This window comes from Phyllobates terribilis, unplaced genomic scaffold (genome assembly GCF_046119375.1).
Source record: "Phyllobates terribilis strain yellow unplaced genomic scaffold, ASM4611937v1 Scaffold_4__5_contigs__length_816908805, whole genome shotgun sequence".
NCBI classification, from domain to species: domain Eukaryota; kingdom Metazoa; phylum Chordata; class Amphibia; order Anura; family Dendrobatidae; genus Phyllobates; species Phyllobates terribilis.
The window spans coordinates 159,298,081-159,370,169 of NW_027362764.1; the positions used below are offsets into that span (position 1 = coordinate 159,298,081).

General features: G+C 45.8%; 2 protein-coding genes across 2 annotated transcripts; both read right to left on the minus strand.

Annotated features, from left to right (window-relative positions):
* Positions 1 to 6,483: 6,483 nt before the first annotated feature.
* Positions 6,484 to 18,374, minus strand: LOC141265145 (nucleoporin NUP42-like). The gene is made up of 7 exons (XM_073677866.1): positions 18,221 to 18,374; positions 15,966 to 16,212; positions 13,600 to 13,694; positions 13,394 to 13,470; positions 9,586 to 9,672; positions 7,998 to 8,106; positions 6,484 to 7,272 (listed from the first exon to the last, which is right to left on the minus strand). The coding sequence occupies exons 1-7, from the start codon at positions 18,336 to 18,338 to the stop codon at positions 6,617 to 6,619; spliced, it is 1,389 nt and encodes a 462-aa protein (XP_073533967.1). The 5' UTR covers positions 18,339 to 18,374; the 3' UTR covers positions 6,484 to 6,616.
* Positions 18,375 to 27,796: 9,422 nt separating this feature from the next.
* On the minus strand, positions 27,797 to 46,793 carry KLHL7 (kelch like family member 7). The gene is made up of 11 exons (XM_073677867.1): positions 46,489 to 46,793; positions 41,553 to 41,655; positions 41,195 to 41,288; positions 39,677 to 39,801; positions 35,825 to 36,000; positions 34,847 to 35,021; positions 33,433 to 33,575; positions 32,579 to 32,819; positions 30,997 to 31,198; positions 29,498 to 29,595; positions 27,797 to 28,514 (listed from the first exon to the last, which is right to left on the minus strand). Exons 1-11 carry the CDS (start codon positions 46,609 to 46,611, stop codon positions 28,231 to 28,233), a joined length of 1,764 nt encoding a protein of 587 aa, XP_073533968.1. The 5' UTR covers positions 46,612 to 46,793; the 3' UTR covers positions 27,797 to 28,230.
* Between the last annotated feature and the right edge of the window lie 25,296 nt (positions 46,794 to 72,089).

The window sequence follows — 72,089 nt, forward strand, 5'->3', positions numbered from 1 at the left end:
ATCTTGAAAATTAACCATTTGATAAGCTGCATCCTAGGGATCTGCAGAATAGACCATATCATAGATCTCCAAGTAGCTGAAATTGTAAAGATCCTTTATGCAAACATCTATATTTCAGCTTCTTAGCACTACTGAGTAGTGTGTAGCATTAATACACTCTGAGCCCATATGATAAAAGACAAATTGGATTAAAAAGCATGTGGCACGCTCCGATCACAAGATCTTTCTTCTACAGTAAAGTTCGCCTTGCCCTAAATGGAGCAGATTTATTTTGTTGAGGGTTTCCTGCAGATCTTACCCTTTAGCGATCAATTTACAGTGCACTTTTATTTTATGAGCAGTAATGGGAGTCTCAGGACCTGGACCCCCAGCAATCTGCAGGACACGCAAGGAAGGGTAAGGATAGATAGAGATCTATCTATATATAGCTGGTTAAAGGGAATCTGTGATGTCCTAGCTGCAATCTACACTGCCCCCATTGTGTTAGTGATGCAATGTGCATCACTAACAAGCTTTTTTCATTAAAATTGGTTGTAATATAATAATTTTATAACATTTTATATACTTCGTCCTACCTGCTGATTTCAGTCATAGGGGTGTGATCCTGCGCTGATAGTATTGGGGCACATGCACAGTTTTAAATGTCCGGTTGGGGACAAGCGGGTCATAGCGCAAGCGGAGTGAAGCTGCGAACTACACAGCCTTACAGCGAACGCACGGACCCGTGGCCGGACATTTTAAAATGCGCCCCAATACTATCAGCGCTTGCTGAGAGCAATATTCAAATACATGGGCGGCTCCAGCAGTGACTGAATCTGACAATCACACCCCAATGATTGAAAATGAGCAGGTAGGACAAAGTATATACTGTATAATGTTATAAAATCATTATAATACCACCGATTTTAATGAAAAGACGTAGTTACTTACTGGTAACGTGATTTCTCAGAGCCCATGACGGCACCAGGGAGAGAGGGGATCCGCCCTTCAAGGACAGGAAACCTACAGATCAAAGGGCGGTGCCTCTCTCCCCCATCAGTTGTTTACAGAGCATGAGAGGACCACCAGGTTAGTAACACGAAATTTTACAATTTAAGACCTCATCACACACACCACGTGGCTACAATAAGTAACTAATAAGTGTGCACACCCACACGTGAAAGGAGGGAATGTACGGGTGCCGTCATGGGCTCTGAGAAACGTCTACGTCCCCCCATGACGGCACCACGGAGAGAATTGCAGAGAAGTGACTCATTAGGGGGGGACCACAGCTTCCAGAACCCTTCTACCAAAAGTAAGGTCCGAAGAAGAGGTTAAGTCTAACCGGTAGTGATTAAAGAAGGTAGAGGGGGAAGACCAGGTTGCCGCTCTACATGTCTGCTCTATCATAGCACCGGCCTTCTCTGCCCAGGAGGCTGCCACCGCTCTTGTTGAGTGGGCCTTCAGTTTCTCCGAGCCAGCTTCTCCACGTGAGGAGTAAGATAGTGTGATGGCCTCTCTTATCCATGTGGCCAGCGTGCCCTTAGAAGCTTTCTTCCCCTTACGAGGGCCCTGAAAGCAAACAAAGAGAGAACTATCCTGCCTACACTCTTGTGTCGCCTCTAGATATTGGATTAGGCACCTTCTGACGTCTAGTGTATGCAAGACCTTCTCTTTCGTGTTCCTAGGGTTAGGGCAGAAAGAAGGAAGGGTGATTTCCTGGGACCTGTGAAATCTTGACGCCACTTGACGCCTGCCGATAGAGCCTGAATATCACTAACCCTACGTGCGGATGTGAGAGCTACCAAGAGTGCTGTTTTTAGGGACAGAATTTTTAGGGATGCTTCCGACAGGGGTTCAAAAGGGGCCTCCGTTAAAGCTGAAAGGACCAAATTTAAATCCCAGGGTGTAGTATTTCGGGATGGGATGGGATGGGACGAGATCTAGCTGATGCCTTAATAAACCTAGATACCCATCTATCCCTAGCTAGGTCAAAATTATAGAACGCTGCCACGGCCGCAACTTGAACTTTTAAGGTACTTGTGGCCAGGCCCTGCTCCAAACCCCTCTGTAAAAATTCCAGGATGGCTGTCAATGGAACCTCCCCACCCAACCTGGAACCTGAGACGGAAAGGAATTTCTTCCAGGTTTTCCCGTACAGTTTGGTGGTGACTGGTTTTCTACTTTGAAGTAGTGTGGTGATAAGATTTGGGGAGAACACTTTGTCTTTCAGAAGAGCCCTCTCAAATTCCAGGCTGTCAAGTGTAAGCTTGACGCCCGAGGATGGAGGACTGGACCCTGAGAAAGAAGGTCCGGGAGCTCCGGAAGAACCCATGGGTCGGAGATTGATAACCTCCTCAGCTATGAAAACCATGCCCTCTTTGGCCAAAACGGGACTATCAAGATTACCCTCGCTTCCTCTTCTCTGATTTTCCTCAGAACAGCTGGAATCAGAGCGGTCGGAGGAAAAGCGTAAGCTAGAGGGTAATTCCATGGGATCATGAAGGCATCCACAGCTACGGGGTTCCCTTTGGGATTTAGGGAGCAAAAAAGAGCGTGTTTTTTTGTTCTGATTGTTGGCGAACAGATCTATGGAGGGCCGGCCCCACCTTTGCACAATCTGCCGAAAAACTGCCTGACTTAATTCCCACTCGCCCTGCTTCAGCTGTGTCCGACTCAGAAAGTCTGCGGTGCGATTTTCTATCCCTTTTATGTGTAGAGCGGATAGGGATTGTAAGTTCTCCTCGGCTAAGCGAAAGATGACCTCTGTCGCCTGCATTAGGGAATGGGACCGTGTACCCCCCTGGTGGTTCAGGTACGCCACTACTACTAGGTTGTCTGAAAAGACCCTCACGTGATGTCCTTGTAGTGTATGCATGAACTCCCGGAGTGCCCAGTCTACTGCTAGGAGCTCCTTCATGTTTGAGGACATTAGTTTTAGGTGTTCTGTCCAGACCCCCCCTGAGCTACCAGGTTGTTGATGTGAGCCTCCCAGCCCCCAGGACTTGCATCTGTGGTCAGGATTTGCGGTCTTGGGATTGTCCAAGGAATCCCCCGGGCTAGATTGTCTATGTTCCCCCACCACTCTAGGGAAAGTGTGGTTTTTGTAAATAGCGTTAACAGCCCTTCTAGGTATGGGACGACCAGGGTGTTCTGTTACCTTAGATGAGCCATCACCTCTGCAACAACTTTGGTGAAGACCCTTCGGGCTATGGCGATGCCGAATGGGAGGGCTGTATATTGGTAGTGTTTGACCACTCCCCCCATAGGAACTGCTACCCTGAGGAACTTCCGGTAGTCTTTGTGTATCGGGATGTGATAATAAGCATCTTTTAAGTCTAAGACGGCCATGAAACAACCAGGAAACAGCATTTTTACTGAAGATTTTATTGTTTCCATTTTGAAGGCTTCCACCTTCAACAGTTTGTTCAGCTTTTTTAAATTCACAATCGTTCTGTATGGAATAATGGAGAATAGAAGCCCATGCCTTTCCCCCCCCCCCCCCAGGACCTCCTGAAGGACTGCCTTCCCTACCAGTCCCTGGATTTCCTGCTCCAAGGCCAGTTGCGCCTCGTTTGAAGACCTTTCGGGGGTTATAACAAAGTTTTGCTGAGGGAATTTGAGGAACTGGAGTTTCAGGCCCGATGGTATTAGGCTCAGAATCCATGAGCTGTTGGATATTAGCTCCCAGACCGGGAGAAAACTTGATAGCCTTCCCCCCACCCGGGGCAAATCTTCATTGGGGGGGGGGGCTTTCTGTTATCACTGGAGGGCATTGTAAATGGGAATCCCTTGGTCTTCCTTCACCTGTCTTCCCACCTATCCTGTTCTTTAGGGGGCATTCTACGTATAAACCTTCTACTCCGAAAAGGTTTCCTGTAAGCAGTGTTAGACAGGATAGGAAACAGCTTCTTATTGTTCCCTGCCTTTTCCAAGATGTCATCAAAGGTGAGCCCAAATAGAAACTCGCCCTCACAGGGGATGGAGCACAACCTAGATTTAGTCCCCGGGCCAACATTTGAGCCAGAGGGCTCGTCTAGCCGCGTTAGCAAGCCCTGCCGCTCTAGCACCTAACCTGACGGAGTCCGCAGAGGCGTCAGCCAGGAAAACCGCTGCCCCTTTCATTATAGGGATAGATTCAAGGATTGTGTCTCTTGATGTTTCTTGCCTCAGTTGTGATTCAAGCTGATCCAGCCAGACCATTAGTGACCTGGCCATACACGTGGCAGCTACCGCGGGTTTTAACCACCCCCCAGCGGCTTCCCAGGAACCCTTTAGGAAGGTGTCTGCCTTTTTATCCATGGGGTCTTTTAGGACGCACATGTCCTCAAATGGAAGGGAGTATTTCTTTGAGGCTTTGGCTATGGCGACATCCAGTTTTGGTGCTTTCTCCCAAAAGGAACATGCCGGGTCCTCAAATGGGTACTTTCGTTTAGGGAAAAGGAAGCCCTTCCTCTCCGGTCTTTTCCACTCTCTTAATCAGCGAGCGAACATGTTCGTTGAGTGGAAAAGATCTCCTCTTTTTTTGTTCTAGACCACTGAACATCACGTCTTGAATGGATTTTTTGGGCCGGGGATCTGTTAATCCCATGGTAGACCTGACAGTCTTGAGGAGGCTGTTTCCTCGATAGAGGAGGACGGACCTGTTTCCCTATCTGTAGACGAGGAAGAGGAGGAGGAGGAAGAAGTGGAAGTGTCCGAATCTCCACTATCCTCAGAACTGCTAGACCTGGACTCGGGGGAGATGTTTTTAGTTTTCCTTAACCTTTTGCCCCCCCCCCCCCCCTGAAAAGATTTAATGGTGTTTTCGACATGCGATTTAATTAGGCCACTAAGTTCAGAGGCAAATCTCGGGGTTCCCTCGCACATAGTCTGCTCAATGCAGAAGCTGCAGAGTCTCTTATCCCAAGTAGTGGGCAAGGCTTCAGTGCATAGTGCACAAGTCCTATTTTTTGTTTTCCCTGTACTCTTTTTTCCCTATAGGAGACAAAAGAGAGAGAGCAAGGGCCTCTAGTTACAAAGTGGACTTTCACGAAGCTCACTTACCAACCAGACGGAAGAGCGGGTACAGGTTCAGGAGGTGGAGCCATCATTGTAGACGGAGTCCTCCTGGAAGATGCCAAGGTGGAGTCCTTGCTGCGCTGCGACGATCTGCCGGAGTGCCCGCTTCCACTGTTCTGGTCCTGGTGCCCCGTCTCTTCCGGCCTCTTCTTTCGTTGGGTTGGCGGTGGTGGTGGCGACTGAGTATGTAGCTCTTGCTCCTTAGGTAGCTCCTGGTCACTCATTATTATATATTTATTTTTTCACAGCGTGCCAGAGCTCTGATGAGCAACTACTGGCGTCCTTCGCTGTCTTTTAAGGCACTGGGAGTCCCTCCCACAGTGCCTGTAGTGACCCGACGCCCCCTCCTCCCCCGCACCTGCAGGACGCCCGCGCCTGCGCAGACTGGCTACCCAGTCATGCATTGCGGCACCGCGTCATCCAGGGACGCCCCGCATGGCAGACCGGGAAGCTCAAATGCGCGCCGCCCTCTCACCACAGCAACCAGGGGTTCCAGCACAGTCCTCGACAGCCCCGACAGGCCCTGTCCTCTTCGTCTAGACCCCCCTCCGCACACCCTAAAGGCCCACTGACCCCAGCGGTGGCGCATCAGGACACCGCACCAGCCGAGGCAGGGGACTCCCGCTGCCTGGATCGGACTGGCCGGGCCTGGCATCCCACGACGTCCATCTTCTGGTACCCCGCAGGTATGCCTCCTCCAGACTGTAGGATCCCGTCAAGGACAGGAAACCAACTGATCCGGGAGAGAGGCACCGCCCTTTTATCTGTAGGTTTCCTGTCCTTGAAGGGGGGATCCCCTCTCTCCGTGGTGCCGTCATGGGGTAAGGAGAAAAAGCTTGTCAGTGATCCACTTGGCATCACTAACAACGCTATGGGGGCAGTGTAGATAGTAGCTAGGACATGACAGGTTCCCTTTAATTATAAATTTAGATACCTCATTCAATAGTGATCATGGCATCTAAGATGTTTGGGCAAAGTTTACTGAACTGTATGGAGATGAACTCAAGCCTCATACAAAACCTGTACAGAGTAGTACTGTTTTTGAAAAAAAAAAAAGCCATACTTTTTCTAATAATGAACAAATCCCTTTTAGGGCTCATTCAGACGTCCTTTTTTGCGTACAAGTTCTATCCATGTTTTTCACACAGACCTTTTACCTTGTATAATTTATGGGGCTGTTCCCAAGTATAAGATAGGGGAAGGTAGAGAAACTTTCTTTCTCATCTGAGAAAAAAGAATGAAACTCTAAAACTGATGAAAATTTTATGAAACTCTGAACAAAAACAGTGATGAAACTGGGATTGCTTTTCTCGAATGTGAAAAAAAGAAAAAAAAAGGACATCTAAGTGAGGTTCAGACAACTATAGCTGCTCCTGTTCTCATCTTCATCAATATATCAAGTTATATCTACTCTCCATTAGTGCTATTGTCGAACATACAAAGTTATTATATATTTTTTTTAATAAAAGGATAGCTTTCATAAAAATATGTTTAATAGATACAATTACTGAAATGACATGAGATTCCCTGGAAATCTATGTATAATTTATCACAAATCATCTACAGAAATATTAAATTACTTTATAGATAGGAGGTCTGCTGGTGGAGGCATCAAGGGAACTTTTCCCAATGTAAATGTCTTAGACTCGAACTGCAGGAGGTCTTCTTGTGAGAGCTCATTTCGAGGTGTAAACAGCGCGCTGGACAACATGGCGTTCGTTGCAGAGGACCCAACCGTATTTGAAGAATTTCTTACTGTGACAACTTGTCCAAATAATGATGTCCCTGGTGTACCAACACTGCAGGCTCCTGTGGTCGCTGCCCCAAAGCCAGATGTCCCTGTTGAACTTGAAAGTCCTCCAAAGCCAGTAGTAGTGATGCCTCCAAAAGTTTCTCCTGCACTTGCACTGCTTCCAAATCCACTAGTCACTGTAGTTCCTCCAAAACCAGAGGACACGGATGAACCAAAACCAGGTGCAGCAGCGGTAGGAGCAGATGAAGCTGAACCAAAGCTTGAGAAAATTGATGTGGTTCCACCTGAAGTTGTTGTCGGTACGAAAGAAAATGAAGAAGCGGATCCAGTTCCGGTTGTAGCAAACCCCACTGAAGACTTACTACCGAATGCTGGCGCACTAGAAAAACTAGAGCTGGCCCCGGCATTTGGAGTAGCAGACTGGGAGTCTAGTTTAAAACTGAAGGTGGCTGCGGATACCGTCTTGTCAGCTGAAGTGCCTGGAAAAAAATGGAAATTTAAGTTTTAATATATATTCTGACAGGGGTTTTACATTGTCAGAAGCTCTAGTTTTGCCAATCGATAAACAAGGCCTTGGTTTCTCGGCCACGTCAGTAATCCCTGGCCGCTAGACGGGAGCCCCGAGAACCCCCTCTTATCTGAAGGCCTTAGCTTACCGATCCCCATGACTTCCCAGATGCCCTGCCTGCGCTACCTGCTCCCTTTCGACACGGAAATGTTATGGCAAGAAGCATACAAACACTGATTGGCTGCAGTGGTCACATGTCAAATCATCATCACTGGAGACCAGAACACAAAGAAATTATCAAGGGGCTATGGCATGGACTGCCAATCTGCTACATTGGTAAAATACACAGAGGGAACCAGGTTCTGTATGTGTAAAGCACATGTCAAACTCTGGCCCGCAGGGTGATTATATTTAGCCCACGATGCCATTTGTGATTGTGTTTATTTTATTCTAAGATCTATTAATTGAAATCTACTTTGTTCGTGGGACAACCCCTTTAAGTTTGTTTCAATATGAAAGTTTCATCGCTATATATGATCAGGAAAGACTTCAATTGTAGACATTTTTTTTAATAAATATCAAGGTAGGTCTGAAACTTTGTCCAAGTTTTTCATTTTGGCCCTCTGTGTTTGACATTCCCGGTCTAAAGGAAGAGAAGACGCTCGGCCGCACTGTTTGCTCGTCCCCTCTGCTTACTTGAGGTGCCGAAACCAGACTGTTGTAGACCTCCAAAAGACCCCGACTGCTGTAGACCTCCAAATGTTGGTTGCGCTGTGACAATAGGTGGCTTGGTGAGCTGATTAAGCTTGAAAAATAAATTAAAATTAATCAATAGAAAGATCACATTTTATTTTAAGCAAAAGCTTCTTAGTCTGCAGGAGCTGAGTACTGCTAGTTCTACACAATACTAGTATACTATTAAGCAAGCAAACTTAGAGGGACTGTTTGTATTAATCATCTAGCTTTAGGATAGGTCATCAATATCACACTGGTGGATGTCCGGTACTCGGCAGGGATGTAACTAGAGAACAGCGGTGAACAGCACGGCTCCGCTCACTGTGCAGCGCCCGTTCTCATATACTGCAGCTCAGCTCCATTGAAGTGATTGTGATCGGAGCTGTAGGACCCGGGAACTACACAGTGAACAGAGCTGTATTGTTCTGGCCTCGTACACCGCCTACATCCAGCCGCCGCTCCAGCTGGAAACCATTAAAGGGGTTTCCTCATCTTCTTAAATGGATAAAATTACAAAGTTCTTGCAAAGACCATAAACTTTGAAATTACCTTATTAAAAATCCTCTCCATTCTCAAGAACACAGGGATTGCACCTCTGCGGTCTGAGAGTGGCCTGTTTGCTTGACAAAAAGCAAGCGCTTACAACCTGTTTGCTTACAGCTTGCGTGCACTGGTCTGTAGCTCGCTGGATCATTGGATACGGACCGTTTCACTCTCCCTGTGCTTATCCAATGCTAGAGAGCACAGTGCAGACCAGCTGAGCGGTCAACGATCAGGAGTGCACCATTCCCAGCAAGCAGGAAGGCAGCAGAGTGGTGCGCTCCTGATCAAAGAACAGAGTAAAGCCCCAATCTCACATAGCGAGATCGCTAGCGAGATCGCTGCTGTGTCACGGTTTTGGTGACGCAACAGCGACCTCACCAGCGATGTCGCTATGTGTGACACTTTACAACGATCAGGCCCCTGCTGTGAGGTCGCTGATCGCTGCAGAATGTCCTGGACCATTTTTTGGTCGTTGCCCTCCCGCTGGTCAGCACACATCGCTGTGTGTGACCAGCGGGAGCAGCGATCAGGCTGGTAACCATGATAAACAGCGCTTTACTAGGGCACACGCGCACCTAGTAACCCGCTGTTTATCATGGTTACGAGCCTGCTAAAGTGAGCGGTAACCTCCCGCTCACCGTAGCAAAGTGGTAACCATGATAAACAGCGGGTTACTAGGTGCGCGTGTGCCCCTAGTAACCCGATGTTTACACCATGGTTACCAGCCTGCTCCTGCTTCAGCAGGCTCAAAACCAGGAGCAGGACATCGTGGAAAGATTCTTTCCACGATGTCGCTGCTCCCCAGATCGTTGGTGAGCCTGCCTGTTTGACAGCTCACCAGCGACCACATAGCGACGCAGCAACGATCCCTGACAGGTCGTATCGTTGTCGGGATCGTTGCAGCATCGCTAAGTGTGACGGGGCCTTAAGCCTTTAATCCAAGGACAGCTTATGTATATGATAAGCCTTTACAACACTACCTTACAAGAATAAGATGTTACTTTACCAGTGCAGAGGTAGAAGATGGATTCCAGTTCTTAATTTCATGTACCCTTTGTTTCCACTGATTAAGAAGCTGCTGTACCGAACTCATCTGACAAGCAGAAGCAAAGCCAACAATTAGGTTTAAAACATAAGAGAGCATTTTATTATTAGCCTTGCAGGTCCACAAACATCAGCGTATTGCTAATATTTTCATGATGTCCTGTTGTGGTACGCTGCCCAGTGCTGCCCCCATCCTGCAAAGATCAAAATGGAAGCGCTCAAAAACTACAGAACATTAACACACTGATATCAATGTGCCTGACACTTCTGCCCTCACATGGGGCTGACAGGTTACCCCTTAAGGGACTGTCAGCACAGAATAACTGTTGAAACCAAGAACTGCCGCTCAGTGCACACGGCGGGGCTAATCATTTATAAACACCTTCCAATCTACTGTAGCTCCTCCCTTCTCTGCATCTATGATGTCACAACTGTCAATGAAAGCAGAAGGGGCGGAGATTGAGGGAAAAGAAGCAGGTGGGAAGGTGTATTTAAAGGAAACCTGTCACTATAAAAATGCACTTTAATTTGCAGCTACCATGTTATAGATCAGGAGGAGCAGAGTAGATTGATATGAAGTTTAGTGACAAAAGATTCAGTATTACCTGTGGCTTAATCTTTTCATCCCAGAAAGAACAGAGGATATTTAGTCGGATGGGCGGTCCTATCAGTGATTGACAGCTATATCTGTATGGACATATATATATAGATAGGACCGCGACACTGGACCGAAAATCCCAGAAAGAGCAGAGGCTTAAATGATTAAACCAAAGCTTATACTGAATCTTTTCTCACTAAACCATCTAACAGTCTACTCAGCTGCCCCTATTCTATAACATGATGCCTGCAGATTAGACTGCATTTTCATGCTGACAGGTTCCCTTTAAATGTTTGGCCATGTTATGGAGCACCGAGCGGCGGCACTTGGTTTCAACAGTCATTCTCTGCTGACAGAGTCCTTTTCATTTCTGTAAGCACCCAAGCCAGTATGTTGTCCTTTAAAGAGGATATAAATACATTTATCACCTATGTCACCCTGCAACACTGAAAAACAGGAGTCTTAAAGTTCCCTGTGTAAGTGGAGCTGTAGTGCACATCCATGAATACCATTCCCGAAGAAAGTAGTGGTCATACACAAGGGATAAACTCCATTAAAGAGGTTCCACTAATTGCTCCCCCTTTCATATGTCCCAACTCTTCCTAATAATCAGTTTTCTAATATATAACCCCTGGCAAAAATTATGGAATCACCGGGCTCGGAGGATGTTCATTCAGTTGTTTAATGTTGTTGAAAAAAAGCAGATCACAGACAAGGCACAAAACTAAAGTCATTTCAAATGGCAACTTTACGGCTTTAAGAAACACTAAAAGAAATCAAGATAAAAAATGTGGTACTCAGTAAGGGTAATTTTTTTCAGACCAAGCAGAGGGAAAAAATTATGGAATCACTCAATTCTGAGGAAGAAATTATGGAATCATGAAAAACAAACACACAAAAGAACACTCCAATACATCACTAGTATTTTGTTGCACCACCTCTGGCTTTAATAACAGCTTGCAGTCTGAGGCATGGCCTTAATGAGTGACAAACAGTACTCTTCATCAATCTGGCTCCAACTTTCTCTGATTGCTGTTGCCAGATCAGCTTTGCAGGTTGGAGCTTTGTCATGGACCATTTTCTTCAACTTCCACCAAAGATTTTCAATTGGATTGAGATCTGGACTATTTATAGGCCATGACATTGACCTTATGTGTCTTCTTTCAAGGAATGTTTTCACAGTTTTTCCTCTATGGCAGGATGCATTATCATCTTGAAAAATGATGTCATCATCCCCAAACATCCTTTCAATTGATGGGATAAGAAAACTGTCCAAAATATCAATGTAAACTTGGGCATTTATTGAAGATGTAATGACAGCCATCTCCCCAGTGCCTTTTCCTGACATGCAGCCCCATATCATCAATGACTGTGGAAATTTGCATGTTCTCTTCATGCAGTCATCTTTATAAATCTCATTGGAACGGCAACAAACAAAAGTTCCAGCATCATCACCTTGCCCAATGCAGATTCGCGATTCATCACTGAATGACTTTCATCCAGTCATCCACAGTCCACGATTGCTTTTCCTTAGCCCATTTTAACCTTGTTTTTTTCTGTTTAGGTGTTAATGACGGCTTATGTTTAGCTTTTCTGTATGTAAATCCCATTTCCTTTAGGCAGTTTCTTACAGTTCGGTCACAGACATTGACTCCAGTTTCCTCCCATTCGTTCCTCATTTGTTTTGTTGTGCTTTTCCTGTTTTGGAGACATATTGCTTTAAGTTTCCGGTCTTGACGCTTTGATGTCTTCCTTGGTCTACCAGTATGTTTGCCTTTAACAACCTTCCCATGTTGTTTGTATTTGGTCCAGATTTTAGACACAGCTGACTGTGAACAACCAACATCTTTTGCAACATTGCCTGATGATTTACCTTCTTTTAAGAGTTTGATAATCCTCTCCTTTGTTTCAATTGACATCTCTTGTGTTGGAGCCATGATTCATGTCAGTCCACTTGGTGCAACAGCTCTCCAAGGTGTGATCACTCTTTTTTAGATGCCGACTAACGAGCAGATCTAATTGGATGCAGGTGTTAGTTTTGGAAATGAAAATTTACAGGGTGATTCCATAATTTTTTCCTCAGAATTGAGTGATTCCATAATTTTTTCCCTCTGCTTGGTCTGAAAAAAAATTACCCTTACTGAGTACCACATTTTTAATCTTGATTTCTTTTAGTGTTTCTTAAAGCCCTAAAGTTGCCATTTGAAAGGACGTTAGCTTTGTGCCATGTCTGTGATCTGCTTTTTTTCAACAACATTAAATAACTGAATGAACATCCTGCAAGCCCAGTGACTCCATAATTTTTGACAGGGGTTGTACTTCTATTGCCAGCCCTGCTTCTGTAAGCTCAACTCTGTGTGGGTGATCTAGTCTCTGTTGAGATGCTGCCACTCCCGATCTAGGGACCAGAATCTGACAAACCGAGTAGCGCACGTCACTGATGGGGGCAGGGCTACGTCTGTGAGTGACAGCAGTCTGAGCACATATGCTCAGATCAGGCTTCACTCTCCTCCTCTACCTGGATCCTGCCAATGCTTTGGAGTGCCGTCCCTTCAGCTGATAAGCACTGCTGATCATTAGAAAGCAAGCATATCACAGGGCTTGTCAGCTGAAAGCACGGCGCTCCAAAGAATCGTCAGGATCCAGGCAGAGGAGGAGAGTGAAGCCTGATCCGAGCTTGGTCATTCCTGGCACAGACTGACTCTGCCGATGCTTTCGACTGCCGTCCCTTAAGCTAACAAATGCTGCTGATCATTAGAAAGCTTATCACAAGGCTTGTCAGCTGAAGGGACGGTGCTCAAAAGCATCGGCAGTCAGTCTGTACCAGGAATGAACAAGCTCAGATCAAGCTTCACTCTCCTCCTCTGCCTGGATCCTGACGATGCTTTGGAGCGCTGTCCCTTCAGCTGACAAGCGCTGCCACAGCTGAAGGGACTGCACGTCAAAGCGTCAGCAGAGTGAGTCTGCACCACGAATAACCAAGCTCAGATCAGGCTGACAAATGTCCCTTCAGCTGACAAATGACTAAACTAAGTACGGCAGTTAATATTAAAAATCAATGTCTCCTATGAAGCCCAGTCCGTGGTTGGGCATCATATGAGTACTGAGATGACAATAATGGGGGCCTTTGGAAGGGACTACATAACACAATAAAAATAATAAAAATGATTACATAGTTTTGAAGATGGCCTGCTTCGTGAGATGTGTAACACTCCAAGCGCAACTCTTCAGGAGAGATGTCAGTGAAACCTGTGAGGAAAATAAAAAAAAAAAAAATTAAATTTGACCACTAGGATAGTCAGGCAGGCAATTTACATACACACCCACTAAGGAAAAAAAACACAATGCAATAGTGTACTAGTAAGGCATAATGAGTACCTGATAAGTGCTGCTGCTCCTTCAGGACGCAATACACAGAGAGCGGCCACTGCCCAGACACTTCCCACGACTCCATGTCTTGTATAATATCAGCTCTAGACATAAGAGGAAAAAACACAGGGTCTTTGTCAATAGATATATGTACAGAAGGTCATAAGCATTCATCGTGAGCAGCTATGCCCAACTGGCAACCCTAATGTGTCTGACGAGTGAAGGAAACTCAGATAGAAAGAGCTACTCCTTACTCTCCTGTCATGGAGGCACTGTGGCATCTTTATCATTCTTGCAAGCTGTGTTGTCTTGGCCAACCTACTGACCCTGCCCAAATGTGATGTATTGTCCCTTGGTGGTGTCAGGGGTCCCACTGATGGCACCCACAAAAGGTTATGATGACCACCACTTATCTAATGTTCACTGCTCAAACAAATAAAGGGAACACTTAAACAACAGTGTAACTCCAAGTCAATCACAGTTCTGCGAAATCTACCTCTCCAGTTATGAAGCAACACGGATTGTGAATCAATTTCTCCTGCTGTTGTGCAAATGGAACAGACAACAGGTAGAAATGATAGGCAATTAGCAAGATACCCCATAAAAAGGAGTGGTTCTGCAGGTGGTGACCACAGACCATTTCTCCGTTCTCATCCTTTATGGCTGTTTTGGTCACTTTTGCATTTTGTCATTGCTCTCACCCCCAGAGATACAGTAGCATGAGGCGGTGTCTACAAACCACAGAACTTGCTCAGGTAGTACAGCTCATCCAGGATGGCACATCAATGCGAGCTGTGGCAAGAAGGTTTGCTGTGTCTGTCAGCACAGTGTCCAGAAAATGGAGCAGATACCAGGAGATAAGCCAGTACACCAGGAGACGTGGAGGGGGCTGTAGGAGGGGAACCCAGCAGCAGGACCGCAACCATCTCCTTTGTGCAAGGAGAACAGGAGGAACAGTGCTAGAGCCCTGAAAAATGACCTCCAGAAGACCACTAACATCCATGTGTCTGCTCAAACTGTCAGAAAAGACTCCATGAGGGTGGTATGAGGGCCTGACATCCACAAGTGTGTTGTGCTTACAGCCCAACAGAGTGCAAGGCGATTGGCATTCACCAGAAAACACCAAGATTGGCAGATTCAACATTGGCGCCCTGTGCTCTTCACGGATGAGAGCAGGTTCACACTGGGCACATGTGGCAGAAGTGACAAAATCTGGAGACGCCGTGGAGAATGTTCTGCTGCCGGAACAATCCTCCAGCATGACTGGTTTGGCAGTGGGTCAGTAATGATGTGGGGAGTAGTGATGAGCGAGTATGTTTTGTTAACCCTTTCGCCGAGTATACTCGGCCGAGCACCGAGTATTTATAGCGTGCTCGGTGATATGTTTAAATCACTCCCGTCTGCATGATTTGCGACTTTTTGACAGCTTTGATACATGTGAGGAATGTCTGCTTCTTACACATTCCTCACATGTACTAAAGCTGTCAAACCGTCGCATTTCTTTGGAGGGCCACACAGCCCTCCATGTGCTAGCCCGAAGTATCCTGACTGCCATTAGGTACCTGGATGAGATCCTCAGACCCATTGTGAGACCATATGCAGGTGCAGTAGCCCTTGGTTCCTTCAGATGCATGACAATGCCAAACCTCATGTGGTTGGAGTGTGTCAGCAGTTCCAGCAAGATGAAGGGATTGAAGCTATGGACTGGCCCACCCGTTCCTCAGACCTGAATCCAATTGAGCACATCTGGGACATCAGGTCTCGTTCCATCCATCAATGCCACGTTGCACCACAGATTGTCCAGGAGTGAAATCTATTCCCCGGTGACACCAGACAGTCTTGTATTCTAGAGAATCTATAAATGCTATAATATTGGGAATAACTTGCTGATCGCTGGGACCCCAGCAATCACGAGATTGAAGCTCTGCAGCCCTGTCCTGAATGACACAAAGGTGTGTACGGGTGGCATCCACTCAACTGTCTATGGCACTGCCAAATACATCACTTGGCTTTTCCTGGCAGTCTCACATACAATGAATGGAGCTAAGGGAATGGAACCCATTCAGGACGAGTGAACTCGGAGTTCCAAAGCCCCAATCTCAGATTACTGGGGATACCTTTGGTCAGACTCCCAGAGATCAGCAAGTTATCCTCTACTAGATTTTTGGGGAATAATCCTCTAAGTGAGGCTAATTAGTATGTGGATTAGTGGCCATGCCAAAAGCAAGAAATACAGATGTCAGCCACATATTTTCTTTCGAATAGTATTGGATTTTTTGTCTGACCATGCCCACACTGCCCCTTGTAGACTGGCACCAGCCGATTAAAAACTTAAGTCACATTGGGCCCCTACAAGAAAAGCATGAAATACTTACAATGGGCTGTCTTCTATGTCTTGGCCTCCGTCTCGGCCATGATCCTGGTTTGCCAGGGCACCGAATCTGTTTTGAGGCGTGTAGAATCCTGAAGAGTCATTTGGTTTAGAGCTTCTGTTTCTATTATCGTCAGATCCAGACCCAAAAGAACCTCTGTCATTGTCCCGTTTAGTCCATGTTAAATTTTTAGAAAAAGTAGAAGGCTGTACATATCGCTGACCTGATGAATTCCAGTTTGAAGACGCAGCTTAAAGGCAAATTCATGATTCTAATGTTAGGTCTCCATGACGGAAAACAGCAGTACAAGCAATGGTCATCAATATCAAAGTAAGGACAACTCCTATTACTATGGGAAATCGATATGTAAATGTCTAATAGTGGTGGATCCCACCTCTACAGGACTTCATTGAGGTCTATGAGAAAACTGTGGAGATTGCAGCCGCCAGACCCCTAATCCTATAACAGATCAGAGTCCCAGAGGAAAGAGCGGCACCAATCACATATCTACAACCGATCCGATCCGAAGAAAGGGGGCTTTACTGACCAAAGTTTGTCACTTCAAAGTGTTGTCCGCTGACATTTATAGGAATTGCGGAAAAAGACGACACTTCGGGGGAAAAGGTCTGACCAGATACCTCCTCGCAGTAACAACGGCTGATCACCCCAGTACGGAAAACAGTAATTTAAAAACAAAATGACTCCAATTATGATTTCATCATTTAGAGGATCTCTCATGACGATGGCAAAACTCAGAAGAAAATTTAAAAGACATGAGTCTGGCACTAACACTGCAGCCTGAATGTGAATGACATCCTAGTAGATCTCAACCTTAAAGGGAGTCTGTAATCCTAAAAAACTAAACCCCTGATACAGGTGTGTAGAGGACTTAGCCTCTATATAAATCATACATGTAGTACAGATTTTAGAGGTTTAGTTGGCATAAAAAAAAATAACTTATTAGTCTGGAAATGGAGAGGTTTTGGATGGTGCACCCTTGGCGCTGCCAGGGGTTCAGAGCAGTTAGGCCCCATCAATCTGCATTCTGAGCAACGCCATATTTTGACTGACCATCCTCAAGCAGCTCTGCACAGACACCACAGCCCGGATCACTGGCTTATTGCTTGCTCTCACCATCGCTTCCTTTCTGCAGTACAGTACCGAGCTGTGGCCGCTGACATGAGAAACGGCAAGGACACTATCTGAGCGCGGCTGCAGTGTCCGTGTGGAGGAGCAGAGCCGCCAATTGTCATATACTGATTGACAGCGCTGAACTCAATCACCGGCTCTGCAGCTCACATAGTGTAATCGCTGGATCCAGTCCACAGCCTCTGCCACTCGATGATGTACTGCAGATGGGGGCCAGCAATGAGAGCCGGGAATAAAAAAATATATGTGAGCGTCGCTAAGGAGTTCAGGTTGTCAATCAAGATATGACAGCTTAGGATACAAATTGTCAAGATGTATCAGTGCACTGAGCCATTGGCCATGACAAGCGTGCACTGAAGCATCCTCATTCACACACAAAACCATTTTTTTTTTACAAGAAAACCAGTAAAAGTTATAGTACACGTAAGATTTTTAAAGAGGCCAAATCCCCTATATACCAGTATAAGGGGGTTTAATTAGCAGTTTGGAGGCGACAATGTCCCTTTTATGGATCCCAGTGCAGGGTGTCATTTTATGGGCAGCACGGTGGCTCAGTGGTTAGCACTGTAGCCTTGCAGCGCTGGGGTCCTGGGTTCACCTCCCACCAAGGACAACATCTGCAAGGAGTTTGTATGTTCTCTCTTTTTTTTGCGTGGGTTTCCTCCCACACTCCAAAGACATACTGATAGGGAATTTAAATTCTGAGCCCCAATGGGGAAAGTGACTATGATGTCTGTAAAGCGCTGGGGAATAAGATGGTGCTAATAAGGAATAAATCATTTTAGAGGATGCAGAAGCTGTGGTGATATTCAGGCCCAGGAGCCCAACATATGCGTGTCCTATATGACTCGGCCTAAGGTATAGACATGGAATATTTGGGGAGCCCCGGTACAGAAGCTTTGGAGTCTAAGCGATAAGACATAAGAGTCTCCAGAGGAACCACAAGTCCCATGTGCAGAAGCAGTTTGATCTGCCGGACTCAAGGAACAGAGATCAGCGGTGCAGGAGGGAGTCGGGAGCTGCTTATCCTCAGGTCGTACACTGCTGATAGAGCAGTATTGGTGGTCTGCACACAGTACACCCCCGGTCAGTGCCCCGGCTCCCTGTACCTGAGCCTTGGCTTTGGTAGCGGTTGTGTCCTTGGTGTCGTCCATCTCTCGGATGTTCGTTCCAACACCTGTCTCCAAACTTACAGCGGCCCTGCAGGAAGAAGCTGCAGATCGCCATGTTCAGCAAGCAGCGCGAGGCCAGACGGGATTCTCGTGTCACGTGGTAGGACGCCGCAGTACGTCACTACGAGCCGCCAACCACTCTGGTTGGCAGAAGCCATGATGGGGCTCAGATCTGCAGGAGCCTGTAGATGGCGCGCTTATGCTCGGAGGCAGCGCGCTGTATGTGGCCGTGGTGTCAGTCAGCCCTCAGTCACACGGCGCGTTCTGATTGCTGCTGTAAGGCCCCGGCTCCGTGATTTTCTACTAACAAGTTATAGTGTACACAGGCCCTTGGGGGCAGAGTCCTAGGGGCCCCTCTGCTTTCTATTTCGCCTCCTGCTTTCCAAGAGACAGTACTGGTTATTTTTCAGGCCATAATATTGTCTGGCCTTTTTTTTTTTTTTTTTTTTTGCGGTTTAACCCCTTAGTGACTGAGCCAATTTTGACTATGCTGACCGGGTCAAATTTTCAATTCTGACCACTGTCCCTTTATGAGGTAATTACTCTGGAACGCTTCAACGGATCCCCCTGATTTGAGTTTGTTTTTTCGTGACATATTGTACTTCATGATTGTGGTAACATTTCTTCGATATCACTTGAGTTTATTTGTGAAACTATCGGAAATTTGCCAAAAATTCAGCAATTTTCAAACTTTGAATTTTCATGCCTTTAAATCAGAGAGATATGTCACACAAAATAGTTAATGAATAACATTTCCCACATGTCTACTTTACATCAGAACAATTCTTTAAACTTTTTTTTTTTTTGTTAGGGAGCTATAAGGGTTAAAAGTTGACCAGCGATTTCTCATTTTTCCTACAAAATTTACCAAACCTTTTTTTGGGACCACATCACATTTGAAGAGACTTTGAGCGGCCTTTATGACAGAAAATGGCCAAAAGTGACACCATTCTAAAACTTGCACCCCTTAAGGTGCTCAAAACCACATTCAAGAAGTTTATTAACCCTTCAGGTGCTTCACAGTGAACATTTAACTTTTTTTTTTTTTTTTCACAAAAATGTTACTTTAGCCCCAAATCTTTTATTTTCACAAGGGTATCAGGAGAAAATTAACTACAAAATTTGTTGTGCAATTTCTCCTGAGCATGCCAATACTAGACCCCTCAAAGAATATACCTAGATGTGTGGTGAGCACCGTGAACCCACTGGTGTTTCACAGAAGTTCATAATGTAGAGCAGTGAAAATAAAAAAAAAAAATCACATTTTTAAAATGTACTTTTAGGCTGCATGCCCACGATGCGGATTTAATACGTTTCCGCAGCAAAAACGCATTAAAAACGCATCTTAAGTTGTCTGCCATGTTTCCCACTGATAATCCGCATGTGCTGTGCACATGTTGCGGAAATTTCCGCTGCAGATTATCATTGAGGAAAAATCCGCAGCACTACCATTAATTTTGCGGAATCGCGGCGAAATCGCCGCCATTGACTTGCATTGAACCGCCGCATAACATCCGCATGCATAAAAGCTTCATGCGGATGTTATGCGATTCAATGCGCAGGTGGTACCCGGGTCTGGAGAAGAGGAGACTCTCATCCAGACCCGGGTACCATAGAACCTGTAGTTAAAAAATAATAAAATAAAAAAAAACACATACTTACTTTCTGATGGCTCCCTGTCTGCTCCCGGCGGCGCTGCTGGCTCTTCGGCTACTCGCAGTGGTGTAACAGGACCTTCCATGACATCATTTAGTCATGTGACAGGTCACGCGACTGCTGACGTCGGTGGTCGCGTGACCTGTCGCATGACGTCATGGAAGGTCCTCTTTAAAGCACCACAAGCCGCCGAAGACACCAGACGCACCGGAGAAGGAGACCGGGGGCCATCGGAAGGTAAGTATAATGTTTTTTTTTATTTTTCCACATTTTTATTTTATTTTTATTTTTTTTTACTATTGATGCTGCATTTGCAGCATCGTAACTTGGTCACTCAACATAAATCCATGCCGGTTGCATGGATTTATATAGTGTGACCAAGTTGTTAAGCACTTTTCCAAGTGATGCTAAAAGCGCTTGACAACCCGCATGCGAAATCGCATGATCAAAACGCTTCACAAACGCTTCTGCCTGGCAGAAAAAACGCATGTAAAATCCGCATGCGTTTTTCCTGCCAGGGAGATGGAGAAACGCTCCGCAGCATTTCTGTATCGTGGGCGCTTAGCCTTAGCCCCAAATTTTTTATTTTCACAAGGGCAACAGGAGAAAATGGACTACAAAATTTGTTGTGCAATTTCTCCTGAGTACGCCGATACCCCATATATAGGGGAAAACTATTGTTTGGGTGCACGGCAGGGCTTGGAAGGGAAGGAGTGATGTTTGACTTTTTGAACGCAAAAATGTCTGGAATCGAGAGCGGACACCATGTCGCGTTTGGAGAGCCCCTGATGTGCCTAAACAGTGGAAACCCCCCATACGTGACCCCATTTTGGAAACTATATCCCTCAAGGATTTTATCCAAGGGTATAGTGAGCTTTTTGAACGCACAGGTACTACACAGAATTTGATAACATTAAGTCGTCTAGTCACACATCAGACTCACACATCAAAATCACACATCATTTGAACTTAGCTTGGAGAACATATTTGTTAGTCCCAATGAGTTTCAGACAGATTTGCACTGAAAATCCCATAACCAAATAGCACGCCTAGATTTCTTCAACTGAGTTTATAGCTCAGTGGTTAGTGCACTTGCTTCTAGACACAGAGCTTTGGGTTCAAGTCCCATCAGCGAACAGTGACTTTTTTTTATTATTATTACAGTTGTAAAAGTCCCTTATCAAAGTCATATATCAAAGTCACTTGTCAAAATCACTTATCAACATCAGTTCTCAGACAGGGTATTTAGCCTCAAACTGACATCATTCTGATGTTTGATTTTGATATCTGATCATGTCCTAAAATGGACACTGTACACACGTCAGGGCTGAGAAGAAAGGAGCACTATTTGGCTTTTGGAGCAGATTTTTCTAGAATAGTTTGCAGGCAACATTTGTGGAGAAGAACAGCAGAAAAACCCCAAAAGTGACCCAATTGTAGAAATTACACCTCTCAATGAATTAATCTACGGCTGCAGTGACCATTATGTAACATCCACACCAGGCTTTATTGTGGAGAATTACAAATACGCCATTTTAGTGCCTATATATTGTAGCGCCCCCATACATTGTGCCCAGCTTGTGCTTCTATAGACACAAACCCCGTAAATTGGTATGTGCACTCTCCCCACTACAGTATTGCCAAACATGTGGCTGCTTACTGCAGTTTAGGCACAGTGGGGCTCAGAAGGAGGGGGGCATTTGGATTTGGAAGCGCAAAATTCACTGGATTTTATTTGAGGGGGTGGGAGCCGTCAATTTTCCAGTCTTTGTTCTACCAGTAACATGGGAACCCCCTATCGTTCCAGTGACAGACCTGAGTGGGGGCTGGTTTTATGTGGGATAATTTAGGGGTTTTATTGGTAACATTTTAGGGTACATAATATTTTTCGATCGCTTCTAGAATATGGCTGGATCACAATCTTGTGTTGAACGCTGAGAGCTTACAGAGGCATTTCCGTGTAACTCCCACAAAAATGCTATTCAGACAAAATCCCCGATGGAACCACCCACCATAAAGAGGCAGATGGAGACATTTTGGAGTCCATTTGACTTCCGCTCCGGCGGTCTCCATCTTTTTAGGCGTGCACAGATCATTGGTCACCCACACTTGTGCGCTAAAGACGCCTAAAATGATGGTATACCGCGGGAACACAGACTATTCCAAAGTGACTCCATCTGCTTCATAAGTGAGTGGCTACGACGATGGTTTTGTCTGAATCGCGGTTTTGGGGAACTTACACAGATACCCCAATGTAAGCGCTCAGTGGAGAGCGCAGGATAAATAGGAGGCAAGAATTGTTACGATTTTTGCGAGGCAGAATGAACAAATAGTCAGCAGTTCCAGAATAGTTATTTTTGTGTAGTTCAACGTGCGGTATAAGTGATAAGGCAAATTTATTCTTCGGGTCAGTGCGTTTACAGCGATACCAGATTTATATGGTCTTCTTTTAGGTTTTGCTGCTATCATACAGTAAAAATGCTTCTTTATAAAAAGTAGTTTTTTTCGTTGGCATATTCTGAGAGCTGTAACTTTTTTAATTTTTGGCAAACAGAGGTGAATGAGGGCTTATTTTTTGCGGGGCAAGTTTCAGAGCTTTTTTGGTACAATTTTGGGGTATATAATATTTTTTGATCGCTTTTTAATCAGATTTGGATGGGACGGTTTGGCATTTTTATTTATACAATTTTTTTTTACATATGACTTTTTGATCGCTTTTTATTCTCTTTTTGGTGAGTCAGTATGATGAAAAAGCTACATTTTTGGCAATTTTTTTTTTTTTTTACGACTTTCACCATACGGAATAAATAAAGTTTCAGTTTTATAGAGCGGGTTGTCCTGGACCCGGCGATACCAATTATGTGTACTTTTTTTGTTTATTTTTGTTTTATCACAAACGCTGCGCTTTGAGTGGCGAAATGGCTTTTTGTGATTTGGATGCGCTTTTTTTTTTTTTACTTTTTTACATATTTTTTGTAACTTTTCTTTACATTTTCACTAAGTGGGACATGTATAATTTTTATTTTGATTTCTGGTCTCATGCACTGCAGTACTCGTGTAGTACTGTGAGACACAGCTTCTCATCTGTAGCGTGGGGGGGGAAATCACATATAGTCGGACGCCTTCTGATGGTTTGTGTAGACAATGTTTAATGCTTTAGGCTTTGTCTGCAATGTAGAATTACACTTGCAGTACAGAATGGATCAGTTGTGGAACGGCCATTTTTCTTAAGTGTCCCAGGAGACGATTTTTCAACATGACAACGCAGAGTCACATGTTGCTCATGCTGCTGTGAGCAGCCTAAATGTGCTACCATGGCCTAGAGCATCTCCAGCCTTGTCTCCTATCAAGCACATCTGTACGTCATTGGTCGCCAATTGCAGAGGGAGCTGCCAGCAGAGGATCTTGATGATTTGCCCACGTTTTTTCAGCGTGGCAGAAGATTCCTTAGACATCCATTAATAACCTCACCAATATGACGCCACGGTATGTAAGTGCTGAGATCTCTGTGGGTGGTGCTCATTTTCAATACTGAATAAAACAATTCACATGTCTATTGATCCTGTGGTTTCCATAATTGCAAGATTTTTCTTCTTGGTATTGGAATTTCAATGCTGAGTATATATATATATTTTTTTTTTTATCTTTTTTTTTTTGCATTCTTTTATTAGTCTTCCTAGAGATCACTTGTACAATACACTGCAATATTGTAATATTTCAGTGTATTGTAACCTCTTAGCATAGTTGTACACACATGGCGCACACACACAGGGGCTTCCGCTGTAGCTCCCTCTGCCATGACAATGCCATACACCTTTTGACAGCGGCATCTACGAAGTTAAACTGTTGTGATCAGAGCTGAATAGTTTGACTCGGATGCCAGCCGTGTAACACAGCTGACACATATACTGTTAGGAGTGGGCACAGGCCTTGTGCCTGCTCTATACATGCAGTGCACACATCTGCCCGAGATGGACACAGGATGTCGAAATTTAATAATTAGGCCAGGCCCTTACCTGGATTCACCAATGTGCAAGCCCTGAATACAATTACATTTTTTATTTCCACATTACAATAATGGTATTGACCGTGAATGCTAAATGTATGAAGAGTAGACCTAATATAAACTTTTCCAACCTGTAAAAAAAAAAATCACGGCTTCTCGGTCTCAAAAACTGCAGCTAATTTACAAAAATCTTTCACATTTTTCTTTGCAGGAAGGCGCTCACCTGCACCGTCTACCATCAATGTGTTCAGTGCACCAATATTTATTAATAATCAGTAAATGCACTTTATAAGTGATAGATATTTGTTAGATCCATACATCACAAAGGAACAGCTAGCATGTTACTATACAAAGTTACGCATTTAGTGCTCCTTTAACACTGCCAGGAGGGCCTCATTAATGCCTCAACGGGGCAGGGGGGAATCTAAAATATATATATATATATATATATTTTTTTAGTTGTTGCTGCAAAAAGTGACGAGCTGTAAAAAAGATGTTTAGGCTACTTTCATTCTGCATGGTACGTGCCATTTCTTAAAGGGGATGTCCACTATTGGACAAGCCCTGCTTAACACCTTAGTGACCTCCAATGCCTCTTTTTACTGATCTGTGTTTTAAGAGAATAGCGTCCTCTGATGGGTGAAAATGCTGCAGCTGTCCGCTACTATCGACTGGTGTTGGCACCGCTCATGGCCTTAGCTGTTGCTGTCCATAGCACCCTGAGATCATGATTAAGTGGTCCTGATGTCTGCCAAGGCAATTCACGGTTAAATAAAGGCCTTTGTGTCCGCCAGCGATGGTGATTTCTTCAGAAGTTAGCAACATGTAGGTGGTAAAAATAAAAAAAAAATGTATTCCTGTAATGCCACTTTGCATTAATTCCTGAAGGGTTAATAACTAGTGTTGAGCGAGTATGTTCTATTAATCCTTTCGCAGAGTATGCTCGGGCCGAGCTCCGAGTATTTATAGCTGCTCGGTGTTATGGTTGAATCGCTCCCCTGTGCATGATTTGCAACTGTTTGACAGCTTGATTACATGTGAGGAATGTCTATTTCTTACACATTCCTCACATGTAGCAAAACTGTCAAACAGTTGCAAATCATGCACACGGGAGCGATTCAACCATAACACCGAGCAGCTGTAAATACTCGGAGCTCGGCCCGAGCATACTCGGACAGAACATACTCGCTCAACACTATTAATAACATATTCAAAACTGCTAGTTTAAGGCGTGGAGTTTTTAAAATGGTATAACTTTTGGGGGGTTTGCCAATATATAGGTCCCCCAATGTCACTTCAAAACTGAACTGGTCTCTAAAAGAATACGTTTTATAAATTTTCTTGAATAAACAAAAAATTGCTGCTCTAATTTTAAAGCTTCTAACATCTTAAAAAAAAATAAATAAAAGAACATTTTAGGCCGGTTTCACACGTCCGTATATTTCCGGTCCCGGAAAAACCGGGACCGGAGATATTTTACGTTTTACGTGTTGCATCCGTGTGCCGCATCAGGATCACACATAATCAGCGCTACAGTTAGTGCAGTTCTCAAGCCCCGGGTGCTGAACGCTGCCCTCATCATGGCTCATCGCAGCGCCAGTAGGGAACCATGATGAGGGCAGCATTCAGCACCGGCGCTTGGGAACATTGTGGTACATTTTGCATCCGTAAAAAAATGGACATGTCAGCGTGTGAACCACACGGTCCGTGAAAACACACTGACGAAGCCCCATTGATTATAATAGGTCTGCATGTATCAGTGTCTCCAGTACGTGTGGAAACGGTCACTACATGTACCGGAAATACTGACGTGTGAAAGAGACCTTACAGATATGTCTGCCTTACATCAGCACTAAGGGAAATGCTATTTATTAACTATTTTGAGTGGTATGCCAATCTGGATTAAAGGGATATTCATTCAACGTTTAAACATTGCTAATTTTTTGAAATTTTATGATATTTTTATAAATGAATCCAAAACATCAACCTAAATTTTCCATTAACATAAAGTATAATGTGTCACAAAAAAACAGTCTCAGAATTACTGGGATATGATGAAACATTCCAGAGTTATTGCTACAAAAAGTTACATGTCAGATTTAAAAAAAAAAAAAAAAAAAAAAACTTGCCTGGTCACTAAGGCATTAATTAATTCAGGGCCCCATAGAAAATAAAAACAATATATACTCACCTTCCCGCAGTGGTGGTTCCTTTTCCTTAAGTTACACAGCGCCTGTCAGCTGATTTATCCTCACCACATTCCTGCTTCTAAACATCTGTTTAAAACTATGCAGCATTTCAGAGTAAAAGAAAAACAGCTGAAAGTGGGAGCAAGGGACTAGTCCAGGAGGTGTCACTGCTAGTTTCTCCCCACCCACTGACCTATGACACTCCACCCACTTAGGGAGAGAATAGGGAGAAATGTCAGTCTAGATGAGCAGCTGGGGAGACGCTGGCAACAGTGGTGAGGACGTTTCTGGGACCAGTCATCCCAATCACACTTTCAAGTTTGTTTTTCTGTAAAACAAAGTAACATTTCAGAGTAAAACAGAGGAGCTGGTCTCTGATTTTTTGCTGCCCGTGGCTTGGGCAGCATGAATCAACAAACAGGCCCCGTTTAAAATGATAAAGGAAAGTACAAGGAGGAATCTTTCTAGCCGCAGTTTGAATACCTCCCGGTGGGCATGTAGGGAGCGACGGACCCGGCGCGCGCCACGTGGAGGGCAGGGAGGGAGCGACAGACCCGGCGCGCTTCACGTGGAGGGCAGGGAGGGAGCGACGGACCCGGCGCGCTGCACCTGAAGGGCAGGTAGAGAGCGACGGACCCGGCGCGCTGCACCTGAAGGGCAGGTAGAGAGCGACGGACCCGGCGCGCTGCACCTGAAGGGCAGGTAGAGAGCGACGGACCCGGCGCGCTGCACCTGAAGGGCAGGTAGAGAGCGACGGACCCGGCGCGCTGCACCTGAAGGGCAGGTAGAGAGCGACGGACCCGGCGCGCTGCACCTGAAGGGCAGGTAGAGAGCGACGGACCCGGCGCGCTGCACCTGAAGGGCAGGTAGAGAGCGACGGACCCGGCGCGCTGCACCTGAAGGGCAGGTAGAGAGCGACGGACCCGGCGCGCTGCACCTGAAGGGCAGGTAGAGAGCGACGGACCCGGCGCGCTGCACCTGAAGGGCAAGGAAGGAGCGACGGACCCGGCGCGCTGCACCTGAAGGGCAAGGAAGGAGCGACGGACCCGGCGCGCTGGTATGGAGGGCATGTAGGGAGCGATGGACCCGGCGCGCTCCACATGGAAGTAGGTGCAGGGTGAAATCTTTCCACTGAGGAACCTTGATTGTACATAGGTCTGAAGCAATCCAGTTTTGTCTTTAGTTGTAGAACTACAATTCCCAGAATACCTTTTCCTGTAATAAACAGAACATGCTGTCACCAGTACCTGTACCAAAGTTAAAGGAGGGGGATAAATAGAAGCTTGTTTTGTATTGCAATTGGCTACAGGATATGAGTAAAGCCGGCCATTGGACCCGTCACAATACATCATTGCCTGATGAAGCATGGGTGTGGTAGCTTGCAGAACAATGGGTACTAGAAAAAAGAAAAATCAAAAGCAGCACCAACGTCCACTACATGATCCAAACATTGTACTTTGATATCCAGGCCAAGGGTACATGGATCATGGGTCCAATATTTGATGAAAATGTGAACACAGCAGTGTATATAGATATATTACAGCAATTCTATTCACCGTTTTAATATCCAGTGTGTCAAAAACCTACAATAGCATCGCTACACAAGGTTCATACCATGACCCTAGCCATTAATATCGTTGTGTGAAATAAAACTGTGAAATATTAGTTTGCAGGCGCAGACTTTAGTAGATCAGTCACAATATAGAAAATGGCAGAACAGAGAAACATCACATATTTAAAAAGAAGAAAAACAGACACAAAAGGAAAACAAACTTTTTAAACAAGTCATAGAACTAAAAGTGACAACACAGCTTCCTATATACTTAAATGTCCATCTGCGGGCACCATGGCTGGCATATACTGAAGCAGGTGTGCCTAGATTACCATTAAGCAACATAAAACCTTAGTCTTCCACTAAAAAAAAACAGTTTACTGCTCATTGTAAAGAGACCAGAGCAAAATAAAAGAGAATGCAGAACAATCCACAGGTCGTTGTCTTCTCTGATGATCTTTTGTAATGTGCAACAGAATGAACCCCTCTGATAAGGCTTATAAATATAATCATTTACAAGATGCGGACACCACATCAGGGATCTTCATGTTTCCAGAGTCTCTTCATTAGCCCCACAAGTGTCCACGACACAGATCAGACAGCTGGTCACAGGGAAGGCTCGCACTTTAGAATTGGCGATCCATTTATCAGTCTCAGTATTGTATTCAAGAATGTGTCCTAAGCGTCCCACTCCCTGAAATCCCGCCAGCACATAAATGACGGCCCCCACGGCAGCACATTTCACAGTGACCCCTTTCCAAGGCATTGGCGACACCATCTTCCATTCATTTAGCTTAATATCATAGTACTCCACACTGTCCAGGCCACCTGAATAATTGCAGAATATAACAAGTTATAAATGGGGGGGGGGGGGGGGGACACAAAAATTCTGTTTGCAATTTACAAGTGCAGGGTTTGAAAAAAATAAATCAAAGAGTCAACTTAACTTCTAAACTAAATTTTGAATTTTAACAATGGGAAGGGTTGTGGAAGTGGTTAGCACTGCAGCCTTGCAGCACTGTGGTCCTGGGTTCAAATCCCACTAAAGACGACATCTGCAAGGAGTTTGTATGTTCTCCCCGTGTTTGCGTGGGTTGTCTCCAGGTTCACCAGTTTCCTCCCACACTCCAAAGACATACTGATAGGGAATGTAGATTGTGAGCCCCAATGGGGACAGTGATGATAATGTCTGTAAAGTGCTGTGGAATATGGTGGTGCTATATAAGCAAAGCATATTAAATAATGTAGATACCTGGGTTGTAATCCAGCAAAATACTAGTCTAGTCTACAAGAATGTGGAAAAGTATTTTCAAACTAAAATGCTGTCACCTAGTGGCTGTGAGTGGTAATGCGGACACTCTTTAAACACTGATTTAAACTTAGGTGTAAAAGAAGGATATAATAAACCCAGAGCAGCTGGAGAAGCGAATGTCATCTGTGAATGGGGGAGAGCAGGGAGATGTGGGAAATGTAGGTTACACTGGTTACATGGGCAGCACTGAAGGACCAAATGACACAATTATGGAGAAACTGAAGTCAGAAACTACAGAGTTAAAAAAAAAAAAAAAAAAAAAAAAAAGATTCTGAGAGAATCCCTTTAACATCAGGATTATACAGCCATTCTGACACAAAACTTTCAAAATAAATATACTAGGTTCATCAGGACCAATATGTATTAGATGTGTCGAGTTTGTATGGTGAAATCTGGAGATACATCTGCTTTCTCTGCAATGTCAGAAAATGTGTCCCACAAGCTCTGCTAAAAGTATAACTGTTGTCCATAGTATAAAAAAAAATGAAGAAAGCCATACCCAAACCATTCTGTCCACCAATTGCAAATATTCTGTCTTTCACAAAAACCAATCCATGGTTTTTACGAGCTTCAATCATTGGGCACAGTTCAGTCCACCTAAACGAATAAATGAAAAAAAAAAAAATGGCATATTGTGAACATTTACAGAAATCGCCCATCACCAGCTGCTGCCTTCATCTGCTATCGGCGTCGCTCCGGTCGGTGTCCAGCAGGTTGTCACCTGCCGGATGGCTCCAGTGTTTTCTGGGCAATCCAGAAGTCACAAGTCAATGTAAGTCTATGAGAGACAGAGAGAGGCCAGAAGGAGGCTCTCATAGACTTATATTGAGCGCTTGTGACCGTTACCTCTGGCAAGTCAGACATTCAGTCACAAGATGGTAGCGCGGGACAGGAGCAGCGCCAATAAAGGTGAAGATGGAGGCGGGTAAGTATAAGACTGGGAGCAGAGACCTAATTGGAAGCACCACTCCAGCGCTGGAAAAAAAACACTGTAATGGTGCTTTACATGGGCAGCATGAGTCAGAGTCTATAGCTGCACAATTGCAGCTAGGTACATTTTTATATTTTAAAGATCTGGCCGGGAACGAGACCCGTCTAGCACCACCCCCGCCGGGCTCTTCCAGTGCCACTCTAGGCAACTGACAGGTCTCCACCTACGGACACACACGGGATAGATCTGTCAAAGGCGGGACGGTGACTGACCGACCGGGAGACTAGTTGGACAGACGGGTCCCCAGAGGCTTCTCCTAGCCTGCTGCCAGTATGGACTGATCGATCTCTATACACGTGCAGGGAGAGACCAGTCACTTCAGGGGAACAGGCGAGAAGAAGCTTTTCTAAGTCAAACCATTAACAGCTGAAATCATACAGTCAGTGTCTTATACATATTGCCCATGGTTTGGGCAACATCTCTCAGCTGTCAGGTTCACCTTTTCTCTGCTGCAGATTTCTGAATGCTGAGCTCTGTATAACCCCGCCCCCACCACGGATTGGCAGCTTTCTGTTTACACTGTGCATAGACAGAAAGCTGCGAATCAGTGGAGGTGGGGTTATACAGAGCTCATGAATATGGAGGACAGCATGGCAGCAGGTTTACTAGTCCTCTAGTGATAAAATCACTATTGTATCAGCAGGAGGTTATCAAAACTAAGACAAACAGCCCAGTAAGTGACACATTGGTGGAATCAGGGTCTCTGTCTCTACATTATGCTGCTCTCAACTCAGGTGGTCAAAACTCTGTGCAACGGAAAGCAATTCTATTTTAAGAGGGATCTGTGCTCCATTATTCTATTTTAGATTAGGAAATTCTAAATGCAACAAGATGCTTTAAAGTGGAAATTCAAAGGTGTTTCCAATTAACAAAATGTATCATCTATTTTGTGAATAGGTTACTAGTGTATAACCATGGCGAGGAGAGCTGCCGAGACTCTGTCCTATGGCAGAACAGGGTTCCCAAAGTCCACCTCCTTCAACTGAATATTTTCTGGGAATACATACGTTTCTGTAGTTGGGTCATAGACTTCACAGCAGTTCAGCACCCTTCCTGAAACGTTGTTTCCCAAGCTTCCTCCACAGACGTAGATCAGCCCGTTAGCCTCCACCATCCCATGGCTGCAGCGCTGGGTAAGCATGCTGGGCTTTGTGTGCCAGCTTTCCGTCCTGGTGTCATAGCATTCAAATAAGTACAAGGCAGAATTCCCTTAATAGAATTATAGGGTAAGGAAGATATTGAAGAACTTAGAGTCAGAATATAATGTAAATATGTAGCCCATAATAACAATGAAAGATGAACAATATTAGCCACTATAAAGTATGCAACCCCAGAGAGATACCGGCCACCTCTGAAAAGCTTTCTAAGTCTTCTAGTAAAACATATAGATCGCTTTAGTTTTCGTTACAACTCACTGGGTAAATGAGTACATGCAGATGTCTTCATAGCCTGCACCTATAAGCGACTGATCCTCTTTACATTACTTGTCCACTAGTTCCTTGGGTTTTAACCTGTAGTACAAATATAACCCAGGGGGAACAAGTCATGACTCTACACGTACTCCTAAATGCACTAATGTTGTGCATATAATAGGCGGCACAGCGCACAATCAGAGCCTGGGGAAGGATTGATGTAAAAGTAGGGACCACTCACTTTTCTAAAGTCCTGTACCTGCAGGTTACAAAACATACATATCTCAGTATAACCAGCAAGGTGTGAGTCTTACATATACAGAGGTTTCCTACTCTGTTATCCAGACACACCTCAAAATCTATGGTGTGAAAAAGAAACATATTGGAAAAAAATAAATCCAAAACCTTGCACGTCCAACAGATGCCATCTGTCATCAATAAACTACCATGCTTAAAAAAAAACAAAACAAAAAAAAAACTATAGGCCTAATATATGATTTTTAACTGGATAGCTGTAATAGATCCCTCTAACAGATTATCCATCGGCCATAGGATCCGAAGAAGAAAATAATTAGAAATCGTGTCACATACATTCCTTTACAGGATGGTTCAAGATTATTTCGATTTGGTATCATGACAAGTTAACAGAATAAGAGAGCAGTTAAATTTGTGGTCCCACCATGAGATTTATGACCTATCCTTAGGATAGTTCCTATTCAGGAGAATAAGCATTGTTCTGCAGCATCCGGCAGCAGCCGCTACTCATTCAATGGAGTTGTGTAGTTCAGCTCGGATTCAATGTTTACATTCGGCCTTTGCCAGAACTATTCACAGTTGATCAGTGGGGGTGCCGGACCCACACTGATCTCATTATGTTGCACTATCAAGAGAATAGGACCTTATCTGCAGTATTCGGTAGTGCCTGCTAGACGTTGAATGGAACTGTGCAGTCCAGCTGCAGTCAATGTTTCAATGCATAAGGCCATCGCAGGATCTAATGGATTGGTGAGGCTGCTTGGTGTGTCACCCTCACAGATCCAAAGAACCCCTTCAAAAGGGAACACACTGTACACAGTTGACCTGATTGCAAGAATATAGAGATGTCCAATGCTTCCATTTGACAGTGTTTATCTAGGTTCCTATATTTTCAAATTTAGTGTTAAACTGTGGTCCTCACCCACTTCAGAGCCTCCTGACGTGTAGATCTTCCCTTCCGCAGCACAGGCAGCAAGGCTGTCTCTGGGAGTCGGAGGCCCCAGTTTGGAATACCATGAATCTTTCACTACATTGTAGCAGTCCATTCTCTTTATAGGAAACAGCTGAGAACCACCCAAAATATAGACAACGTTGTCCCAAAATACACATGCTGCATCCCTGCGCTTCTCAAAGGGACATCGGATATCAGACCAATTATAATCCTAATATGAGGGATTAAAAAAAAATCATGTTATAGATACGATTGCAAGCCTCATCAAGAAATTTTCATATACTTGCCAGTTGTAAAGGATGAGCATATCAGAGTATCCCAATAGCAGTGGGTTTGAGGATACTATATATTGGAAGATAAGAGCACCTTATTCCCCTTGTCACATGATATTAACCATCACAACTGTAGAAGACAAGGACTTGGACCACGCATCCAAATATAAAAAATAAACACTAAGTTCTGAGTTAACATTTTTATCAGTATGTATAAGACTACTGCCACATCACAGCACCATCTATTATCAGGTGTAGCACTGCAGTGGAGGTCACCGAGGTGCCCAACAGTTCCTCTGCTGCCAGCCAAAACCCCCTAGGCTCTAAGCCACACCACCCCAATCAGATTACTCATGACATATGCAAACTGTTCCTAGTCTGCATGGACCTTCTGTAGTTTGAGCTCAATAAGCAGTGGACTGTTTAGATAAAGTAGGGAACCCTGGTTTACTATCAAATCTAGACAAGGCCTTCAAGAATTACAGTGACTTAACAGTTTCTTAAGGGCTCTGATTATTATACATTTATTGCTTTAAAATTAAGAGAACGTACTTTAGGATTAAAGTATCGACATGACTGAGGCTGTGAGCCTCCAAATAAAGCAATCCTATAATCATGTTTCTTTCTTCGAGCTCTGGTGCCATCTGCTAGTTCTTCTCTGTCCTCGGGAGACAACAGGTGATATCGCATCCCACCTACACAAAACAAGATACATGGAAGTGAAATAACCATGATGCAACTTTAACCCTTACCCATGTAACATACAGCACATGTAAGGTAATAATGTACTGTTGACGCCTACCCGAAAGTGGTTTGGTGCCCACACTGTCACCCCATCAAACCCAAGGACCCTAACCACACATGTATTGGATTGTCATGGAAGCCAGGAGTCAAATGAAAGTTCGGTTCCCATGTCTGCCACCTCTGCACCCCCCACACGACACACCTCCATCCAAAAAAGGCATTTTTATTTTTTCCAAAATATTCACTAGTGTACTTTACCTCCACTAGAAAACACTGTCAGAATTCTGTTGGGTAAGCAGAGGGAGTGAGTGACAGTGTCAACCCCCTACCCTGGTCCAAGACACCTACAGTAAATAATGTGTTTCAATAAGGCCGGGTTCATACAAGCGCATTTCGTGGTATGGACTGTCATGCGCATCTCCCAAATTGCAGCCATATACATATATAACGCTATAAGTTCGGGAGCCCTATGGTCAATAGGGGTATTATAATTTGCATACAGACCATTCAATACGCTCATGTGAACTCGGTCTGAAAGGCCAGGATCCGAGGCCTGTTCCTGTGTAATTACAATGATATATAGCGGGAACTACACACCTTATTTTTATTGTATTAATGAGTTTAAGGTGATCTCATCATTTGACCAACATTACCCACTTGGCCAAAAAAAGTAAAATATACTCCATTTATTTATCCTACTTTATTGCTTGTTCTCCTGTTTTCACTTATTTCCTTGGCCAAATTTTTGCACTTATGTTGCCTCGTGGAAAGTATCAAGCAGAATAAAGGCTGTAGGGGAATCTTTTACCTTATCATTACCTAGTTCTTTTAGTGCATAAAAGGTGTTTTGTTCTAAGTATATGAATAGCCTGACTAGCCTGCAACAATTATTATCACTTAATATTCAAGAACAGGGTTATATTAAATATTGAAGTAATAAAGTATAATAGGCCAATCCTATCCAAATGTGGAATGAAGTTTACACCCTTGTGCTCTCAAAGTACTAAACACACACAATAAGAGAAAATTTTACATAACAGCCATTATCCTAACTTCTTTATTGATTTTTACAGGAGATTATTCTCATGTATTAACGCATTAAAAAGAAAAAAAAAAAAAGCTTAGAATCCACATATAATGCAGCTTTAACTAAAAGATACATGTGGTATGTAGTTTCACAAGATTCTGTCGGGTATGATGCAAAAATAAAGGTTTCACTCACTGATGACCATCTTAAGGCATTCCGGGTTATCCTGTATAAGAGGTTCTGATTGCACCGTTTTACTCAGAAAATTTTTAGAAATGAGAGGAAATCTGACTTTTGCAAGAATATCCACCATATATGGTTGTCGGTTTGGTTCATCATATTTTAACCATCTCACTGCCGCATCATAAACCTAAAACAAATGAATGAAAAAAAAAGTATATACAGTTTTTAGATTACACCATATTATAAAAGGAACCAGGCAGCTGATACATGCTGCCCGATCCAGGGCCAACACTTTACAGGCATTGGCTGCATGATTCCGGTCAGGTACGTTTAACTCAAACGCTGTGGTGTTTCAGAGAAAAACAAAGTTTAACAATCTCTGGGTACTGTGCCACTCGGGAGACTAGTCGGAAAGGTGGGTTCCTGGCAGATTCTCCTGGCCAGCCCCCCAAGAGTGATAGATCTCCCCCTCGGTGCATGTATGGGGAAGAGACCTGTCACTCCAGGACAGCGAGCGGGAGGAAGCTGCCGGGGACCCGCCTGTCTAACTATGCTCCCATGCGGCTCGGTCTTCAGCAGCTATTAAACTATGTTTAATATATATGGATGAAATCATGCAGCCATGGTCTGACACATGCTGCCCGTGGATCAGGTAGCATGTATCTGCTGTCAGGTTCCCTTTAATCTGCAGCACTTTATATAATAAAACTTTATACAGAAAGAATAGTGTAGACTACAGCGACCAGCCTTTGTTTTTATTATTTCAGGATACTTATGTAAAAATCACAGTTAAAACATTCTTACAGGCGAATTGGAAAAGCAGAAATGAGAGATGAAGATTTTAAGTGATACATACATGGCTGAGAAAATGATTTTATACTGCTAACAGCGGACATGCACTGTATGTGAATTGTCAGGTGGCAATCCTGGTGTAGACATCATACATCAGGTGGGTGCCTGGCTACCCAGCTTACTATATAAGCCTTGTACCTGGTCTTCAGCACGAACAGTCAGTGTATCCTGGTTTAGAAGGTGGGTAACGCGCTTCACATCCAACTGCAAAAATTCATCGGTTTTGTATACTTCAGTGAAATGCTGGTGAATGAAATCATCTGCCGTGGCCTTCAGCTCTGGACAATCAAGACATTCTGCTAGGACACTAATACCTACAACACATCAAAAATAAGCATTTATCACACTTCACAAAGCATAAAAATCACTACAGTTCTTTGCCTGGAAGCCGTCCTCCAGCACTAGCAGCAGTGACCGTAGAGAATAATGATCAGGTCTCAGCATCACACAGCGCTGAGGACTTTATACGTCCTGCCCGCAGTCCAAGAAACTCGGCTTTCCATCTGTGAGCCTTGTAAAGCATGTCTTAAGGGGGGTAATCTAGCTCTGCTCACTATTGCATTCGTAAAGTATAGGGCAGGTGCCCGATGCCTACACTGATGCCTTCTTTAACCAGTTCATGACCAGGCACACATTCAGGTTTTATCGTATATTCACTTTTAATGGATATTAAAATAATGTTTTTCTCTTTTTTTTTTGCACTGCATGAGGCTTGTTTTTACATTATTGAGATCTAAAAATTAAGAAAAAAAAACTAAATATATGTCTATTTTTCTCTTTTTTTTACGTCCACAACGGACCACTAAAAACATTTTAATTTGTGTACTTATTTCTGTAAAAAATATTTTTATACATCAAATATATTTTTTTTTTCAATGGGGAGGGGCTACAGCAATTTGGACTGGCGGCATCTTTTTTTTATTTTTCCATTTATAAGACCTTTGGGGGGCATTTGAACATGTTAAAGTATTTCTGTAATTGCTGATTTTCCCTGTACACCGTCCACAAAAGTGAATGAGTCGTCTCGAGACCACAGTTTCCTCTGTCCATGTGGCTGCAGTAAAGCATATCTCTGAACTGCTGTTCATAGAGCAATGTAAAAGCTGGTACAAGACGGCTCACAAAACAACAATAAGAGAATAAAAAGATAAGAGACAAAAAAACATATGTTTCAGTGTATAATAAAATACAAAAATCTATTAAAAAGGAGTTGTCTGCAACTGAACAACCCCAGTTAAATCAAACCATACTCCTCATCTGTAGCGACGCAGCTCCAGCAACATTTGCACTGCTGTTCCCCAAATGTGACGTGACTGGTTATGTGACATCCAAGCTGCAGCAAGTGAGCGGCTGCTCGTCAATAGCGCATGCGTGACATTGTACACGACAGAACAAGTGGCTGCAGCAAGCGTGTGACACATGACGTCCTCTTCAAGAACAACGGCGCCAACATTGCTGGAATGGCCCAGTCTAGGGGTGCGTTTACACTGGCCGATCCGCAACCATCAAACAAATGCAGGTGAGCTACATAGAAGCCAAACGATAGTGGTTTAACCCCGTAACGACCTTGGGTTTTTCTGTTTTTGCGTTTTCATGTTTTGCTCCCCTTCTTCCCAGAGCCAGAACTTTTTTAATTTTCATTCAATATGGCCATGTGAGGGCTTATTTTTTGCGGGACGAGTTGCACTTTTGAACGACATCACTGGTTTTACCATATCGTGTGCTGGAAAACGGGAAAAAAAATTCCAAGTGCGGTGAAATTGCATAAAAAAATGCAATTCCACAGTTGTTTTTTGGGTCCTTTTTTTTACCACGTTCACTGAATGCTAAAACTGAGCCGCCATTATTATTCTCCAGGTCATTCCGAGTTCATAGACACCAAACACGTATAGGTTCTTTTTTATTAAAGTGGTGAAAAAAAAATCCACAATTTGCTAAAAAAAAAAAAAAAGGCGCCATTTTCGGAGACCCGTACCGTCTCCATTTTTCGTTATCTGGGGCCGGGTGAGGGCTTATTTTTTGCGCGCCAGGCTGTCATTTTTTATTGATACCATTTTGGGGTAGATCCGATGTTTTGATCACCCTTTATTGCAATGTTGCAGCGACCAAAAAAACGTAATTTTGGCGGTTAGAATTTTTTTCTCGTTACGCCGTTTACCGATCAGATTAATTCTTTTTTTATATTGATAGATCAGGCGATTCTGAACACGACGATACCAAATATGTGTATGTGGTTTTTTTTTTATTATTTTATTTTGAATGGGGCGAAAGGGGGGTGATTTAAACTTTTATTTTTTTTTTGCGATTTTTAAGCGTTTCCGCAGCGGCAATTCCGCTGCAGAAACGCTTAAAAAACGCTTAGTATAAGGTCTGCCATGTTCCCCAATGATAATCCGCATGTGCTGTGCAAATGCTGCAGAAATTCCCTCTGCGGGTTATCATTGCGGAAAAAAACGCAGCACTAACAATTATTTTGCGGAAGCGCGGCGTTTTCACCGCCATTGACTTGCATTGGATCGTTTGGATTCCGCATCACTGGATCTGTACATGTGGACTCCATGCGTTTCAATGTGGGGATGGTACCCGGATTTGGAGAAGAGGAGACTCTCCTCCGGACCCGGGTACCATAGTACCTGTGAAAAAAAAAAAAAAGAATAATATAAAAAATAAACATTATACTTACCTTCTGATGGCCCCCGGTGTCCTTGTCTCAGCTTGCCGGCAGCTCGTGGTGCACTCAAGGACCTGCGGTGATGTCATTTAGTCATGTGACAGGTCCTTTAGTCTACCGCGAGCTGCTGGCAAGCCAAGACGCATCGGATAAAGACACCGGGGGCCATCAGAAGGTAAGTATATTTTTATTTTTTACCATTCTTTCGGTCACACTATATAAATCCCATGCCGGTTGCATGGGATTTATATAGTGTGACCAAGTTGTCAAGCACTTTCCCAGTGATGCTAAAATCGCTTGGAAAGCGTTTGTCAACCCACATGCGGAAATGCATGTGAAGAACGCTTCACATCCGCATGTCCCTGGCAGGAAAAATGCATGTACAATCCGCATGCGTTTTTTCTGCCAGGGAGATACAGAAACGCCCAGGAAAAAATCCGGAGCATTTCCGCATCATGGGCACATAGCCTTACTGCTTGCTTCAATAGTCTCCATAGGAGACTAGAAGCAGCAGTTGTCTGATTGCTTCTACTGCATATAGGCGATGAGCAGATTGCTTGTATGCAGCAGAAATGCTCACTTGCTATGAGCGCTGACCACTGGGTGGCGCTCATAGCAATTGAGACATGACAACCACAGGGGTCTGCTGCAAACCCTGGGTTGTCATGCTCACCCATTGGTGACCCGCAATCACGTGACAGGATCACCGATGGGCGGGGCCTAGGACGCGCTTCCCGGAAGCGCAAGTTAAATGCCGCTGTCAGAGATTGACAGCGGCATTTAACTGGTTAACAGCAGCGGGTGGATCGCGATTCCACCGGCGGCTGTTGGGGGCACATGTCAGCTGTAAGAATCAGCTGACATGTGCCCGGTTCAGTGCGGGCTCAGCGCCGGAGCCCCCGCTCTACCGGCCTTTCCGACCTGGTGCGTACTATTACTGTCGGAAAGGGGTGAAAAGCCTGTGTAAGCAGGCCGACCGCACGTATGTCCACAGACCGCTAAGTAATAGGTCATACTGTGTGCATTGAATATCATTGCTCTTGGCAGCACATGTCCCATTTACACAAGACAATGTTTTGCAAAGACCAATGATTAAACATCATTAAACATGAGTGTTTTGCTAGTTGGTTGGGTGATTGCTAACCTGTATCATATGAATGCTCATTCCCAATAATCGGCAACTGTAAATGAACCTCTATGCTTGAGGCATTGTGAAAATCCACAGCAGATTAGATTACAGCTTTGCCACAAATTATTGGAGGCAGGATAAAAAAGAATTTCACTCTTTGTAATTTTTTTCTTCACTTTTATAAGCTTACCCAAGCAGTTTGAGGCATCCACTTGTTCCTTTAAGAAATCCACACACATCCTCTTGACCGGCTCTATCTGGTATTGATTTGCTGCATCTAATAAAGACTGGACGTTGTTGCTATTTACTGAGATTCTAAAAATAAGTGATTCCGATTAGGATTAGATACATTTATGGATACAAATATCACAGAAATATATATATATATATATATATATATATATATATATATATATATATATATATATACCCCCAGAAGTGGGACAGTATCTAAAAATATGAGTCAAAGGGAGCCTGATAGATTAATGATGCCCGTGGTTCAGGCAGAATTAATAAAACATGTGCTGTGTTATTGCAGGTATGGCTTACTATGGAACGCTGCAGCATTTCAGAAAATAATACTTTTGAAAGGCCGGCATCCCAGAGGTCAACCCCCAGCAATCTAAGTTATCTCCTATCATTCACAGATGTGAATAACCCTCTAATATTACTATGCTAGGTTAGGTTTAGGTGCCCAAATCTTCTAAAGATGCAAAACTAATTGCTTTTTTTCAGACTGAACAACTCCTGTAATAGACAGGACTTACAGTACCAAATATAACAACATACAGCATAGTTCCTGAACAATTACACCATCAGGTAGCTGCTGAGTTGGTGTAATGTCACCCACCAGTTCAGCTTTCCTGGGGACCTTACAAAGGTTTTGATTTAAAAGATTCGATACAAATATCATATGATTAAAAGTATCTTTTCTACTACTTTAGAAAGATTTACAGTTTACAGGGTGTGATTTTGAGTACTGCCATAAACTTAAAGGTTGCCCATTACTTCTTCATTGATGACCTTTCCTTACGATAGATCATCAATTTCTGATCGGTCGGGGGCCAAAACCCGGCACCCCCGCCAATCAGCTTTTCTCGGTGTCGGCGGCAGCAACTGCTCAATTGCAGAGCTGCTCCATCTTCTGATAGTGGCTGCGGCTGGGTACTACAAATCTGCCTCCTATTGAAATTAATGAGGCGGATGTCTAATACCCTGCCGCGGCCACAATCACAAGACGGAGCAGCTCTGCAATTGAGCAGTTCTGACCGTCGGCCACCGCCACCAGCACTGGGAACAGGCGATCAGCGGGGGTGCCGGGTATCAGACCCCAACCGATCAGACATTGATCGGATAGGCCATCAATGAAAAAGTAGTGGACAACCTCTGTGAGTATGTCAAGAGGTATCATTACTGCCACCATGTAGTGCCTCTTAGCCAATTGGGTGACTTAGTCCCTTTAAAAGTAACAACAAAAACAAGGTATTAGAGGCTAGGTTCACACAAAAGAAACTAAGATGGATGCAAATGGACTTGTATGTAAAGCTTTGGAACAGGAAACCAAACCTGGACTGTGAAACTTGCCTTACATTCTGTTTTTCTGCTTTTTCAACAAAAGAGAAAATCTGAATGTAAAATTACCAGTGTGAACCCAGTCTTATATGATCTATAAAACAAACGTATGCAGAACAGAAATCGCAGACAGTACCTGGCAGTGTAGGCAAACTCCACAAGCTGCTCTATGATGTCCGGTTCTGCATCTTTCAGTTCAACCTCGAAGGATTTTGATTCAATCATGTTTGCTAAAAAAAAAAAAAAATTATATTATACGGAAATTGATTTCACTATGTTTATGAGAGAGATTAGGATACAGAATAGACTCTGCTGTTCTTCTATACAACCACAGATGGTGCCTTTTCCCAAGCTACTCAATGTACGGCACGCTTATTATATAACAGGGTAACTGCCATGCCTGAGTTCAGAGTACTGGACATTAATAATGGAAAATCATAAGGATGCTTGATGCTTCTTTGGGGAAAAATGGTCAATAATAGGTGAAAACTTACTGGTAAACATAAGGTTAAAAAAATGACTTGCAGCAGCCAGGACTACACGGTGCGCTGGGATCTTTCGATCTTGCACCATAAGAACAACATCACACAAGGTTTTCTGGAAGAAAAGTGCAAAGAATAATAAATACATAATCCCTATAGCAGAGATTTAGGGTAAAATACATAATGGAGCATTAAGTGATAGTTCCTGAAAATTACAAGCCTGCATTACCACAACGGAAGGAATCATTCTTTTCCTCATACTGATATATTAAGATAACTAAATGGATAATGTCTGCAGCTATAAAAGCAAAATACAAAAAAACAAAACACATTTCCTGACAAAATTAAATCACACAAGCTGGAAGGCAAACAGGAGCAATCGCATAAACAACAATTTCCTTAAAGGCCGGCCTTAGGGTACAAGTCTGCAGGCACTCTATGTGACTACAGACTTGTAAATCCTCACAATGCGCACACTGCATGCTGTGAGGACTCCAGGAGAGGGCGGTTCTTTGACCGCAAGTATGCAGTTTTCATACTCCAGGCCACATTTCGACTAGACGTGTCCATCCTCTCTCAATACAGGTGCAATGAGCATGGCTGTGCACGTCTAGGCAGCATGTGACAGCATGTATGCAAATCACATACTTGGGGTCACGAGCCCATTAAATGGGTTCTCTAAGAATGTAATAAAATGGCCAAGTGACATAATCAAACGGTAACCTGTCCTAATCACGTCAAGACGGGCAGGTGTCTGAAGAAACTCAGCTCCCGAAACCTGTCTCAACTGACAGTGGAGCTGTATCATAAGCATAAATAACAAATATTCTCCTCAGCTGACTGAATACAAAGGAGATTTTTCTCCAGCCTCAGTCCTCCATGCACAGTCAGCCGAGGAAATGTATTTTTGTTCTCCTGTCACGGCGCTTCTCCTCAGCTCACCGTTACGTGTGATTATGGTACAGCGCCTGAGTTGAGGTAAGGGTAACATGAAAAAAAATGGACCCCAAAATTTGTTGTGCAATTTCTCCTGAGCACGCCGATACCCCATATGTGGGGGAAAACCACTGTTTGGGCGCATGGCAGGGCTCGGAAGGGAAGGAGCACCGTTTCACTTCTTGAATGTAAAATTTGCTTGAATAATTAGTGGACGCCATGTTGCGTTTGGAAAGCCCATTATGTGCCTCAACAGTGGAAACCCCCCACAAGTGACACCATTTTGGAAACTAGACCCCTCAGGGAACTTATCTAGATGTGTGGTGAACACTTTGAACCCCCCAGGTGCTTCACAGAAGTTTATAAGATGGAGCCGTGAAAATAAAAAAAATCTAACTTTTTCCACAAAAATTATGTTTCAGCCCCAAATTTTTTATTTTCACAAGGGTAAGAGGAGAAAATGGACCACAAAAACTTTTGTGCAATTTATCCTGAGTACGCCAATACCCCATATGTGGGGAAAATACAGTGTTTGGGCACACGGCAGGGTTCAGAAGTGAAGGAGCACTATGACTTTTTGAACGCAAAATTGGCTGGAATTGACAGCGGACGCCATGTTGCATTTGGGGAGCCCCTGATGTGCCTAAATAGTGGAAACCCCCCACAAGTGACCCCATTTTGGAAACTAGACCTCCCAAGGATTTTATCAAAGGGGTATAGTGAACACTTTGAACCCAGAGGTATGACACAGAAATTGATAACATTAGGTCATCATATTGAATAAGTTGTCATTAGTCTTGAGTGCAAGTGCTCGCTACTTGAGTTTGCATCGGGTACTCAGGTATGCACCATGTATCGCGGGTGCTCGAGTGACATCCTCGAGTCCCTGCCCGCATGTTTCATGGTTGTTAAGACATACAAAACAAAACGTGCAGGGATCGCTCGTGCATGGCAGGCAATCCCCGCCAGGTTTTTTTGGCCGCAAAACATATGGGGCGGAGACTCGAGCATGTCACTCGAACACCCGCGATACAAACTCAAGTAGCGAGCACTTGAGCTTAAGGCTGTGTGCCCACGTAGCATTTTTCAAGCGTATATGCTGCGGAATTTCCGCAGCGTAAACGCTTGAAAAACGCATGTATATCCGCACCCCATGGTCCCCAATGGGATTCCGCAAGTTCTATGCACATGCTGCGGATTTTTCCGCAGCGTTTATGCCGCGTTCAAAAATCCGCAGCATGTCATTTAATTTTGCGTTTCCGCAAGCGGAATTGCCTTTGTCCAATGCATAAAAAACGCAAGGCAATTCCGCATGTGGAAAACGCGTGATAAACGCGCGAAAAATGCGCGATAAACGCGTGCGGAATTCCGCATGCGTTTTTCCGGGAGAGGACTTGCATTTATGCAGCAGAAATTTTCTGCTTCATAAATGCAACGTGGGCACATAGCCTAAGACTAGTCCCCATATCGTCATCTGTTTTTTTTTAAACTTTTGAAAAAATCCCAACCCCAGCACAACCCTAACCCTACCCCCAGAATTAATTTTTTACGCCGTTTCTCGTGCGGTATAAGTGATTAGAAGACTTTATTATTCGGGTCGGTGCGATTACAGCGATACCAAATAGGTATACTTTTATTGTTTTGTTTTTCAGAGTAATATTTATTCATGGGTACAATATATTTTTATTCTTGGGGGTTAGTTTTTTCTTTCTTTTTTTTTGCTTTTTTTTTTTTTTTTTTTTATATATTTTTACAATTTTTTTTTCACTTTCTGACACTTTTACTCTTTGTCCCACTATGGGACTTTCACTTTTTGCAGTCTGATCGCCTGTAAAGCATAGAGATGCAGCTGCATCCCTGTGCTATACAGGCTGTGAGCGCTGTACAGGCAGAAGTTACTTTGATCCTGCACTGCGCAACATCAAAGTAACTTTCTGCAGTCTGGTACCCAGATGTCGTCATGACAACATCGGGACACCATGACAACCACCGGGACCCGGTGGGACGCCGGAGAGGAGGTAAGTAACGGCGCTTACCTCCTCTTGCTCCCAAAATGCTGCGATCGATTTCAATCGCAGCATTTCTGGTGTTAATGTGCAGGGAGCGATGCGGGTACACTCCTTGCACATAGCAGCCGGGGTCTGCTGTGACAATCAGCTGACACTTGGCGGTGATTGCCCCACACCCTGTGCGGGCGCGATTGCATTATGTGTAATAGTACGTCCCTGGCCCAATAGGCCCAGGGTGCTGAGATGTACTATTACCACAAATGTCAGAAAGGGGTTAAAAAGGCCTTGCCATATGATTTTGTAAAAGAAGCCAAACCAGAAACTCCATTTACAGACACTTTTCGGGGCGATTGAAATATGACGGACAGATTTTTAGTATAATTGATCTAAATAGTGAGTGAAGGATCACACTGACTAATAATTTGGTCCATCTGGGTTTGAGAATTGCGGCAGTCTTCCCCATCTACGGTGATGAGACCCATCTACAGAGCGATGACAGCCTTAATCCTAGTTGTTGGGTCTCACTTTAACGCAGTTTTATAAAAAGGAGACAAAATTGGGAATTTATGGACACTTAATCGGTGGGGACTGAGCCGCATTCTACATTAGTCGTACAGGCGGATCCCCGGCGGCTTCTTTTCGCCTGCTGACAGTGACTGGCAAACCTCTTCCTGCATGCCTGTATAGGCAGAGGCTTGTCTGTCACTGTCAGCGGGGAGAAGCCGCCAGGGTCCTGTCTGGATGACTAGTCACCCGCGGCTCAGTCCCTGGCAGCTAATGAAAGTATATTTTTCTCTTAATCGCCGCAGCATTTCAGAGACACATACCTGGCTGTGATCGTACAGCCAGCGCCTGATACACGCGGCTATGGTTTGGGCAGGAATTATCACCTGTCAAGTTCCCTATAATGTGCCCTTGTGTCTTCTATAGAAATGCAATGGTGGATAAATCTTACAAAACCCGCTGCTTCCAGAAGGGTCATTACCACAATCTCACAACAGAACAGATAAAATCAGGAGCACAATTTGGAAGCAATAAGTGGCAGGACAGCATGGTATGGATTGTCCATTTCCTGTGGAGCCTTGTTCACATACATTCTGTGGATTTACAGCCTTGAACATGACATTTATACAGCCAAAAACAGGGGTGCCAGGATATGGGGGTGAGGGATGAGGGGGCAGGAGAGAAAAGGGATGAGGGTACTTTGTAAGAAAAGGCTAGGCTGTGTGCCCACGTAGCATTTTTCAAGCGTATATGCTGCGGAATTTCCGCAGCGTAAACGCTTGAAAAACGCATGTATATCCGCACCCCATGGTCCCCAATGGGATTCCGCAAGTTCTATGCACATGCTACGGATTTTTCCGCAGCGTTTATGCCGCGTTCAAAAATCCGCAGCATGTCATTTAATTTTGCGTTTCCGCAAGCGGAATTGCCTTTGTCCAATGCATAAAAAACGCAAGGCAATTCCGCATGTGGAAAACGCGTGATAAACGCGCGAAAAATGCGCGATAAATGCGTGCGGAATTCCGCGTGCGTTTTTCCGGGAGAGGACTTGTATTTATGCAGCAGAAATTTTCTGCTTCATAAATGCAACGTGGGCACATAGCCTAAATCAACCTAATACACTGGTGCGTTGTGACTGGGCCAGCGACCGGAGAGCGAATGGCAAAAAAAATATGTAGTCACCTGGAACACTATGACAGATCTGTACAGAATGTGGGGCAATGCTGGGAGTTGTAGTCTTACCAGCGATGAAGGTGAGGCTACGAGTAGTCCTACCAGGCAGTGTTAGGAGAGGGTGGGAGTTGTAGTCCGACAATGACAGTGTGCGGGGCAAGGCTGGGAGTTATAGTCCTACCAGGGCAGTGTGAGGCAAGGCTGGGAGTTCTAGTACTGCAAGGGTAAGATTGTGAGGCTAAGCTGGGAGTTGTAGTCCCACAGGGGAGGGGTCAGCACAGCGGAGCTCACACAGTGCGGTACTGGGCACGGCCGGCACCGCTCACCTGTTTCCGCATGATATTCATCACTCCCATAAAACTCGCCAGCAGTTTGGCTTCTTCCCTGGCAGCGAATTTCTTCTCGGTCTTCTTCTTGTTTGGGTTCTTCTCTGCGCCGGGCGCAGCCATCCTCCTCCGCTGCTCCCTCAACCCCTTCCGTCCCTCCTTACCCGAACACAGCCCGGGCCGCTACCGTCAACAACAGAGCAGAGCTGAGGCGACACCGGCGCAGTGCACAGGCCCCACAACACGCCGCCCTATTGGCTGCTGACAACGAGGCTCGAAAACACAAGCAAAACGTCAGAGCGGCGTCTCCTCCTCTTGAGTGACGTCATCAGTGCGGCCCCGCCCCCTGCAGTCAGTGCTGGAGGTGGAGTTCCGGAGGGAGGACAGAGAGCCCGGCACTGCGGTCAGCGGGAGGCCGGGAGACCTCAGCCACACTCAGCTCCGGTGGTAGACTGCATCTCTTCATGAACCAATCTTTACAACCCTTCTTACTAGAGCTGTAGTATTTTTTTTATTTTTACTTAAGATCACTGGGCCCCACCATTCCTGAATACCAGGGCTATGAAGATGATAATAATCTTTTTATTTATATAGCGCCAACATAGTCCACAGCACTTTACAATTCAGACAATATACAGACATTATTGGTACTGTCCCCATTGGGGCTCGCTATCTACATTCCCTATCAGTATGTCTTTGGAGTGTGGGAGGAAACTGGAGAACCCAGAGGAAACCCAAGGGGAGAACATGCAAACTCCTTGCAGATGTTGTCCCTGATGGGATTTGAACCCAGGACCCCAGCGCTGCAAACCTGCAGTGGTAACCACTGATCCCTGTATGAATGGAGCACTATGTATGCTCATGCTCACTCTGCTCTATTTATTCTTGAGAGCGCTGCGCTGTAGATTATAGAGCGCTGCGTTATAGATTGAGGAGCACTGCGTTTTAGATTACGGAGTGCTGCGTTATAGATTACGGAGCGCTGCTCTGTAGATTACTTAGCGCTGTGTTATAGATTACAGAGCACTGCTCTGTAGATTACGGAGCACTGCGCTGTAGATTACGGAGCACTGCGTTATAGATTACAGAGTGCTGCGTTATAGATTACGGAGCGCTGCTCTGTAGATTACTTAGCGCTGTGTTATAGATTACAGAGCACTGCTCTGTAGATTACGGAGCACTGCGTTATAGATTACAGAGTGCTGCGTTATAGATTACGGAGCGCTGCTCTGTAGATTACTTAGCGCTGTGTTATAGATTACAGAGCACTGCTCTCTAGATTACGGAGCGCTGCGTTGTAGATTACGAAGCGCTGCGCTATAGATTACGGAGCGCTGCGCTGTAGATTATGGAGCACTGCACTTGGCTGCCCTTCTGCATGAGTGGAGCAGAGTGCTCATGATCGACCACTGCTCCATTTACACTGGGCCCCTCAGAGCCCCGGTTCTCGGGATTGGTGGGAGTACCAGCGATCGGGAAGTTATGCCCTATACAACTATCGATCTACCAAAGTTAGGAGAATTCCTTTATAAGAAATGTTACATTTTAATAGCTCGGGTTTTTACTGACAGAAGAAACCAAATAGGTTTATCTTTTTAAATTTCTTTATTTTTTAACTGGAAAAAGTGAGACATTTCAACTTTTAGGCTATGTGCGCACGTTCAGGATTTGAAGCAGAAATTTCTGCAGCGTTTTTGCAGCTCTTTGGCAGGAAACACGCTGTGGAAGTTTTCCCGATTTGTTAATGCGTTTTTGAAGCATTTTTGTACTGAAATGCATGCTGTTGGGAGCTAAATAAAGATATTTGAAAAAATAAATGTGGGACATTGCTTTAACCCTTGGATTACCATCAGAACTGAGGTGAGTATATTGCTTATTTTACGAATGTGTCTGTTGTATTTCAAATAAAGTGTTTGCTCTGTGCCTGTGTGTTTATTACTCTTTACTTTAGTTTAATTAGGTTTGGTAATGAAAAAGTCTGATTGACACCTTGTCATCACCAAACAAAAGATCTAGGTGTCAGCTAATCCCATATACCCAATGTCATTAGCAATTCCATTCATGTCATTTCTGGGGCAGCTGTGAGCTGCTATTTTTAGCCTAGGAAGGTGCCATTAGGCAAACATGGTCCCAGGCTATCAGCTCACATTTGTTTCATTAGCCGCTACGTCCCCACGAACAGCAACAAGCAACGCTTTGAACGCAGCGTATTTTTGCTGCGTCCAAAACGCGGTGTTCTAATGCCACACTTTTGTTGTCGGTACATGTGAATCCACCGCATATTATGATACTTCAGTCGTTCAAAATCTGCAGCGGAGACTAGCGTGTCTGCTACAGAAATTGACATTCTGCGGGTAAGTTTGGGTTTGTGGCCACAATCAGGAGTTGCTGCAGGTTTGAAGCTGTGTGTTTATACAGTGTCAAACCCGCAGCGTCCAGATGTTACAGCATAGTGGATGGGATTTCTAGAAATCCCATGTCCACTATGCATGCATCTGAGGCTGCAGATCACCCGCGGACATGTGGCATGTCAAATTCTCTTGCGGAGTCGCTAGTTTCCGGCATGGGCTCCCGCATCATTTTTATAATCAGCAGAGGGAAAGCCGATTACTGGGAGCTGATATTAGTAGCCGGGGAAGGGGCCATTAGCCAACAATGTTCCCTGGCTATTAATAACAGCCCACAGCTGTTTGCTTAGCATTTACTGGCTAGATTACAGGGGGACCCCAGGAAAAAATTGACGTAGGGTCCTCCTATAAAATCTAACCAGAAAAGACTAAACAGAAACAGACAGCTGCGGGCTGATATTAATAGCCAGGGAAGGGGCCATGGATCCTGGTCCCCTCCGCGGCTAATAATATCACCTCTCAGCAGTCCCAGAAATGGCGCATCTATAAAATGCGCAAAATCTGGTGCTTAGCTTCTGCTCTTCCCACGGCCCTGTAGCGGTGGCCAGTGGGGTAATGGGGTTGGGGTTAATGTCAGCTTTGTATTGGCGGCTGACATGAAGCCCATGTTAGTAATGGAGGGCGTCAGTGTACCGCCGGGCTGATCACATCGCCGGGGACATCACGAGGACCTGGAGGGCGCCGGACAGGTGAAAATAGGTGTTTTTTACTTTTTTTTACTTTTTTTCTTTACACAGCGTGCAGCCCCGGCTCGGCTGAGGAAACTACTTCTCCCCTCAGCTGCGCCGCTGTCGCTGTTATCAGCAGGACTGGCGGTCGGATGATGGGAGTAGTAGTCTTCCGCAGCCAACCTGGGTACCACTCTACATGCGTTCTTGCAACGTATTTGACCCATTGACTAGTCAAATACGCATCAAACAACCGCATCAAATCTGCAGATATATTTATACCTGTGGATTTGCTGCTGTTCAGTTAATGTCAATGGGCGGGAAACTCTTTAGAAACGCTACAGAAAGGACATTCTGCGTATTTAAACGCAATGACAATCCTGAGCGGAAAATTGAGCATCTTATGCACAGCACATCAGGATTGCCATTGCATTAGCTGACAGGTGGATTACACAGCGTTTTTGATGCATTTCCGAGCAGAAAAAACGCATCAAAAACGCTACGTGTGCACTTAACTTTATATATTTTTATTTAGGTAAACATTCTTTAACTTATTTTAGTCCCCCTATGGGACTTGAACTTGCAATACTTTGGCTACTTGTTCTCTGGACTGACTCTACCTTTCCTGCTGCCTGAGGCAAAGATTGCACTGCCTCAACCCTAATCACCAAAAATAAAAAGTAAGCATTCCTATGGGCTGTGCTGCCTCATGATACAAGTTGCTGCAGCCGATTGTGTAGTAATTAAGCAGCGCAGGGGCCCTGATCCATCCCGGGGACCAGGCAGCTGCAGTGCATCTCCTGCACATTCTATGGAAAAGAGACCGGAAGCGCTGCTGTCCATGCCTAGGAGACTGGCCATCTCTGACAGACTGCAGCGGTAGCTGGTAACCCAGACATCAAGCAGTGAACTAGAACATAAAGAACTCTCCATTATTGAGAGGATTTTTAATAATTAGGTAAATTGCAAAGTTGCTCTTTTTTACACATTTAAGAAGAGGAGAAAACCGCTTTAAATATACACCAGCAGTAAGTAAACCATATGCATACAATGTTACCAGCAATGAATAAACAGTAAAAACAAATAATAAACTGTACACGATATATATATTCCTTTAACAACTGCCGATACGCCTTTTAACGTCGGACGTTAAGGGGCCTTATTCCTCAGGGCCATTTTTTTACAACGCTCAGGATTAAGTGAATAGCAACATCCCCAATAGGCAGGTAAATGTCCCCAATAGGCAGCAGAGGTCCCCAATAGGCAGGTAAATGTACCCAATAGGCAGCATAGGTCCCCAATAGGCAGGTAAATATCCCCACTGTAACGGGTCTGGGAGGTGGAACCTCAGAGCTACTATACAAAGGGGCAGTGCTTGTAAGGAAGCGGGTGGCTCCCAGGGAAGGCGGACAGGCAGTCACGGCAAGTGACAGGGACAGTCTCTAGGTAGAAGGGCAGGAGGTCACGGCAAGTGACGGGGACAGTCTCTTGACAGGCAGATGGTCACGGCAAGTGACAGCAGGGTAAGAGTCTCTAGACAGGCAGGTGGTCACGGCAAGTGACGGCAGAGCCTCCAGGTAGGCTAGCAGGCAGGTAGCAGGTGGGCGCTCCCAGGTGAGCGGGCAAGAGTCTCTGGACAGGCGGGTGGTCACGGCAAGTGACGGCAGAGCCTCCAGGTAGGCTAGCAGGCAGGTAGCAGGTGAGCGCTCCTGGGTGAGCGGGCAGGAGTCTCTGGACAGGCAGGTGCTCACGGCAAGTGACGGCAGAGCCTCCAGGTAGGCTAGCAGGCAGGTAGCAGGTGAGCGCTCCCAGGTGAGCGGGCGGGCAGATCCATAGACAGACTGACAGGTGTTGGAAGGCAGACTGTCGGACCGCAGGAATACAAGCAGATAGACAGGAATCAGGTAGGTATCAAGCAGAGATCTGGCAGGTAACTGGTAACGGAACCTGAGGGCTGAAGCAGAGTTGAAAGGCTTTGCAACAACATTGCTCGGGCACCTCCATTTTGGAGGAGGTGCCTTATATATGGTGAGGTCCTCCGGCCATTGGCCGGGGACTCCTTAGGATGGCGCGCGCGGCCCCTTTAAGAGAGGGGGCGCGCGCGCGTCCTAAGCACAGAGGCCGGGAAGCAGCGCGCGCTGCCAGCAGAGCGGGAGGGAGGCGCCGGGCACGGAGCTGAGAAGTTAGGGGAACGGCGTCCCTGCCTAGCAGGAGGCAGGGACGCCGACGCTACAGTACCCCCCCCTTTAGGCCCCCCCTTTTTTAGGCCAGACAGAAATTTATCAAGGATGAGCGGGGCATGGATGTTCTCCTGGGGCTCCCATGTTCTCTCCTCAGGACCAAACCCCTTCCAATCCACTAGAAAAAAGGTCTTTCCTCTTACCCTTTTGGTGGCCAGAATGTTCTCTACCTCAAACTCGTTTTCAGCGGAAACCGGAGCAGGAGGCGTACCTGTAGACTTGGAAAAAGAGTTAAGTATCACGGGTTTGAGTAGAGATACATGGAAGGAGTTAGGAATCCGCAAATTGGCCGGGAGTTTCAATTTATAGGCCACCGGGTTGATTTGTTTGATAACTTCCAGTGGACTGATGAACCGAGGCCCTAACTTGTAGGAAGGAATCTTGAGCTGGACATATTTGGACGAGAGCCAGACCTTATCTCCAGGACGGAATTGCGGTGGATCCAGACGTCTTTTGTCAGCCTGTTTTTTCATCCGCTCGGATGACTGAAGGAGTGCGGATCTGGTACTTTCCCAAATGGAGGAAAATTCGTTAACGAGAGATTCCGCAGCCGGATTGTCCACCGAGGTGGTGACGGGAAACGGGATCCGAGGATGCTGACCGTAGATACAAAAAACGGGGATTTGGAGGAAGATTTGCTCTAGTGATTATTGTATGAAAATTCGGCCCATGGTAAAAGATCCACCCAGTCGGAATGGTGAGCATTAACAAAGTGCCGGAGGAAACTGGTTAAAATTTGGTTGATCCGTTCCACTTGGCCATTGGACTGTGGGTGATAAGCAGAAGAGAAGTCCAAAGTGACCCCCAGCAGTTTACACATGGCTCGCCAAAAGCGAGAGGTGAACTGAACCCCTCGGTCGGATACGATGTGGAGGGGAAGACCATGAAGACGGAAGACATGATGGATAAAGTCTTTAGCTAACTCTGATGCAGACTGGAGACCCGGCAGGGGAATAAAGTGAGCCATCTTGGAAAAGCGGTCAGCGACCACCCAAATGACCGTACAACCGGCAGAGACAGGGAGGTCCGTTATAAAGTCCATAGCTATTTTCTGCCATGGGGCAGCAGGTACAGGAAGAGGAAGAAGGCGGCCGGCTGGCAGATGTCTCGGGACTTTGTTGCGGGCGCAGGACACACAGGCTGAAACAAAGTCTATTACGTCCTTGTGCAGGGTAGGCCACCAATAATGCCGGGTAATAAGCTGGAGGGTCTTTTTCTGACCAGCGTGGCCAGCTAGCTTGGACGAGTGTCCCCAGTGTAGAAACTTCTCACGATCAGGTACAGTTACGAACGTCTTACCGGGTGGAAGACGATTTAGATTCACGGGGGCCACCTGCATTACTTTGGCGGGGTCGATGATGTGTTTAGGCTCCTCCTCAAGATCAGAGACCAAAAAGGATCGGGACAAGGCATCAGCTTTGATGTTTTTGTCACCTGGGCGAAAATGAAGAATGAAATTAAAGCGGGTGAAGAACAAGGACCACCGTGCTTGGCGCGGGTTAAGTCTCTGGACACTATGGAGGTAAGCCAAGTTCTTGTGGTCCGTGTAAATTATTACTGGGTGAAGAGCCCCCTCGAGCAGGTACCGCCACTCCTCCAGTGCCAGCTTAATGGCCAACAATTCTCGGTCTCCTATAGAATAATTGCGCTCAGAAGAGGAGAAGAGTTTGGAGAAGAAGCCGCAGGTTACCATTCTTCCAGAAGATGACTTTTGGGTAAGTACCGCTCCGGAGGAGGAAGCGTCGACTTCAAGGAAGAATTGTTTGTTGCTGTCCGGACGATGCAGCACAGGGGCGGCGGAAAAAGCTTGTTTTAAGGAAAGGAAGGCCTCCTCTGCTTCGGGCGGCCATTCTCTGGGATTAGCGCCCTTACTGGTGAGCGCCGAGATAGGGGCAGTCCGGGAAGAGAAGTGCGGAATGAATAGGCGGTAGTAGTTGGCGAAGCCCAGGAACCGCTGGATAGCCTTCAACCCCTCTGGTCGGGGCCACTTCTGGATGGCAGACAGTTTCTCAGGATCCATTTGTAGGCCGGTCTGAGAGATTATGTAGCCCAGAAACGGAAGCGAGGTCTGCTCAAAGAGGCACTTCTCATATTTAGCGTAGAGGTGGTTCTGCCTGAGCCTGAGCAGGACCTGACGAACGTCCCTCCGGTGAGTGAGAAGATCCGGAGAGAAGACCAAGATGTCGTCCAGGTACACCACCACGCAGGAGTAGAGAAGGTCACGGAAGATGTCATTGACCAACTCTTGAAAGACGGCGGGAGCGTTACAGAGACCGAAGGGCATTACAAGGTATTCATAGTGGCCGTCCCGGGTGTTGAATGTTGAATGCCATCTTCCATTCATCCCCCTGACGGATACGGACCAGATTATACGCCCCACGGAGGTCCAGCTTGGTGAAGATTCTAGCCCCCCTCAGACGGTCAAATAATTCAGGAATGAGCGGAAAGGGGGATTTATTCTTCACTGTGATCAGGTTAAGGCTCTATAGTCTATACAGGGACGGAGTGAGCCGTCCTTCTTTTTGACGAAGAAGAAGCCTGCTCCCACCGGGGAGGTAGATTTCCGGATAAATCCCCGGGCCAGATTCTCCTCAATATATTCAGACATGGACCAGGTCTCAGCAGCGGACAAAGGGTAAATACGCCCACGGAGAGGAGTAGCGCCGGGCATCAGGTCAATTGGGCAGTCGTATGGTCTATGAGGGGGTAATGTCTCTGCTTCTCTTTTATTAAAGACGTCCGCAAAAGACCAATAGGGAACCGGTAGGCCGGGTAGATTGGCTGGGGTAGGAGAAGGACGAGCAGGATGAACGGGAACTAAACAAGTCTTATGGCAGTCCTGTCCCCACCGAAGAACTTCTCCGGTCTGCCAATCAAGCACGGGTGCATGTCTCTGGAGCCAAGGTAGGCCTAGCAGGAGGGCGTGAGAGAGTCCAGGCAGAACATGGAAGAAGATGCTCTCAGAGTGCAGCATTCCCACCTGCAGAGTTATGGATTCGGTGATGAGTTGGATGGGATGAGGTAAGAGGCCCCCATCCACGGCGGCGACAGATAAGGGTACAGCCAGCGGTTTGGTGGGAATGCGGTATTTCTCTACCAGGGACAGAGAAATGAGATTTCCGGCAGCTCCAGAGTCAAGTTGAGCCAGTTCAAAATAACGGTTCTCCGCGCAGATGATAGAGACCGACAGCATTAGAGATGGAGAGGGTTTATTTCTGTCTAGGGCTACCTCTCTGAGCGATCCTAGACACAGGTGTTTCCCGACCTCTCCGGACAGGAACGGATCCGGTGCTCCTTACTGCCACAGTAGAAGCAGCTCCCCTCGGCACGGCGTAATTCTTGACGGGTCTTGACCATCTTGGTCTGGTCGACCTGTATAGGCTCGGGTGAGTGCGCCGGGGGAGTAACGGAGGAAGTGACGGGTCTCTGGAAGGTAGGGGCAAGGCGTGGAAACCTCCTCTCACGGGTGGCCTCTTTGGTGCGCTCCTGGAACCGGATGTCAATCCGGGTGGCAAGTGTAATTAAGTCGTCGAGAGTGGTAGGAATGTCCCGACCGGCGATTTCATCTTTAATACGGCCGGACAGACCCTCCCAGAAGACGTACACCAGGGCGTCCTTATCCCAGGCAAGCTCTGAAGCAAGGGTACGGAACCGTATGGCATATTGGCCCACGGTGAGACTTCCTTGGCGGAGGCGGAGCAGAGATGAGGCGGATGAGGTCCTCCGTCCTGGTTCGTCGAAGACCCTCCGAAAAGCCGTGAGAAAGGCTGGCAGGTTGGACACCAGGGGGTCTCCTCTCTCCCATAGAGGATTTAGCCAAGCCAGCGCCTCCCCCGTGAGATGGGACATGATGAAGGCCACTTTGGCGCGGTCGGTGGAAAACTGGTGTGCCAACAGTTCGAAGTGCAGAGTGCACAGGTTAATGAAGCCTCGTGCCTGACCGGGATCTCCGCCAAAACGAGGCGGGGCGGTGAGGCAAGGACCGGGAAGAGATGCCATGGAATTGATGGGCAGCGACGCTGCCGGGGTAGGAGTCGTGCGACTGGAAGCAGATCCCGAAGAGGTATTCAGTGTGTCCAGGCGGGAGTTAACACTACGCAGGTGGCTCAGGATGGACTCCTGTTGGGACCTCTGACGGAAAAGTTCATGACACAGGTCCGAGAGCAAGGGAGCTTGGCTGCCACCGGGTTCCATGGCCCAAGCAAACTGTAACGGGTCTGGGAGGTGGAACCTCAGAGCAACTATACAAAGGGGCAGTCCTTGTAAGGAAGCGGGTGGCTCCCAGGGAAGGCGGGCAGGCAGTCACAGCAAGTGACAGGGACAGTCTCTGGGTAGAAGGGCAGGAGGTCACGGCAAGTGACGGGGACAGTCTCTTGACAGGCGGATGGTCACGGCAAGTGACAGCAGGGTAAGAGTCTCTAGACAGGCAGGTGGTCACGGCAAGTGACGGCAGAGCCTCCAGGTAGGCTAGCAGGCAGGTAGCAGGTGGGCGCTACCAGGTGAGCGGGCAAGAGTCTCTGGACAGGCGGGTGGTCACGGCAAGTGACGGCAGAGCCTCCAGGTAGGCTAGCAGACAAGTAGCAGGTGGTCGCTCCCAGGTGAGCGGGCAAGAGTCTCTGGACAGGCATGTGGTCACGGCAAGTGACGGCAGAGCCTCCAGGTAGGCTAGCAGGCAGGTAGCAGGTGAGCGCTCCCAGGTGAGCGGGCGAGAGTCTCTGGACAGGCAGGTGGTCACGGCAAGTGACGGCAGAGCCTCCAGGTAGGCTAGCAGGCAGGTAGCAGGTGAGCGCTCCCAGGTGAGCGGGCGGGCAGATCCATAGACAGACTGACAGGTGTTGGAAGGCAGACTGTCGGACCGCAGGAATACAAGCAGATAGATAGGAATCAGGTAGGTATCAAGCAGAGATCTGGCAGGTAACTGGTAACGGAACCTAAGGGCTGAAGCAGAGTTGAAAGGCTTTGCAACAACATTGCTCGGGCACCTCCATTTTGGAGGAGGTGCCTTATATATGGTGAGGTCCTCCGGCCATTGGCCGGGGACTCCTTAGGACGGCGCGCGCGGCCCCTTTAAGAGAGGGGGAGCGCGCGCCCTAAGCACAGAGGCCGGGAGGCAGCGCGCGCTGCCAGCAGAGCGGGAGGGAGGCGCCGGGCACGGAGCGGAGAGGTGAGGGGAACGGCGTCCCTGCCTAGCAGGAGGCAGGGACGCCGACGCTACACCCAATAGGCAGCATAGGTCCCCAATAGGCAGGTAAATGTCCCAAATAGGCAGGTAAATATCCTCAATAGGCAGCATAGGTTCCTAATAGGCAAGTAAATGTCCCCAATAGGCAGGTAAATGTTCCCAATAGGCAGCATAGGTCCCCAATAGGCAGGTAAATGTCCCAAATAGGCAGGTAAATGTCCCAAATAGGCAGCATAGGTCTCCAATAGGCAGGTAAATATCCCCAATAGGCAAGTAAATGTCCCCAATAGGCAGGTAAATGTCCCCAATAGGCAGCATAGGTCCTCAATAGGCAGGCTGTTTCCCCCTTATAATGCCCTATGCAGGCTGTTCCCCCCTTATTATGCCCCATGCAGGATTTCCCTTTCTCCCATCATATAATGCCCCATGCAGGATTTCCCTTTCTCCCACCATATAATGCCCCGTGCAAGATATCACTCCCCTGTCTTTATAATGCCCCATTCAGGATGTCACCCCCCCATATAATGCCCCATTCAGGTTGTCACCCCCACCCCCATATAATGACCCATGCAGGATATCACTCCCCTGTCTTTATAATGCCCCATTCAGGATGTCACTCCCCCCATATAATGCCCCATGCTGGATGTCACCCCCCATATAATGCCCCATGCAGCATGTCACCCCCCCATATAATGCCCCATTCAGGATGTCACCGCCCCCCCATATAATGACCCATGCAGGATATCACTCCCCTGTCTTTATAATGCCCCATTCAGGATGTCACCCCCCCATATAATGCCCCATGCTGGATGTCACCCCCCATATAATGCCCCATGCAGCATGTCACCCCCCCATATAATGCCCCATTCAGGATGTCACCCCCCCCCATATAATGCCACATGCAGGATGTCACCCCTAATATTATGTCCCATGCCTCCATACATTAAAAAAATAAATAAAAAAAAATCCAATGCTCACCTCCCTCCTTGCCTGCTGCCGCTGCTCAGGTCCGGACTCCAGCGTCTCCGGCGTCGTCCCTCTCTGCGCTGCCTGTGACGGCACTCAGGAGGGCGCGGTGTAAAGACGTCACCGCACCCTCTGACCTGAGACGTCACAGGGAGCGCAGACCAGGAAGACAGCGGATCTGCGACGGCACGGGGAGAGGTAAGTATCGGGCTGCTGGGGCTCTGAGAAAGTGGGGGGAAGGGCGGGCGCTGACACCGCTCCCCTCTGCCCACAGCCCGGCGGGCCAGATAAAAATCATCTGCGGGCCGCATGTGGCCCGCGGGCTGTAGTTTGAGGTCCCCTGCTTAAGTCCATGGTTTTACAACAACTCCAGGTAAATGGCCAAAATACATTGCACCCAATCCACAAGATCCCCTCTCTGGGGCCGGTAGTCCCACTGCCCCCGTACCAGGCGATACTCACTGTCTCTGGTTGGCCCACAGATTTTATATCTCCCGCCGGAATAGACTGTAGTCACAGTCCACGCTCCTCCAGACGACAGATAACATGACAGAAGCACATGTATTTAGCAGCAACAGTCTTTAAAGAAGTTGTCCACAACTTTTCATTATCCCCCCAATCTATTTAGCTGGTGCCCATAAGTACCGCGGGCCGCTCACAGGCATCACGTGACCCCCCGCTGATGTCACGTCAAGTGAGGCATGACATCAGTGACGCGGTCCCCGCGGGGGATGCTGGGCTGTGGGCGGGGTTACCCCGTGCGTTACACCCAGCATCCACTGCGCACTTTCCCAATGAATGAGATGGAAAGCGCGCAGTGGATGCTGGGTGTGACGCACAGGGTAACCCTGCCCACAGCCCAGCATCCACCGTGGAATGCAGAAGTAAGTCACCCCTGGCTGCAGTTGGAACTTGATGTGACATCACCGGCTGTATACATTGGGGGGATAATAAAAATTAGTGGACAACTCCTTTAAGAAAGTTCCTCAAATCCAGACTACAGATCCCTCAACCGTAGCACATGTGTTCCATAGGCCATCCATCCATGGACTCCAGGACCTCAGCAATAGATCCTCACCCCTCAATGTCATTGCACCAACTCCTCACTAAACACGTGGCTTATTGTCCTCCCTCACTGGGATCAGCCCCCTGAATGGGCAGAAGTGTTCACACCCCCGCCCCCAAAGCTAACTGTGCATTGGTGGAGGTACTCTCCTCAGGCTGAACCCATCAACTGGGACTCTATGCAAGAGCCCCTGTGGTGATAGCTCCACTGGGTTTACTACCCCCATTCACACATTGGGACTAGTGACTAATGAGCAAGCAAATTTCTAATAAAACACAGCAAACAAAAATCTAATAGAACACAACAATAATATTGATGTAATCAGTGCTCCGTGCTGGAAAAAGTCTGCATCCCTCAGAGCCATGGATTCCGCTCTACAGCCATTGGTCCAATAGTCTTTAGAACAAGGCCAGCTCCTCACAGGCTGTGTGCAGGAACAGTGATCAAAGTGAAAAATATACATGTCCCACGGTGGGACTAAGTGAAAGAGTAAAAATAAGTGGAATAAAATGTGTAAAAAAAAAAAAACCTCCAAAAAAGCGTACACATCACGAAAAGCCGATTCACCACTAAAAACACAGCATTTGTGTTAAAACTAGTGTTGAGCATTCCGATACTGAAATATCAGGTATCGACCGATATTCGCGGTATCGGAGTTCCGATACTGAGTTCCGATACTTTTAGAATATCGAATACTGGAATCAGAAGTTCCCATAATGCCTGCGCTCTGCAGTGTCTCTGAAGGATGACAAGCTGGATGGCAGCGCTCCGCTTACTGTACTTGTCATTTAGTGTTAAAGGTTTTATTAAAAATAATAATAGCGTTTTCATGCACCGTCTCTTTAAAAAAGCCGGCCGGCAATTCAGCAACGGCATACACCGGTACCCAACAATTTACAACAGAAAGAATAGAGCATCACACATAGATTAGATAGATAGAAACATGTCAGTCACATATATAAGAAGTAAAGTGACAGTGTTGCTTACTGTACTTGTCATTTAGTGTTAAAGGATTTATTAAAAAAAATAATAGTGTTTTCATGCACCGTCTCTTTAAAAAAGCCGGCCGGCAACTCAGCAGCGGTACCCGACAATTTAGAATAGAAAGAATAGAGCATCACACATACAGTAGATTAGATACATAGAAACATGTCAGTCACATATATAAGAAGTCCAGTGATAGTGTTGATTACTGTACTTGTCATTTAGTGTTAAAATAAAGGATTTATTAAAAAAAAATTGGCGTGGGGTTCCCCGTAATTTTAGTCTCTAGCGGAAGTTAAGCAGACGGCTGGGGCAGATGTTTGAAGCCTGAGAAGGGGGTAATACCCACGGAGCTTCCCAGGCTACTAATATCAGCCCCCAGCTGAATACCTAGCCTTTACTAGCTATTAAAATGGGGGACCCCCCCAAAAAAATGACGTGGGGTCCCCCCTATTTTAATAGCTAGCAAAGGCTAGGCAGACAGCCGGGGGCTGATATTAATAGCCCAGGAAGGGTGCCATGAATATTGCCCCCCTCCCAGGCTAGAAACACCAGCCGTCAGCCGCCCCAGAAATGGCGCATCCATAGGATGCGCCAATTCTGGCACTTAGCCTCGCTCTTCCCATTGCCCTGTAGCGGTGGCAGTGGGGTAATAGGGCTGGGGTTGATGTCAGCTTATAATGCCAGCTGACATCAAGCCCAGGTTAGTAATGGAGAGGCGTCTATAAGACACCCCCATTACTAACCCCATAGTCAAAGTTAAAAAAAAAACACAAACACCCATAATAAAGTCCTTTAATTGAAATAAACACACAATTTTTTAATGTTCTAAATTAAACCATACTTACCATCACACCCATTCCAGCTGAAGCCAATGTCTTCTGCAATAAAAGTAAAATAATAAACCAACATCATCCTTACCTTTACATGGTTCCCACGACAGCTTCAGCTCTGCTATATTGACATGACAGGCTGGATCGCAGCCGAAAGCTGCCATCCAGCTTGCCATGCCGCTGACACTGAGAAGCGCTTGAGCAGGAGAATTTTCCCACGCTGTCAGTGACGTGCATGAGGTGAGCTGAGTTCATTGGACAAGAACTCGGCTCATCTGGATGCTGTCACAGCCAGACACTGAGGAGCGCAAGCATGCCTGCGCTTCTCAGTCTCTGCGGCATGGCAAGCTGGATGGCAACTTTCGGCTGCGATCCAGCCTGTCATGTGAATGTAGCAGAGCTGGAGCCGTCGTGGGAACCATGGAAAGGTAAGGATGAGGTTGCTTTATTATTTTACTTTTATTGCAGGAGATCGTTGGCTTCAGCTGGAATGGGCGTGATGGTAAGTATGGTTTAATTTAGAACAATAATGAATTGTGTCTTTATTTCAATTAAAGGACTTTATTATGGGTGTTTGTGTTTTTTTTTTAACTTTGACTATGGGGTTATAGTAATGGGGGTGTCTTATAGACGCCTCTCCATTACTAACCTGGGCTTGATGTCAGCTGGCATTATAAGCTGACATCAACCCCAACTCTATTACCACACTGCCACCGCTACAGGGCAGTGGGAAGAGCGAGGCTAAGTGCCAGAATTGGCACATCCTATGGATGCGCCATTTCTGGGGCGGCTGACGGCTGGTGTTTCTAGCCTGGGAGGGGGACAATATTCATGGCACCCTTCCTGGGCTATTAATATCAGCCCCCAGCTGTCTGCCTAGCCTTTGCTAGCTATTAAAATAGGGGGGACCCCACGTCATTTTTTGGGGGGTCCCCCATTTTAATAGCTAGTAAAGGCTAGGTATTCAGCTGGGGGCTGATATTAGTAGCCTGGGAAGCTCCCTGGGTATTACCCCCTTCCCAGGCTTCAAACATCTGCCCCAGCCGTCTGCTTAACCTCTGCTAGAGACTAAAATTACGGGGAACCCCACGCCAATTTTTTTTTTAATAAATCCTATATTTTAACACTAAATGACAACTACAGTAATCAACACTATCACTGTACTTCTTATATATGTGACTGACATGTTTCTATCTATCTAATCTATGTGTGATTCTCTATTCTTTCTATTCTAAATTGTCGGGTACAGATGCTGAATTGCCGGCCGGCTTTTTTAAAGAGACGGTGCATGAAAACACTGTTATTTTTTTTAATAAATCCTTTACACTAAATGACAAGTACAGTAAGCAACACTGTCACTGTACTTCATATATATGTGACTGACATGTTTCTATCTATCTAATCTATGTGTGATGTTCTATTCTTTCTGTTCTAAATTGTTGGGTACCAGTGTATGCCGCTGCTGAATTGCCGGCTTTTCATGTAATACATTCTACATTATTCTTAGTTGTTTTCCTTCATGTAGAATTAACCTACAGGGAAAGAAAGGGTTTATTTTTATTCCGATATTTGTGTCCCATTGACTTGCATTGGTTTCCGGTATCGGAATCGGCGATATCCGATATTTTTTGGGTATCGGTCCGATCAAATCCGATCCGATATTTCCCGATATCGGAAGGTATCGCTCAACACTAGTTAAAACAAAAAACCGTACACATAATTTGTATCGCTGCGTCCAGAACAACCCGAACTATAAAACTGTCACATTTTAATTTTTTTACTGTGTTTGCCATATGGAATAAACAACCACACCAAAAATGTAGCTTTTTCATCATACTGACACACAAAAAATGTAATAAAAAGCGATCAGAAAGCCATATGTAAAAAAGAAAAGGGCAGAAAAGAAAATATGAAAATGCCAAACCGTCTCGCGAAAAACTAGTCCTAATATGACTCATTTGAGGAAAAAAACTAAAAAAAAGTTACAGCTCTCCGAATATGGTGATGCAAAAAAAAAAATTTTTTGTAAAATATTGTGTTTTACACTGTGTTCCAAATTATTATGCAAATAATATTTTCTCAGATTTCCCCAAATTACCTATATGAATTGCAGTCATTGTAATTTTCCAGTCAAATAACTATTAGAGTACAATTGAAAGGTTTTTGTACAAACTGCCTATGATAACAGTATATTGTTAAAAAATAAAAAACTCAAACTGCACTCAAAATGCATGTTCCAAATTATTATGCACAGCAGAGTTTTCCACCTTTTCATTTTAATAAAGAAAAAAAATGGTCATTTTTGAAATTATAAGCATTAGCAGGTTATTACAAACTGAAATCAATCAGTTTTCAGCTCAAAACTTTATTCTAGGTGATGTTACATTTGCACATAGGACCGTTTGTTCGAAAGGAGCTTCTGAACTCTCTCGTCCATTGAATTTGTCAGGTTTTGGATGGTTTCTGCTTCCAATTGTTTTGCATGAGGATAGAATACCCTCCCAGAGCTGTTGCTTAGATGTGAACTGCCTCCCGCCATCATAGACACTCCTTTTGATGATGCTCCAGAGGTTCTCAATGGGGTTGAGGTCAGGGGAGCATGGATGCCACACCATAAGTTTGTCCCCTTTTATGCCCACAGCAGCCAGAGATGCAGATGTGTTATGTGCAGCATGAGACGGGGCATTATCATGCATGAAAATGATCTTGCTGCGGAATGCACGGTTCTTCTTCTTGAACCACGGAAGGAAGTGCTGTTTGGGAAACTCAACATACATTATGGAGTTCATCTTTACCCCTTCAGGGATCCTAAAAGGGCCGATAATCTCTCTCCCCATGATTCCAGCCCAAAACATTACTCCACCTCCTCCTTGTTAGCGCCATAGCCGTGTTTGCATGGGGTGTCCATCAACCAGCCATCCTCCACTCCATCCATCTGGACCATCGAGATCATTTCATGCATGATAATGCCCCGTCTCATGCTGCACATAACACATCTGCATCTCTGGCTGCTGTGGGCATAAAAGGGGACAAACTTATAGTGTGGCACCCATGCTCCCCTGACCTCAACCCCATTGAGAACCTCTGGAGCATCATCAAAAGGAGTGTCTATGATGGCGGGAGGCAGTTTACATCTAAGCAACAGCTCTGGGAGGGTATTCTGTCCTCATGCAAAACAATTGGAAGCAGAAACCATCCAAAACCTGACAAATTCAATGGACGAGAGAGTTCAGAAGCTCCTTTCGAACAAGCGGTCCTATGTGCAAATGTAACATCACCTAGAATAAAGTTTTGAGTTGAAAACTGTTTGATTTCAGTTTGTAATAACCTGCTAATGCTTATAATTTCAAAATTTTTTTTGTTCTTTATTAAAATGAAAAGGTTGAAAACTCTGCTGTGCATAATAATTTGGAACATGCATTTTGAGTGCAGTTTGAGTTTTTAATTTTTTTAAAAATATACTGTTATCATAGGCAGTTTGTACAAAAACCTTTCAATTGTACTCTAATAGTTATTTGACTGGAAAATTACAATGACTGCAATTCATATAGGTAATTTGGGAAAATCTGAGAAAATATTATTTGCATAATAATTTGGAACACAGTGTAGTGTGTAAAAGTAGCAAAGCATAAAAAAACTATATAAATCCGGTATCACTCTAATTGTACTGACCAAAAGAATAAATCATTCTTATCACACTTTTACCGCTCAATGAATGGCACAAAAAGTTTTTAAAAAAAACAATAACTGAATTGCTGTTTTTTCTTCATTCTGCATCTGAAAAATCTGAATAAAAAGCGATCAAAAAACATTATATGTCACAAAATAGATTCCAACTCGGTGCGCCAAAAATAAGCCCTCATACAGCTCTGTTCATCAGAATATTGCGACGAAAAAAAAACTATTTTTTACTGTGTGATAGAAGCAAAACATAAAAAAAAATTATATAAATCTAGTATCGGTGGAATCGCATCAACCGGAAGAATGAAGTCATCTTATCACTAATACTGCACAGTGAACCACGCAAAAATAAAAATAAGAACTATTCTCGAACTGCTCTTTATTTGTTCATTCTGCCTCCCAAAAATTGGAATAAGGCTCGGGTCACATTTATCCTACGCGCTCCGCTGAGCACTTACTTCGGGGTTTCCATTTAAATCCCAAAAAATATAATTTAGACAAAACCCTGACAGAACCACTCACTATAATTAGGCAGATGGAGTTACTTTGGACTCCCATCTGTGTCACAACGATAACTCACATGCCTCCTCAGCGCTGCCCTACTCACCGTGGTCACTACATGGTTTCTCTTTGCATTAGGCCAGCTCGCTGAGTTTTGCCTCTTGCAGCACTGCTGCATCTGAATCTATTTGGCTTTAGGGGGTTGTGGCCGGTTTCTGCAGGAATTTACCCCTGCTGTGTCCTCCAGGGATTAAGTTTCCTGGCCTATCATGCCAGCAGGCTCTTTATTAGGCAGCTCCTCCCACCACTCTTGGTGCAAACATTGGTTCCTAGTCAGTTTATTTTGCTAGTGACCTGTTTGTGCATGTGTTTTTTTGTTTCTCCCTTTATTGACCCAGCTTGAATATCCGTTATGTCTAACCTGTTCATTCCTGACCTCGGCATACTGATCCTGTGCTGTGGGCCCCGACCTCAGACTGTCTGACCTCATCTTTGCCTTCACTCTCCTGTACTCGTACCCGCGTCTCTGACACTCCGGTTAGCTGCTGCGGTCCCGAGGACTGCCATTTATTGGTACCTTGTGTCTATCGGCTGCCCAGCCTATCCTCACCACCAGATGCTCTTGGGAAGACCCGGTAGACACCTAATCACATCCCTCCAGGGTAAATCCGGCCCGTGGCGCAATGGGTCCACACCCACCAGCGTTACAGTCTGGTCTCTGTTGCAGCGGTGTCCCATCACTTTAGGCGTCTTTTTAGCGCACAAGTGTGGTGAATCACAGTTCTGTGCAAGCCTAAAATAATGGATACCCCTGGAACAAACGGCAGATGGACTCCAAAGTGTCTCCATCTGCCTCATTACAATGAGTGGTTCTGTTGGGGGTTTCGTCTGAATCGCATTTTTGTGGGATTTACACTTAAAGTCCAACGTAAGTGCTCAGCATAGAACGCAAGAAGATGATCCCAGCCTTATACTGGAAGCAATCAAAAAATGTTACGTGCCCAAAGATGTTACCCTAACTTATCCCGTACAAAACCAGCTCTTACTCAGGTGCGTCATCTGTCACTGGAAATATAGAGGGTCCCACAAGACTCAGGAAAAGCAGCATGGCTCCCACCCCTTAGAGCCAAATTATCAATTTACAGGGTGCGTGTCTCCAGAGGCTAAGCAGGGCACAATATATGGGGGCGCTACAATATATGGGGGCACAATGTATGGGTACTAAACTGGCATATTTGCAATTCTCCTGAATAAAGCCTGGCATGAATGTTACAAAGTAGTAGCTGCAGCTGTAGATGAATTCATTGAGAGGTGCAATTTCTACAATGGGGTCACTTTGGTTTTTTTTCTGCTGTTCTGGTACCTTAAGGGCTCTGCAAATGTCGCCCACAAACTATTAGAGGGCTCCAAAAGCCAAATAGCACTCATTCCTTCTCAGCCCTGATGTGTGGCCAAACAGTAATTTCCGATGACTTAAGGGGCATCACCGCGTTCAGGAAAAATTATGCAATAAATTGTGGACTTCAAGTAGTTTTCATGTTGAGGATGCTCAATACTTTACATTTCACTGGAAAGGCTCAAAGGACGCCCGGGTGCCTTCGTGAGTTTTGTCAGCATTTTCTCTTTTCTTCATTATTGAGTGGAGAAAATAAACAACTGAAAAATGCCAGTAAAAACACGACTCTTAAATGTTGGAAAAACTCTAAAACAAAAAACAACCTGCCGGTGGTCAAAAGCGGTGAACATGTACCACGTAAACAGCCCAAAAAAAAAAAAGATCATATCCTAAATGTTGCTGGCTCTCTTTATTTTGTACTTGTGATGTCACTTCAGTTTATGTTATGGTATTCCATATCAGGGGGGTATTCAATCAATAGATGAAAGGCTTTCCATGGACATTTTAATTAGAGATACACATAAGATTTTTGTCTTACAATTTATTACATTTTGTCTCAAGAAAAATTAAACTGGAACAGTAATGGGGGTAAAATTCACCCACAGTTTTGTGAACTTTTATATGGAAAATTGGGATATGAAATAGAGTGGGTACGGAAAGTATTCAGACCCCTTTAAATTTTTCACTCTTTGTTTCATTGCAGCCATTTGGTAAATTCTAAAAAGTTCTTTCTTTTTTTTCTCATTAAAGTACACTCTGCACCCCATCTTGACTGAAAAAAAACCAAAACAGAAATGTAGAAATTTTTTCATATTTATTAAAAAAGAAAAACTGAAAAATCACATGGTCTTAAGTATTCAGACCCTTTGCTCAGTATTGAGTAGAAGCACCCTTTTGAGCTAGTACAGCCATGAGTCTTCTTGGGAATGATGCAACAAGTTTTTCACACCTGGATTTGGGGATCCTCTGCCATTCTTCCTTGCAGATCCTCTCCAGTTCCATTAGGTTGGATAGTGAACGTTGGTGGACAGCCATTTTCAGGTCTCTCCAGAGATGTACTCACCTCCTCTCCGGCGTCCCGCGGTGTCTGTGGCTGGGTCCCGTGGTTGTCATGTGACCCGGATGTCGTCATTTGGTATCGCAGCACCCGGAACGACCTGACCTATAAAATTGTCCCACTGGTTAACCCCTTTAGTGAACACGGTAAAAAAAAAAAAAAACGAAGCAAAAAACAATGCTTTATCATCATACCGCCAAACAAAAAGTGGAATAAAACGTGATCAAAAAGATAAATGAAAATATAAATGGTACCGCTGAAAACATCATCTTGTCCCGCAAAAAAACAAGCCATGATACAGCTCCATCAGCTGAAAAATAAAAAAGTTATAGCTCTCAGAATAAAGCGATGCAAAAAAAAATTTTTCTATAAAATAGTTTTTATTGCGTAAAAGCGCCAAAACATAAAAAAACGATATAAATGTGGTATCGCTGTAAACGTACTGACCTGAAGGATAAAGAAGCCTTATCAATTTTATCACACGCGGAACGGCATAAAAAAAAAACAATTCTTGAATTGTTGTTTTTTTGTTAATTCTTCCTCCCAAAAATCAGGATAGAAAGCGATCAAAAAATGTCACATGTCTGAAAATGGTACCAATAAAAACGTCAACTCGTCCCGCAAAAATCAAGCCATCATATGACTCTTTCGGCCGAAATATAGAAACATTATAGCTTTCAAAATATGGAGATGCAAAAACTAGCCTTTGCAAAAAGAAAGCGTCTTTTAGTGTGTGACAGCTGTCAGTCATAAAAACCCAATATAAATCTGGCGTTGCTGTAACTGCATCAACCCGAAGAATAAAGTCATCTAATCACTTATACAGCACGAGGAAAGGCGTAAGAAATAAACTTTAGGGTTAGGGTTGTACTAGGGTTAGGGTTGTGCTAGGGTTAGGGTTGCGCTAGGGTTAGGGTTGTGCTAGGGTTAGGGTTGCGCTAGGGTTAGGATTGTGCTAGGGTTAAGGTTGTGCTAGGGTTAGGGTTGTGCTAGGGTTAGGGTTGTGCTAGGGTTAGGGTTAGAGTTGTGCTAGGGTTAGGGTTGTGCTAGGGTTAGGGTTGTGCTAGGTTTAGGGTTATGTTAGGGTTAGGGTTGTGCTAGGTTTAGGGTTATGTTAGGGTTAGGGTTGTGCTAGGGTTGGGGTTGTGCTAGGGTTAGGGTTGTGTTGGGGTTGGGATTTTTTCAAAAGTAAAGAAAAAAAAATGATGATGATATGGGGACTAGTGTTGAGCGGAAAAGAAGTATTTAATGTGTCTGAGGAGATTGCTATATCGTGAACATATATTCCCTCTAAAACAATCAATTTTATTTCATTGATTAAAAAATACACCAAAAAAATCCCGTGTATTAAAATATTCTGTTGTCTTACTGGAAGACAATACAGCTCCCAGAATAATATGATGGCCTTAAAAAGCCCTGATATGCCACTAATTAGATACTGCCTAAAGTGGGGGTTGGCATCCTAATGTTGCATGTTTGGCGCAAATAGCCCTTACACAGATTGGAGGTGTGTTTGGGGTCATTGTCCTGTTGAAAAATAAATGATGGTCCAACTAAACGCAAACCGGATAGAATAGCATGCCGCTGCAAGATGCTGTGGTAGCCATGCTGGTTCAGTATGCCTTCAATTTTGAATAAATCCCCAACAGTGTCACCAGCAAAGCACCCCCACACCATGACACCTCCTCCTCCATGCTTCACGGTGGGAACCAGGCATGTAGAGTCCATCCGTTCACCTTTTCTGCATCGCACAAAGACACGGTGGTTGGAACCAAAGATCTCAAATTTGGACTCATCAGACCAAAGCACAGATTTCCACTGGTCTAATGTCCATTCTGTAGCGCCGGCGTCCCTGCCCTCTGCTAGGCAGGGACGCTGTTCCCCTCACCCCTCTGCTCCGAGCCCGGCGTCCTCCTCCCGCTCTGCTGGCAGCGCGCGCTCCTTCCCGGCCACTGTGCTTAGGGCGCGCGCGCGCTCCCTCCCTCTTAAAGGGGCCGCGCGCGCCGTCCTAAGGAGTCCCCGGCCAATGGCCGGAGGACTTCACCATATATAAGGCACCTCCTCCAAAATGGAGGTGCCCGAGCAATGTTGTTGCACTGTTCACTACTCTGCTTCAGCCCTCAGGTCCCGTTGCCAGTTACCTGCCAGATTCCTGCCAGTTTGCTGTCTGATTCCTGCCTGATATTCTGCTTACCTGCCTGCTAGCCTGAGGTCCGACGGTCTGCCTACCGACTTCTGTCAGTCTGTCTAAGGACCAGCTTGCCCGCTCACCTGGGAGCGCTCCTCTGCTACCTGCCTGCTAGCCTGAGGTCCGACGGTCTGCCCTCCAACTCCTGTCAGTCTGTCTATGGACCAGCTTGCCCGCTCACCTGGGAGCGCACATCTGCTACCTGCCTGCTAGCCTACCTGGAGGCTCCGCCGTCACGTGCTGTGACCACCTGCCATTCCAGAGACTCCTGCCCGCTCACCTGGGAGCGCACACCTGCTACCTGCCTGCTAGCCTACCTGGAGGCTCCGCCATCCGTGCTGTGACCACCTGCCATTCCAGAGACTCCTGCCCGCTCACCTGGGAGCGCACACCTGTTACCTGCCTGCTAGCCTACCTGGAGGCTCTGCCATCACAGGTCGTACCTACCCTTTACCCAGAGACTGCCCCGGTCACTTGCCGTGACCTCCTGCCCGTTCATCCAGAGACTGCCCCGGTCACTTGCCGTGATCTCCTGCCCGTTCATCCAGAGACTGCCCCGGTCACTTGCCGTGACCTCCTGCCCGTTCATCCAGAGACTGCCCCGGTCACTTGCCGTGACCTCCAGCCCGTTCACTCAGAGACTGTCCCGGTCACCTGCTGTGACTGCCTGCCCGTATTCCCTGTTCGCCACCCGCTCCCTTACAAGGACCGCCCCCTTGTATAGTAGCTCAGAGCTTCCGCCTCCCAGACCCGTTACAGTTTGCTCGGGCCATGGAACCCGGTGGCACCCAAGCTCCCTCACTCTCGGACCTGTGTCATGAACTGTCCCGTCAGAGGTCCCAACACGAGTCCATCCTGGGTCACCTGCGGAATGTCAATACTCGCCTGGACACTCTGACTGCTCCACCAGCAACCACCGCCAGAGCCATGACTCGCAATCCGGCAGCTCCGCTGCCCACCAATACTATGGTATCCTACCCCGGACCCCGGCTTTCTGCACCTCCTCGCTTCGGAGGCGACTCCGCTCAGGCTCGGGGCTTTATAAATCAGTGCACCCTGCACTTTGAACTCCTGTCCCACCAGTTTAACTCCGACCGGGCCAAAATTGCCTTCATCATGTCCCATCTCACCGGGGAGGCCCTGGCCTGGCTAAATCCTCTATGGGAGAGAGGAGACCCCCTGGTGTCCGACTTGCCTGCCTTTCTCACGGCTTTCCGGAAAGTCTTCGACGAACCTGGACGGAAGACCTCATCCGCATCATCTCTGCTACGCCTCCGTCAGGGAAGTCTCACCGTGGGCCAATATGCCATACGGTTCCGTACCCTTGCCTCGGAGCTGGCCTGGGATAACGACGCTCTGGTATCTGTCTTCTGGGAGGGTCTGTCCGGCCGTATCAAAGATGAACTTGCCGGTCGAGACATTTCTACCACTCTCGATGACCTAATAACTCTTGCCACCTGGATTGACCTACGGTTCCAGGAGCGTGCCAAAGAAGTCACCCGTGAGAGGAGGTTTCCACGTCTAGCTCCTACTTTTCAGAAGTCCGTCACTCCCTCCGTTTCTCCCCAGGTACACTCTCCTGAGCCTATGCAGGTCGACCAGACCAAGATGGTTAAAACCCGTCAGGACTTACGCCGTGCCGAGGGGAGCTGCTTCTACTGTGGCAGTAAGGAGCACCGGATCCGTACCTGCCCGGAGAGGTCGGGAAACGCCTGTGTCTAGGTTCGCTCAGAGAGGTCGACCTAGACAAGAATAAATCCTCTCCATCTCTGCTGCTGTCAGTCTCAATTATCTGCGGGGAGAATCGTTATTTCGAACTAGCCCAACTTGACTCTGGAGCGGCCGGGAATCTTATTTCACAGGCCCTGTTAGAAAAATACCACATTCCCACCAAACCTCTGGCTATACCATTATCTGTCGCTGCTGTGGATGGGGGCCTCTTACCACGTCTCATCCAACTCATCACCGAATCCGTAACTCTGCAGGTGGGAATGCTGCATTCTGAGAGCATCTCTTTTCATGTTCTGCCTGGACTCTCTCACGCCCTCTTACTAGGTCTACCTTGGCTCCAGAGACATGCACCCGTGCTGGACTGGCAGACCGGAGAAGTCCTTCGCTGGGGACAGGACTGTCATAAGACTTGTTTGGTTCCTGTTCATCCCGCCCGTCCTTCTCCTACCCCAACTAATCTACCTGGACTTCCGATTCCCTATTGGTCATTTGCTGATGTCTTTAATAAAAAGGAGGCAGAGACATTACCCCCTCATAGACCATACGACTGTCCTATCGACCTGTTACCCGGTACTACGCCTCCCCGTGGGCGTATTTACCCATTGTCCGCTGCTGAGACCCGGTCGATGTCCGAATATATTGAGGAGAATTTGGCCAGGGGATTCATCCGGAAATCTACCTCCCCGGCGGGAGCAGGCTT

Coding starts and splice junctions, on each gene's coding strand:
- KLHL7 (XM_073677867.1), bottom strand. CDS start 46,611: ATGGCTGCGCCCGGCGCAGAGAAGAACCCAAACAAGAAGAAGACCGAG. Junction 35,022..35,824: donor CTGTTCGTGCTGAAGACCAG/GTACAAGGCTTA, acceptor CATTTGTTTTAG/GTTTATGATGCGGCAGTGAG. Junction 28,515..29,497: donor TGGTGGACAGAATGGTTTGG/GTATGGCTTTCT, acceptor GCAATTATTCAG/GTGGCCTGGACAGTGTGGAG.
- LOC141265145 (XM_073677866.1), bottom strand. CDS start 18,338: ATGGCGATCTGCAGCTTCTTCCTGCAGGGCCGCTGTAAGTTTGGAGAC. Junction 16,213..18,220: donor CTACCAAAGCCAAGGCTCAG/GTACAGGGAGCC, acceptor TTTGCCTTTAAG/CTGCGTCTTCAAACTGGAAT. Junction 13,471..13,599: donor GGAGCAGCAGCACTTATCAG/GTACTCATTATG, acceptor TTTTCCTCACAG/GTTTCACTGACATCTCTCCT.